Here is a 72,089-nt window from a genome sequence, read left to right on the forward strand (position 1 = left end):
ATATATTTGCGTTGGATGCATTTAATGATGCATCACAATCTCAATTAGTAAATGTGTGTATATTAATGCTTTGATCTATGTGTGTATATTAAAGCTTTAACATGGATCACACGCGTGCGCACACGCACACACACACACGCACGCACGCACGTGTATGTGTGTGCTTGCATGTCATGATTTGAGTTTTATGAATGTGTATATTAATATATTAAGGCATGCTTAAATGTTGTGATGATGCATATTAAGGGGTGTGTGCGTGTGTTATATATATAGGAATGTTTGTATATCAATATATACTCTTGGTTTTATATACGTTTGTATACTAATGCATGCTTGAATGTTTTGGATATGTACATTAAAGTTGAGTATGTATACATTATATATGTTTTATGTATGAGTGTATATTAATGCTTTGATCTAAGTGTGTATATTAAAGCTTTAACATGGATCATAGTTATGTATATGTGTATATTAATGTAGGTATAAATGTTTCAATGATGCATATTAAGAGTATGTATATATACATTTTATATGTTTGGGGTTATGTGTATTGTATACTTTTGATTTTATGTACATTTGTATATTAATGTATGCTTGGATGTTTTGATGATATGTATTAAAGGTGCACTGTATATGCTTTATGTATATGTGTATATTAATGTATACTCTTGGTTTTGTGTTCGTATGGTATTGATGCATGCTTAAATGCTTTGATGATGCATATTAAAGGTGTGTATATATAAGTTTTAAATATTTAGGGTTGTGTGTATACTAATATATACTCTTGGTTTTATATGTGTGTGTGTGTGTGTGTGTGTATTAATGCATGCTTAAATGTTTTGATGATGCATATATTAAAGGTGTGTATGCATATGTTTCATATATGTTTATGTATACTGCATTTAACAATGCTCCTCTCTCTCATGATTAGTGAATGTGTGTATTAGTGCTTTAACCTATGTTTGTTCTTTTAAAGCTCCAACATAGATAATCTCTCTCTCTCTCTCTCTCTCATGATTATCAGTTTTATGTATGTCTATATGTTAATTGCACATGATAGAGTTGAGGGTATCTACACGTGCTTTGAAATTTGCATAGGCGAGTCTTTATTATTATCATGTATATGCATTAGGTTTACTAATGAAAGATATGGTTAAGTTTCATAATTAACTTTGTGACTGATGTGTTTATTTTCTTAACTTAAGTGTAGCTTAACATATACATTTGCTAAAGTCTCCTCTAAGGGATGGGGAGAAGCTTTAGTGGGCCTAGGTCATAAAACGTATTCAATTACTTTAAGAAAATGCATTCTCTCTCTCTCTCTCTCTCTCTCTCTCTCTCTCTCTCTCTCTCTCTCTCTCTCTCTCTCTCTCTCTCTTTCTCTCTCTCAATACTTTGTATAACCATGGTAGTTTGGAGGGTGTCCACACCTTAGATGCAAGAAACAATGTTTGTGTACTAAACATTATTTAGTGCACTCCCAATGCAGGGATCAATGTGCATAAAATCAAAGACATGGCAAGAAGGTCAATTTGACATGCCCTTAAACATGCCAAAGGACACAACAATTGTGTTGTATCCCTTAAGCTCATGTATCACTTGGGTGCAATTGAGAAACAAATGTAATGTCTATAAAAGTGTCAAAGAGCTTCAATCTCCCCCATTAAGAACTTTGGTGATCATCTTCAAAGGATCGAAAAAATATTGGAAGATATATATGAAGGAGGCTTGACTGATGGGCTTTATGGAAGAGAGGGATGAAATAAGGGGTTGTTTAGAAGAAATCTATGAGTTTATGCGCAAACACTAGGCAATGTGGACTTTATAAACTCATGAAGATAAGTTATAAAACCTTACTAAGAGCAATCGTTCTATAGAGGATGGAGTGCCTGAGTTACTAGCTCAAAACAGTGATAGCTTGCTTGCATGTGACAACATTTACCTTGATGTTCAAGTTATATCTTTGAAATTTTGATTGAATAGGTTCTCTATGATGTTAAACTAGATGAGTTGCCGCATGGGTTTGTCCTTGAATGCATAGTTCATTTAGCATATCTAATTTCTTCAAGGCTTCTTTCACAAATCCTCCAATAGAAATGTTCATTCTATTGTTGGATTAAAGAATTTTATGTGTCTCTCATGACAATAATATAATATGCTTTTTCAATTTATATTGTTGCATATGTGAGATTACATTGTTGCTTCTATGAAATTACAATATTCAAATTTTACTTTTGTGAAAGTATAATAATATTTGAATAACATTTTTAAAAACCTCACATTTGCAAATACTATTATCACACTACTTTCTATTTCTTTTCATCTTAGGTTGTCCTCGACAATGGTGCTTCCAACACATTCTATGCTTGAAGATTGTGTATTATGTGCACGTATGTATACACTCAAAATTACGAGAGATAAATGTAGGTAAGCTGCAAGAGTTAGGGTTGGATTATGTGCTCATTGCCATGCAAGAAATATGTATGAATAAGATGATACAAATGGAGGCTATGCCAAACCAATCAATAAAATGCAGTATCTTGCTCTCTGTTCATGAATTGCTACCCTTTCAATTGTAGATGCCTACCATAACTCGATGATACAATCAAAAAATAAATAATCCAAATGGTGAATTTAGTGTGCATAGGTAAATGCTTGGTATTATGAGAGATGAACATAGGCACATGGAAAGGGTTAGAACATAATTACAACAACTACATCACACTACAATAGGTAGAGATAGATATGGTGCTATTCAAGATGTAATTACAAGTGACACAAGTTCCCAAATGTTACTTGTACCATTGTTACCCTTGAAAGTTCGACCACTTGCCATTGGTCGAGAAGGCAATGCAACTATGCAGAATATGGATATTAAGATGTTGGATAACCATGTTGTATCGTGCTTCGATGTTCATAAATTGGTATCCTTTCGAGTGCAGACACCTAGCACAACTTGATAATACATTCAAAGCTAAAATAATCCAAATGGACTAAGTGTGCATATGCAAATACTTAATGCTACTAGGGTTAAACGTAGTCAGATGACAAGAGTTAGAATGCTATTACAACACCTGCATTGCAATACAATAGATAGAGACATGTACGATTCCATTCAAGCTTTGATTACAAGTGATGTAAGTGCTCAAATTCCGGAGCATCATTACTACCCTTAGAAGTTCAAGTGCTTGGGATTGCTCAAGAAGGTAACATAGCTATCTATATTGCAGATGAATATATAGAGATAATCAATGATCATTGCAGGATTCAAGAACAATTATTTCTTCCTCAAAATGGTAGATTTTGTTTAATTCTCCATGACATGCCACCTAATTTTGATATTCATCCATCAACAACAAATTTTCTCTTCCAAAAACCTAATTTGCATACAATTGGTATACGTTGTAAGGTTTGTAAGCATTGCATGGCTAATTTATGATAGTATGAAATTAAAACTATGTGTTTAACTTTTGTTGAAAAGCATTGCTGTAGAGAAGGAAGTATAAAATTTCCATCTCTACAGCATCCATCACATCCTCTATGCAATTTGCTATATAGTTGATATCCATAAAGTAGAGAATTCAAAAAGAAAAAAAATGCTTATAATAGTGCATGGGCTTTTGTTTCCATGGGTGCAAAATTTGATGAGCTTTTGCCTCAAAATGGAAATGAATATATGTTTGGAGTCCATGGATCAACATATCCATTGAGTAGGTTCCCTAATATCAAGTGAGGATGGACAATATATACCAAAGTTTATGCAACTTTGCATCTATGATATCAATCATGAGTTATTCAATCACATAGGGGGTTGCTTGTGGGCTTTTGTTAGACTTACTAGAGGAGTTTTGCTTGGAATTACTAGAGGAGTTTCAACAGATGATGCATGATCACAATGTTTATGCATAGGCCTTTATAGCCATTTGTGGAAGCTGGAAGCTTGCAACTCAATCCATTAGTAGAAATAAGAATGTTAGTTTTTTGAAATTGATCCACATCTAGATAATATTTAGTTTCAGTTGTAAGTGAGGTGATGATGACACACTCAATCATCATAACATTCAAGTTCTCACTTAACAATGCTACCTAAATTTTTTCCCCAATTTATACTATATATTCTCCTCTTTCCAAATGGAAAGGATGAATGCCATACTAAATCTCCATATGCATTTGTGGATTCTCATATTACTGCCAACAATCTTATAAACAAAGACTCTGTCACTCAAATGGTGTATTATGCTTTCAGGCCTCAAATTTGTGATGACACCAATGCATACATTGTCAATGCTTATTGTAGCATTGAGCAATGTAGATTAGCTTGGTGTCATCGTAGCCAAGCAACTTTGGGAGTTGAAATGAATAGGGGATTGACTGATATGGTCAGTGGTTCATGTGCAATTGATAACAATGTTACTGGGATTGATGTCGGTAGGAGAATAGGATTACCATCTAGCTTCATAGGCAAACCAAGTTTCATGTACCATCTATTTCAATATGCTATGGCAATTGTGCGTAACAAAGGGAAACTTGATTTGTTTATCACCATGACATGTAATCCTAAGTGGTCTAAGATTGTAGATTCTTTGTTGCATGGGTAATTTGCATATGATTGGCTAGATTTGATGGCTATAACGTTTTATTTGAAACACAAGGACATGATGTATTTGATAGTGAAAAAGGAATTGTTTGGCAAAGTTATTGAATATGTATATATCATAGAGTTCCAAAAGAGCAGCTTGCCTCATTCATATACACTCTTGATTTTATTGCCACACTTTAAGCTGCTAGAACTACATCATTATGATAGGCTAGTATGTGCTGAGCTACTTGATAAGGAAATATTTTCAACTCTATCAAATTGTCACTAGATGTAACATACATGCTCTATGTAGTGAATTTAATCAAAGAGGTCCTTGCATGATGGATTGGCAATGTTGAAAGGGATATCCAAAAAATTTTACACATGCAACTATAGTTGATAAAACAGGTTATCCTTCATCTAGACATTGAGAGGATGCAAGGACAGACAATGCTAATGATAATAAATTGGATAATCAATGGGTAGTGCCTTATTATCCTTACTTGAGTTCCAAGTATACTGCTCATATAAATGTTGAGGCCAGCTAAAAAATTTCAACTATTAAATATTTATATAAATATGTATATAAGAGCCATGATCGTGTACTTATCCAATTTACAACTGTGCATGGTTCTACATCCAATGATATTGGTGTAGAAAATATCGATGAATAAAATGTTGATGAGATTTAGAGGTACTTGGATGCATAATATATTTTTGCTTATGAAGCATGTTGGCAAATATTTGAAATCAAACTTCATGTGATGAGAAACTTGATATTCTCAATAACTAAAATACATTTATCTAGAGTTGCATGGTTAGCGCTATACTTTTCACTGCACTTGAAACATAGAATCTTACCTTTGTGCTCTCTAAAAGTATCATTAGGTATGAATTTCCCACCATTGGCTCCATTATTATTGGGTCTATTGTCACCCTATTTAGGCTCAATTTTATGGTTGACTACTGGCTTTCAAGCACCGTGCTACCTTGAAGCATTAAATGTGGGATGAGTGGGGACTTTTGGGGCTACCATATGAAGTGCTAGATCCACCAAAATGGCCATGCAAGTTGCTCTATCTATTTACAATCCTTTGTTATCCAAAAGAAGCTTACATAGGATATCCTGTTAGATCCACAAAGGTCACCTTTTTGCTGTTCGGTCACATAGACCTCATCTGACATATAAGTACGAGGGTGGGGCATTGAGCATATCTAATCCCCCCTTCAATGTCCACCCCTTGGCCCAACACTAAGTCTTTGAAGATGAATACAAAGGAGGTCCTTTGTAAGAGCTTTGGCGAAGATATTTGCTTCATTCTTCTTTGTTGGACAGTAGACCAATAACTCTACTATCCCATCCTTGATCAAGTCACACACATAGTGATACTGGATCTCAGTATGTTCGGTGCCTGCATGAAAAACTATATATTTGGTAATGATGATGCAACTATGATTGTCACATCTTAGTACTGTTGGATCTTCATCATGGAACTACCATATTCCATAGGATCCTCAAACCATACTGCTTCATATACAACAAAGTAGGTTGCCTTGTACTTTGCTTCGGTAGAAGACAATGCCAAAATTCATTGCTTCTTACTGATCCAAGACAAGATTCCAAAACCTAAAGAGAAACAATATCTAGAAACTGATTTCTTGGAATCACCATCACTTGCCCAATTTGAGTTATAGTTCCCCATAAGAGCACTTCCAAAACTATATGTGATACCATAGTCAAGAGTTCCCTTCAAGTATCTAAGCACCCGCATCCCAACTTTTCAAGACTTTCTCATGGTTTGTTTGAGAACTTGCTCAAAACACCAACAACAAAACTGATATTTGGTCTAGTATTACATAAGTAGATGAGGATGCCAACCAACCTCATGTATCTCACAATGTCTACTAGTGTTGATGTATCCTCGGTGGATAACTTCACATTGACCTCCATAGGTGTAGCTATCTCCTTTTAACGGTCATGCCAAATACTTTTAAGATCTCCTATGCATACTTCTTTTGAGAGATGAAGATTTTGCCAGTGCTAGGCAGACTCTTGCTAGACTTTAATCCCCAAATAATAGTGCAATGCCCAAGTTTGTCATTTCAAACTTTCAGCTAAAAGCCTTTCAAGTTTGATGGATCATATCTTCATACTCACATGTAATAAGAAGGTTGTCCACATATAGGACAATCAATAGACTTTACACCATCCCTATAAAAATACAAGTTAGTATATGACACACATCTCTTGAAATTCAAGCCTAAAAAGAATTTATCTATTTGTTGGTACTATGCTCTAAGGGCTTGTTTTAGCCCATACAATGTCTTCTTTAGCTTAAAAACCTTGTTCTTAGAATGAGGGGCCTCAAACCCTAGTGGTTGAGTCATGTACACCTTCTCCTTGAGGTCACTGATCAAGAATGTTGATTTAACATCCATTTGGTAAATTGGCCACTTCTTATGAGTGGCCATTGCAAGTACTGTGCTAATAGTGGTTATTCTAGTAGTTGGAGCAAATGAATCTTAAAAATAAAATCCTTCAACCTGTGAAAATCCCTATGCAACTAATTTGGCTATGCACTTTTCTAAGCTACCATTAGTGTTGTACTTTACCTTCCAAACCCACTTGGTGCCAATAATCTTCCTCTTTTTTGGTAGATCTACTAGCTCCCAAGTATCATTCTTTATTATGCTATCATATTTAGCTTGCGTAGCTGCTCTCCATGCTAGATCGGCAAGTGATTCTTCCAAGTCCTTTACTTCTGTTATAATCTTATCAATCAAGGCCATATTGACTATGTGAGAAAAAGCCTTTCTTTGCTCCTATATTCTCAGAGATCTCCTTAGTCCATTTGCCTTTTTCTTAACTATGGTAGACATAGGATTACTGTGATTATAGAGCTACTTTACCCATCGCAGCAATGGCTTTTTCGGTGGCATGATTGCAGGTTGTTGAACTTTTTCTTCATCATTCGAAGATGATACTTCCTCCACTTTAAGGATAGGGACATCTCTTGGAATAGGTTCATAGTGGAATACTTTTTCACTAGATGATAAAGTGGAAGAACTTATATTCTTCTCCTCCACTATATGTGGCTAGTCCTTGAACACCACATCACAACTCACTATAATATTCTTTGCCTTTTGCCTTTTGCATTCAACTTGTGTCTTGTATCCTTTGGAATATGTGCATAACATTCACATCCAAAATTTCTAAAATGTGAGGCAAATGGTTTCTTACCAGAATAGGCCTCATTAGGAGTTTTTCCCTTAAGAGCCTTTGTGTAACTCTAATTGAGAATGTAGATTGCAGTATTAACAGCTTTTGCCCAAAACTAGTTAGGCAATCCCTTGATCTTAAGAATGCACCTTGCCATTTTCACAATGATGCGATTTTGACATTCAACAATTCCATTCTGCTGAGATGTATAAGGCATTGTCAATTGACACTTTTTCCCTTTGCTCTTGCAAAAGTCTTCAAACTCTTTTCAGTTGAACTCACCATCACAATTTGTTCTAAAATTCTTCACACTTTTTCCTGTTTCATTCATAACAGGTTTTAGCCATTTTTTAAACTTATCAAAATCTATAGCCTTAACATCCACACCTTCCTATTGTGGTCGTTGGAAATCAACATAAAAAAAGAAGATATTCCCAAGGATTGCCTAGGCATTTTACCACACAAGTCAACATGCATCAACTCCAAATGAGTCTTGGCTCTATTCTTGCTTTCTTGTGAAAATGACTTTCTTTGTTGCTTGCCTATCATACAAGCTTCACATGGTTCCTTCATTTTAGTTAATTGTAGGTAGGTGAGCAACCATACCTTGCGTATGCATCTCTTTTAACATTGCAAAACCATGTGACCAAATCTTTTGTGCCAAAGTTTACTTGTGCCTACCTTAGCGGAAGTTGTAAGAACTTTTATCTCATATAGCTTGTTCCTTCTTTCTCCTTTGTTGAGACAACTTTGCCAACACTATCAATAATTTTTGCACTTGTCTTAGTGAATCTCACCTCATGACCAAGATTAGTTATAAAAGCAACTAATAATAGCAAATTTCTCTTAATCTCTAAAACATACAACACATTGGAAATATTTTTTAGTTCACCATTTGCAACGACAAAATAAATAGTACTTGTGCCCTTAGTAGGGCATCTCACATAATTTCCAATGGTCATAGTGATGGATTCTTGTAGAGGCTTCATAGAACTATATAGACCTTTCTTGTTGGTCATGTGACAAGAGGGGCTACTATCCAATACCCATGAGTTAGTGGTAGATATTTCTTGCGTTGAGGAACACAATTCTTAAATGGTTGCCATGATTAACTTCCAACTCTGCTTTAGTTGTATTGGCTATCTCCTTTCCTTTAGTTCACAGTGCCATTCTTTTCATCTACCTTCTTAACATGACAACCTACAATTGAATGTCCTTTTTTCTTGTAGTAGAAGCACTCTCCTTGAAAATTTTTCTTACCACCCTTCTTCTTTTTGTCACCATTTTGGTAGATGAACAATCTTTGCCTTTTGTATTGGTGGACAATGCAACATCTCCACTCTACTGCGACCTTCTTGAGCTTTAAGCTGCAAAACCTCCTCCATTAGTAGTGCAAAAAATTCCTCAAACGTCAAAGCTTGGGGTCTCATTTATGTCAAAAGACGTGGATCTAGAGCATGGCAGAGGCTATGGCGGATGGAAGATGAAGACCAAACTCATGATGACATAGACAAGTAGAGACAAACTGTTACACAAGTGAATTAGGTTCCAAGTTGGCAGCTTGGACTCATAAATAGAATCTTGTGTAGGATTGACAAAGACAAGACACTTAACTAAAAGTTCAAAGCATCGTGACATTGTATTCATTCCATATGAAAAGTGGTAGTCAAGTACAATGCTTTATAGTTGTTGGATGGTAGTAGTTTTCCCTTTCTGTGTATATGGGATTCAATCTGCCTGCATGTCCTAAGCCTAAATTGCCTGATACACAAAGAGGCCACAGAAGGTATGATTGCAAATATCTTAACAATCTAGGTATTTAGGACAGTTACCAATCCATTAAGCTTTGGTGGACAAATTTGAAGATACCCTTGAGCTAGCTCCTCACTAGTCTTTTGCATGTAGATTCTTGATTCGAGTGATGATGAATGCTTAAACTATCTCTTCTTTAGTAAAATTTTTTGTTGCTAGTTGATTCTCCAAGTTTTGAATCCTTGTTTGATTTCATGTTTCTAGTGACTCCTCAGTACATTCCAAGCCACGCCTTGGTTGTATGCTGAATCAAGGCCAAAACAATGTTAGAATAGCTTGTAACTAAGGCACACAATGCATCTGCATTCCTTCATTTCCAAGCTCATAGAAGATTTGTATTTGGAGAAATCATAATACTTAAATTTGATGGGTTGGGGATGGATTGTAGTTCTAGGTCAGTAGTCCCTAGCACCATCTCTAGAAGCTCATAAGAAGCAAGGATAATTATAATTTTAAACTTCCACAAAGTGTAGTTTGTACCATCTAACTTGCCTTCGTTGAAGGTTAGTGGACAAACCTCATTGTTTGAATTGTTCATACAACAACAACATCACTTGATGTGGAATCACTGCTGTTTGATGTAGCAAATTATATTTCTCCTCTTTGTTATTGAAACCCTTAAATCTCACGTATTCTTCACTCCTTAGAGCCCCCTAGGCTTTGATACCATGTAGAAATTACATGGCACAACGAAGAAAATCTGAGAAAGGAATAGAGAACACACAACAAATATGAGAAGAACAAAAATTGCTTTAATTTCAAATGAACTAATATAAAGGTGGCTTTATCTGCCCATGCGCTTCCATTATGAAGCTTAGATGGCGATCCAGATATATGATAGGTGAAGAGCTTAAGGGTAGCTAGAAGAACTTTGACAGGGTAAAAAATAGATTGACAATGGCTTTGGAGAGGTCTTCCTTTTATAGCCTTGAAAGGCCGTTTTGTTGAGGCCTATCTAACCATGTTATGAACCTTCCTTAGTCGGTCGCCAGGGAATATTCTAAGGAATATTCTCGGATCCTTGATAACTCTCACATGTTGTAACTTGATGTATTGTGCCTCGAGCTGCTACCAGCATAACTACTCTATCAAACCGAAAGACTAGATTCACAAAGATCACCATTTGGCCATCTGGTCACATTGAACTCATTAGACATACAAGTCATGACCCAACCAATGTTTTATAAAAAAATCATATATGCCATTTTAAAGCCAATTTAAAGCACTTCAGACTATTATTGATTTTTTAAAAATAGAATCAAATATACATAAATGCTAAAAACCATTCAGAGTTGAAAAAAAGGTTTTGAAACATTTTATAAAAATTATAAACTAGGAATTTTTTGATGTTGCACCAATTATTTTTGTTAAATGAGATAAGGCGCTTACTTGTTAAAACACATGTCGAGATTGTGTCTTTGAAAGTCGTGCCCTTTGCAGTCCAACCAAGGTCTACCCTCCACCTAGTTGTCTCAAACGCGAGCTCGCCATTTTTACTTCCTCGCAGCTTCTTACTCTCTAATTGCTCATTAGCAATGGGAATGGTGTATATGAGATAAAGCTATTAAGCTTTAATTGAGAGTTTAATAACTATAGCTATGGCTTCTTTATAGGGAGACGAATTATGAAGGGGAAGACAAATAATTGCATATCTTGGCAATCTGGTCATAGAATCTTGCACGAGGCCAGGCGATTTCAAGAGGAGAAATCCTTCTACCAACATATAACCTCAGTCTGCCCAAGTATATTGAAGCTCCATGTTAGCATTGATAACCAAGAGAAGGTGATGGAAGAGAGAAAGAGGAATTTGCATTAGATTTGGCTCTGTAATGTCCCTTTTCCTTGTCCAAACTCTCTGTGGGACTTTCTTTATCTCTCTTTGTTTGAATCATTGCCAAGCAGACAACGCCCTCTCTCCCTTATTCTCTGATCAAGGCTTTTGGAAGGCACCCTTTCTTCATGATTAAGAATTTTTCTTTCAAATATATTACAAAGATTAGATAATCTGATTTCCATTGTTATGGTCTCTGGCTCCGGGATCAATTGCAGGTAGAAAAGCCAAGAAGGCACCCTCTCTCCCTCTTCTCATTCCTCTGCATAGGATCATTGCGATGGTAGTCAAGAGGATGAGATAATTAAAGTTTAATATCATTGACCATGAGAAACATTGCAATGATCATCAGATCATTGCCCTCTCTCTTATTTCAAGAAGATGATGGCGCCCTTGATGGAGATTTTGATGATTTCCTTCTCTCCTCCTTCATTCTAGCATGATGACCCCCCCCCCCTCCAATTCCAAAAAAAAAAGACGACCAAGATGATAACCAACGCCTTCTTGCCTCCCTTCCACACAACGGCCACCCCTCTTGATTTTTTTTCTTCTTTTTAAATCCTTTCAATTAATTAATCTACATTTAAAATAAATCCTCTAACTTCACGTGTTATTGAAAGTTTAAAATCGAAGGTAGCTTCTGGAGCTTTAAGTCACGTTTCATTTTGCCAAAGACAATAAGCAAGAACTAGAATCATGGCCACATCTTCCATGCAAACTTTGCCTTGCTAGACAAGCTTTAATGCCAGGCCACTGTGGCTCTCTCTCCCAAGTGTAAGTCTAGAAGGATTAGACTCTAGCAAGCCTTGTGCAATTCTCTAAACTTCCAATTCTTTGTAATTTGTTCCCAGTCAAGCAAAGAATCCTCAAGGATAAACAATGATGAAGAACCCCCCTTTGCAAGAGATATTCAACTACACTAGTGATAGGAATACGAAACGAAAATCCCCAAATATTTTTGGCTTCAACAATTTGACTATCTCCTTGAAAAATCCTATATTGGTTGTGGTAAGAACCTCCAAGTTATAACCACATCTTATCCTCTCTAGGTGATAATAATTCCATACGGGAAAATTTTAGATAGTCGTGGTTGAAATCCACTGAGAAAATCTATCAGTTCTCTAGCTTCCTCACATACAAGAATTTCCTTGCACAACATCTCCTTGCTAGAGTGTAAAGACTGACCTCCAAAGACAACAACAACGAACACCGCATTTGCATTAAATTAATGTAAAAATTGGGTAACAATGTATCAATCATGTACAATTTTGCTTTTTTTTTTTTTTGCAATGTTTGGCATTGTTTCTAGGTATCAATAGGTTATGAAGTGTGAACAACTCCTCTGGAAGGTTACTACCCACTTTGAGATGTCTTTCCATGCCATTTGCATCAATAAAAGTCAACTTCTTTTCACCTTCCACTTCTCAAATGAAGGTCCCACGGAGTGCTTCTGGAGACTTCTTCAAGCGAGTGGTGTCCTCATCTAATGCTCCACTGGAACGAGATTTAACCTTCATAGGGGAGTCATCTAGCTCTTTGGGATGTTGAAATAATATCAGGGTTGTTTTGGATTTCGTTTGAGAGTTAAATACTTCTTGACTTAAGAACCATCTTCTAAGAATGCATTTAGGAATGTCACATAGTAGGGACCATCTAAGTTCTGTTTGGGCTGCGGGACTTGTGCTTGTTGGCAATGTAAGAGAGGGGGATTTAATAATGGGAAAATACTAGCTACACTGACTGGTATATGAGGTGTTAGGGACTTGATTTTTGGGCATCAGATAATAATACAAGTCTCCTTTCATCTTCATCTCTCTCTCAAGCTTTCATGGCTTTTTTCTCTCTCTTCCTATCTTTCTCTCTCCTTTTCTAGTATTTCTCTCTCCTCATCACTCTCTTTCTCTCTCTTCTTGCAATCTTTCTCTCTCTTCTGCTCTCTCTCTCTCTCTCGTCCTCTTCTTGACAAGTGGTATCAGAGCCCGCTTGCCAAACCATTGTCCCTAGCTTCATTGCCATTCAAACGGCAAGGAACCCAAGTTTGGGCCAATGGAAGCTTGCGGGTCCTGCATACAACCATAAAAACTTCAGAGTTCCCCGCAAGAATGACTTGCCTGGCTTCTGTTAGACTCTGTAATGGAAGACAAGTTTGTTTTTCTGTGCTGCATAAGTCAATCTCCTGAAGTGCTTGGCAAATGCTTTCAGTCTTAGTCCTATATTCAGTCTTCTCCATTAGCATGACTAGCTCAATGACAGCTAAACAAACTGCACTAGTTCTTTCAAGAATAGGCACAGTAAGAGATTCCCGCACATTGCAGCGTTTGGGATCATTGACACGCAGATACTCGTTTCGTTTGTAAAGCTGTACGTTGGGGGTCCATTCTGGAGTCTTTTTGAGAAAGACACGACCTCAAAGACTTGGGAATGATCATGCTTCCCCTTACTGTGCGGAAAACCTATATTTAGTAAAGAGCTCTCTATTTTAAAATAATTAAATCCCTTGAAAATTTTAAATAAATGAAAAATTTCCTTAAAATATTAAAAAATAAAAAATGTATTAAAATTTTGTGATCATAAATTCAAATTGAAAATTAAAATTAAATTTTTGAAAAAAAAATCTCACAAAAATTTAAAAATTCCATGGAAAACCCTTTAAATTTAAAAATATCCAAAATTTTCTTAAATTTTCCTAAATTTTTTGACAATTTTCATTTACAAATTCTAACCATTTTCCTTCTTATTTGGTCATCCCAACATTACGTATTTATTTATTTATTTAAAAATAAAAATAAAAATAATAAAATAAATAATCAAATAAAAACTCTAAAAGTTATTATTAAAAAACATTAAAGGTGTTAGTTTTTTTAAAAAATTGTCCAAGAGACCGACTCTCTGACTACTAGTCGACGTGTTGTCCTCTCATGGCTTTTTTTGCTGTTGTGGATTTTTGGATATGGAATTTGTGCTCCTTGCCACTGTGTCATCACGCCTTGCAGGTGTCTACACACCACTAGGTTCCATTTCTTTTCCCTCCTTCTCACATGCACCATAACACACAATAAATTGTAAATAAAATTAATCCAACCATTGCACCCACCAAATAGACAAAATGCACTCCATAAATTTTTAAATTAAAATTCACCTGACTCTTAAATTGTAAAAATGATCCCCTCCTACAATTATAGGAGCACATGGCACAATAACCCATATACTTTTATACATTATAATTAACTTCATGTTCACATTACACATGTACATGCGCTACATATACATTAAATTGTAAATTAAAAATAAACCCCCACCATCACACATGCATGCGCTTTGCATCAAACATTATGTAAATTGTAACAACGAAGTGGATTTATAGAGACCCATAGTCATGTCGAGTCAAATCTGAGTGAGTTCTGGGGGTTTATGCAATACGACTCATTGTGTATTAAGAGAATAATTTCACAATGAATTGCAAACTAATTTATCATCTAATAAAATGAATTCTTGTAGTTTTCACCCATTCACATCACCGCACCATAGGTTTACAAAAAATGTTTATGGGGATGGGGTTTTATCAATCAAATGTTGGTTGTATCAGTCCTCCTGTGCTAGTCAATGGATTTGTTGTGAGTTTGTTTTGATCTATTTGGTCTAATCCAAGTTAGGGATGCGGTATGTATGAGATTATATTTGATTTGAGTGCTTAACTATAGGGTTTCAAGGATGCAGCATGTATGAAATTATATTTGATTTAAGTGCTTGACTACCAAGTTTCAAGGTGCATGCATGTTTGCAAATCATGAAGCTTTTGGTCGCACATGTGTATAGGTCATGTCAAAATTTCTCTGTAGGATGTGGTCTGCTTTGGAGAGTCTAATCTAGTCTCATCTATCTTTTGGTTTTTGTCTTGATATCAATCTTCATGGTGGATTGTGTGGGTTTTGTGAAAACTCCCTTTGTTTTTCCTGGTTTCTGTATATGCAAGTGTTATCCCATGTAGTCTGAATGGCATCTCCCTCTATCCCACAGATAGTGGTTTAGCATGTCCCACTACCGGTCCATGACTATTTACTCCTTCTAGAAGTTGACTGTATCTTTCAAGTTGGTCTTTGTTAGTTTGTTGCCCTCAAGTTCCTACTTGTGGATGCAAAACTTTGTTATTCCTTCTTGGCATCTTACAAGAAATATTCTCGCTTGATGTATGGTTGTACATTTTGATTATCTTCGGCTAACATCACCGAGGCATTATTCTTACCTCTTTCCTCTTTCTTTGTACCTAGTGGTAACCAGCTGCTCATCGCAATGGAGAATCTTACCTTTTTACAAAACAAAACTTCAGCCCCTTTGGTACTTGATGAAGCTATTAGCAGCTCCAAAGTGTCAGTGGCCCATATCTCTTCTCCTGTATGGAAACATTTGTGTCAATTCCTATAGGATCTCACTTCATATCGAGCAAGCTTGCATCCAAGTGCCTATCCAAAGAATTATTCATTGCCTCTGTTAAGATACTTGAAAGTGTTAAGTCTAATTGGGCAGTGTTTCTTTTGGCTAAAATGGATCAACACTTCTAACATGTCAAGAAAGGTTAGCTTAGCAATGTGTCATATGGAGCTTTTCTCCATAAGATTATTACTCCTTGCACCTCCTCCAGGTGGAGTGCCTTGATGATTCTATCTCTCGAAGAAACCTTGACCTCCTAGTTCCTCTCCTCCTCCAATGCAATCAAACTCTGATTCTAAAGATGTGCCTCCTACTAAGTTCCATCATAAAAAACATTTATGCACAAGGGTCCTTCTAGTTCTCCTTTTGTTCCAAATGCTCTTGTAAAGGAACTTGTTCCTGATGTTTCTAGCAGCTCTCTTCCCTTATTCCTTTCCTATAAAAATCTATTCGCATCCCAAAGGGAAGGACAATTAGATTTGCAGATCCCTTTCTCCTTGTAAACAATTATGTTATATAGACCCATGCTTTCACAGTTGGTTTCTAGTGTCCAGTCTGCTTTGGAAACCTCAATCACTTATTTCTTTGTTGTCTTCAATCCATATATATAGGTGTTTACACTTCTCTGCAAGACAAGGTGGACTCTCTGACCATTCAACTTAGCAAGGCTTTAGAGGATCTAGCCTCTGAGAAAGCTACCTTGAATGATATCCATAAACAGACGACTACAGCTACAGCTTTAATAGATTCACAGAAAGCCACCATTAAAGTGTTGGAAACCAAGATCACTACTTTAGAGGAGAATGTGTTAATAACCAAAGAGAAAAATTATGCTCTCGAGGAGATGGTAGCATTAGCTAGTAAGCTTGGTACATATGAGGGTCTGTTATAGCACTCTCTCAGGAAACTGTAGAGTCACAGAAGAAGCTTATTAAAGAACTCCACAGTAAAGTAGCTACCCTTTCTATTCCTCCTCCAGCTCCTATGGTCTCTTCTATCATGTCTTCTAAAGAGAAGCTTGACTAGTTACAGCAAAAGGCTAAGCTATGTGATGGTTTCTTTGTTAAGGTAGAATGCCTTCAATAGCATATGAACTATGTTCAAGAAGATTTTGCTCGCTATGCAGAATTGGTATCACCTTTGCCTTCCTTTTGGATTAAGTATAACCAACAGTGCTTGGCTTTGTATATTTCCTTGAGTGATACCCAATAGTGCTTGGCTTTGTATATTTCCTTGTTCACAAACAAATTCTTTCAAACTTTCAAATTTTGTTGTTCTATTTATCCTTCCGATCTCAATGATCTCCTTTCCTATTTCCTCATTTCCTATTGCCTATCATTGTATATTTTCATTCTCAATTATACCATTCCTATCTTATCTTTCACTCCTGCAAACTCCTCTCAAATTCTTGTTTTTACTAAATCACCATTTATTACTGATCCTACATCTTCTCCTACCCCTTCTAAATCTCTTCCTATTGTTCCACCTATTCCCTCTATCTTTTCAATAGAGTCCCTTCACGAATTTTTATTATCTTTTCCTCCTTTGCCATCCTCATTGTCCCTTCAATTATCATCCTTTTATTATTTATCTTACCCGCCTTTGCAATGTTCTCCTATTATTCCAATACCCCCACCTACAAAATATATAAATCTTCATTCACAATATGTGATGGATACTCTTGGATATGATAGTGATATCCTCCATCGACAATAGTGGATTTTATATGATTCTTTGATAGGTCCTGTGTTTAGTTGGCCTCTTATTATTGGGTCTTGGGAGAGTCTTTTAGCATGCTTATATTCCTATCTTCAACTTGCTCAAGTGCTACATGCTCATTCTAAGGATAGCTATGTATGTCTTGCAAATCATTTTTGTTGATATCTTGCCTTCATGCATCAATAGTCCAATATGAATACTCGAAAGACAATATCGAATTTGCAAATGAATCCTAATGAGGATGTAACAGTAGCTCACATGGATATGTTGTACTACTTTGCACATGCTTTTTCTACTAGATTCATTATCTTGTTGAAAAGGATATGTTGTCTTTTGTTTCTCTAGAATGTGTGTATATATTTTGTAGATGAGAGCAAAGCCTTGGAACATCTCAAGCTTAGCATGAAGTTCAAGAAGAAATATATTTTTCCTATATAGTAGTGGAGTAGGTTTTTTGTTGTACCTTTCTTTTTAATGAAAATCCCCTTATTTTTTCTCTCCTTTTTTTGGAGCATGTGCCATTTAGACTACGTCATTGTAGTCTATTTGTGAACTCTGTGTTCTATGATGTCTGTGTGTGAGGGGTGTGTGTCTGTGAGTTTTATCCTTGTCATGTGGAGATGAAGTTGAAATTGAAGATGATTAAAGTTGGATAGTGGTTGAAGTTAAAGATCTTTTGGAAGAATATATGTTGAGATGTAGAGAAAACTCTTTAAATGGTTTGAGTTTATCTATTTAATTATTAAAGGAATGGTTCGTAATGGTTATGGTTTTCCTTTCATTTATATTATTCAATCCAGGGTTATCTGAAGAAGACATGTTTGGATCATGGATTTGTTCGAGCTAAAGTTGATGATTAAAGATGGTTATTTTAGAGCTTTTATTCTCTTTTTCCAAGGTTGTGAGGACGCTCCCTGATTAAGTGTGGGGATATGCTAAGGGTTGAATTAGCTTATATTTTTAGTTGATTTTTGTTGTTTTTATGAACTAAATGGTTGATTATGAGGGTTTATTGATTGAATTTTGACGTGTTGAAAATATTTTAACTTTTTTGGGATGGTTTGAGTAGGATTGAGAAGCTCGTAATGATTTTTAATTGAGATAGGATGCGTTGATTGGTTTTGTGATATGTCTCTTTGGTTTCGTTAGGTCTAATTTGCTTTTATTTTAGTTTGTTTTCTTTTTTATTGAGAGGTTATGATTGTTAATAAATGGTATGAGGAATGATTGAGAGAGTATTGCATGGTTTTTGATAGATTGAGACTTTGATTTAAGTTTGAGCTATATGGTTTTTATGCCTTCTGTTGACCTTTTGTGAAGTGTTCTATAGAGCCTCTGTGAATCTCCTATTTTATTCGGTATACTTCTGCAAGTGTTCTGTTGGATGAATGTTTACCTTGGGAACGCTTTTAATCTTGGAAAAAGTGACAGTGACAGTAGTGAGCTCCCAAAGGTCATTGGAGTGTCTTTGGTGATCCTTCATAAAAAACGTACTATAATATCCCCCTTGTACCTTCCGCATAAGAACCCCCCTTTAAAAATGTTTAATTTAACCCAAATTTTTTTTACTCTCTCCTTTTGTCGACTGCAAGGTGGGGAGAGAGAGAGAGAGAGAGAGAGAGAGAGAGAGAGAGAGAGAGAGAGAGAGAGAGAGAGAGAGAGAGAGAGAGAGAGAGAGAGAGAGAGAGAGAGAGAGAGAGAGAGAGAGAGAGAGAGAGAGAGAGAGAGAGAGAGAGAGAGAGAGAGAGAGAGAGAGAGAGAGAGAGGAAAGTTTCTGGAAGTTTCTTTTTCCTGCTCTTAAAGGGAGGTCACACACCTCTCAACATTTCCGAAAATACACCCCTCCCCTTCATTATCTTTTCTCCACTCAAGGAGAGGCGGCGGGAATTGTACATAGGAGAGTGCGAGAATTCTATCTCTCGTACACGCGTCTTCGAGTATGGCCCCAAAGCGTAGTTCCACAAAGAAGGTCAGAAACCCCACAAGTGTGGATGGCAGTTCGAATCAAGATGGCACCGCAACCGCGAACGGTTTATCAAGCGTGAGTACCATTGGAATCAAGACATCACTCCAAACCTAGGTTGCTCTATTATTAAATCATAGATTATAATTATCATGGTGAAAATCATATTCACATGCATCTCATTAATTGCGTGATTGATAATTTCCTAGGTATGAACTTAGTTGTGATGTATGTAACAAACAAGATAATTTTTGTTGTAAGATGACTTCATAACGGGTGAAATTGATTAGATAATTGCATCGTAAATTACCAAAAATGTCTTGCATGAATTCTTGCATAAAGTGCATTGCTCCTTGCACAAGTTCTTGCAAAATACATTTCAGAGGACATCGGAAGAAGCAAAGTGCATCTCCATATCGCAAGATGGATTCTAAGGTACATGTAATAAACTGCCAAAAAGATTTTAGTGCAGCTAGACTCATACAAAAATCACATAAAGTATAAAGATCAGATCATTCAAGAAGGTTAAAGATCGTGTAAATAATTACATAGAGGATAATGTTAAGATTGCATGCATATAAAATACATTCGCATGTGTGGCATAAATTATCGTATGGATTATATCAAAATTGTAAGCATTGAAATGAAGGCATGGTATTACGTTGCGTGCATTAAAGTTGTTGGAAAAATTCAACGTTGTTTGTAATTTACCAAATGGGACTGAGATCCATGAGTCCCATGTCAAAGTCCTTGGTGACTTCAAGAGGGATATGTAAAAGCTTAGTGCACGTGAGCATTACTAAGAGGGCTTAAGAAGATTATACTTAAGATGGAGTAGGAAGTGTGATCCAAGATATGGAGGGAAATGGACTGTGTAAGTAGTAGAATCTCCATTGATGTCTAATGCCATGTCAATAGCTCAAATTTCTTCTAAACTAGTAGTCTCCATGCTCCCAAGGTTTCCAAGAAGGCTCAAGGGGCTATTAAAGAGGCAAGGGATATGATAGAAAGATAGGAAGTATATACTTCCATGAAAGTTGAAGGGAAGCTTGGAGAAGAAAGGAGACACCCTATTTCTTCAAAAGTAGTGAAGTTCTTGTCTTACTATAGTTTGGAAGTCCCATTTTGTTCAAGACCTACAAAAATTGGCTTAAGAAAGGTCACAACTTGCTAAAACGGGAAGAAACTGCAATTTTCTTCAATATCACTTTCAAGAAGGTCCAAAATAGCTATGACTTGTTGCAAAATGTTGAGGGTTGAAATGATTGTTTTTTTGGTTGATTTTTATTATTTTGGAGGACTGAATGGTTGATTTTTTATGGATTTTGAATGATGATTAGTTTTTTTTGGAAGTGTTTGAGAGTGTTTTGGATGAGGTTGATTATGTTTTGGAAGCTCATAATGTTTTATAGTGGAGAGATGATGTTCTGACATGTTCTGTTGATGTCATGTTAATGTCTGATTGGTTCTGTTTGAGTCTGTTGACCTTTTGTTTTGCTCTATTTTCCTTTTGTATGAGGGGATGGAGTGAGGATTGATAAGTTTTGAGAGTGTTTGAAGCTTATTGATTGATTCTTGATGATTTGGAGTGATTTAAGTTGAGATCGAGGCTTTTTATGCCTTCTGTTAACCCTCTATTGACCGTTTGTAAAGCCTCTGTTTTTGTTCTACTTCGTTATGTATACCTTTGTAAGTGTGATATGGGATGAATGTGTAGCTTGGGAAAGTTTTCCAATCTTGGGAAGGGATAAATATAAGTTCAAATGAGCTCGAAGAAGTTGAAGACCTAGCTACTGAAGACTTGAACTAAAGACAGTGAACTAGATTGAAGTGAAGTGACAGTAGTGAGCTCTCAAGAGACACTGGGGCAGTCCTGGTGACCTTTCATACTAGACATACCTCTTGGAAGTGGTATCCATGATCGAATAGAGGTTACGTATGATTATTATTGATTATGTCACTGTACAATTGAGAGAGAGCATGTATGAGAGAGAGAGTGTGTGTGAGATAACCAAATTCTATGTTAAACAATGTATCTATGAGTGAGAGATTGTGAGAGAAAGCTATGGAACTTTTGAAAAAGAATACTATGTGATGATTTTTATTAAAAGTGGTGTATTCTCTTTTATCTTTGTAGTTTCTTGATGAATTATATGAAGAATATGAGAGCATAATCAATTTGATTCAAGTTAAAGCCATGGGAGAATTGTTTCTATGAAGCTGCATGAAGATTACCATCATGATGTAGGCTCTATGTGGTGGACTATTTCCTCTACCTATTGAAGCAACAGAGATGTGCATCTTGGTGGCAAATTTTTTGGGAGCAAACTGAAGTGTTAAAAAAAAAACAAAGAGAATGATCATCCATGGGAGATTTGGCATTCATTGAGAAGTTTCTAGACATCATCAAGTGGGAGATTGTGAAGAAGCTTCAAGAGTCGTGGTTAGTGGAGGTTCACGAGAACAAGAAAGAAAAGAGTTGGAATTTGTTCGTGGATGCTCAACAGTAGGATACATGGGACACATGGTGCACTGACAATCTCTTGTTTGTTCAATTAGCAACCTACTAGAAGTTGGTGGACAGAGTATTCTTTTACAACATATAATGTTGAAACAATCAGAAGTTGGTATTACTATGATAATGACACCACAACGATCCTCGAAAGAATGAGTTTTGACACTTTCAGAACATAATATCTTCCCCTCTGTAGCGGATTGAAAGCTAAATTCAAAGACATTGAAAAGAAGGAAGTAGAGGAAAGGTTGGCAAGAGAGTCCTCCAAAGACTGAAACCCTTCTGATTCTGTTCTGTTGAGTAAGAGGCAAGCACTAGAACAAGTCCAGAGGTACGTGAGAAGAGAGAAGGAAAAAATCAAGGTCAAGAATGAGCTAGTAGGAGGTGCCTCCTTTGATGCCCTAGCGGAACTCTTTACAAAAGTCCCCATGACAACTCAAGGTCTCATTCCTAGTTAGATCTGTCTTGGAAATATTGATGACATGCCAGTGAATGTAGTCCCATTGCCCATATTTAAGGGAGAGTATAATGAAGACCCTAATTTTCATGGAGTAGAGTTCATGGTAGCATGTGTGGCTAACAATACCAGAACCCCTAAGCATTGGTTGGTAATATTCCATGCCACTTTCAAAGACGTGACGTTTCAATGGTATGAAAGACAAGTAGCAAGAACTTTTGGCACATGGGACGTGGCCTTCCTCACTAAATTCAAGCACGAAGGTTTTGGAGAGTGAATGCGAGAGGAGTTCATGAATCTAAGTCAGTCCTCTGGTGAACGAGTAGAAGTCTATGTCTCGCGAATGGAATCCATACTGAAGAGATGGACTAACCATGACTTGGATGAAGGAATCCAAAAGGGAGTTTTCCTTAGAGGCCTACAACTAGAATTTTGCAAGTTTGTGAAATTGAGAAGACCAATCAATTTACAAGCTGCAAGACTGTATGATATAGTTGAAGCAAGGTTGTCAATGACCTCAAGAAGAGGAGTCTTATCTCCTCCCATGCAAGAATGGTATACCCACCAAATGTAGTCCCATGGACAATTCCCTACCCTTACCCCAAATGCAAACAATGTCACAGTACAATGCAACAAATCCACAATGGCCACAGATGGTAGTACCTCAAATGATGGTTCAACCACAACAATGGCCTCAAACAATTTCCCCTACAACGACTCAATAACAACAGTGGAATCCAACCAATTGGAACCAACAATCCCTAGTCTCAATAGGAGGTTTGAATCAAAATGAGAACATAGGACCCTTTGGATCAACTCAATCGGTTTATGCAGTGATCACAGAAGTTTCCCAAAACCCTACTGCAAGTACTCTAGGAGGTGAAAATTTGAAGGACTACCTGTCTAATTCAGTTGCAAGTATAAAGAGGGATCTTATGGATGTGATCACAAAATAGCTACAGATGCTGAAGGTAAATACCACCAATATATCCACTCCTACGAGAGGTGGGAGAGATGTGACACATTCTAATATATGGTGTGGAAAGTGCCATCAACCAGGACATTTAGCCACTGAATGTACCCAAAAACCAACCATTCCTAGAGCCTTTTGTTCATATTGTTTAAGGAAGAACCATACAGAGGATATCTGCTCTCTAAAGGAGATGCATGAAAGAAGAAAGAAAGATGAAGAAGCAAGATTCAACTTGCTAGAATCCAAAATAACAATGCAAGACATTGGACCAAAGCCTAGAGAGTTTAGTTCTAATTTTGGCCCAAGGAGGTTTCCCTCTCAAAGTTATCGAGGACAATAGTCTGATGGTGGCGAGAGACCAGAGGTGGAGTGTTACAGATGTGGATAAAATGGTCATATCTCACCAAACTATCCAAACCCTAGAAGGTCTATGACTACAAGCCCTTATGCAGTTGATGCAAAGGAGAAGGCCATACTGCAAAAGATTGTCAAAGTCCGCTCCTTTGAAAAGAACTTGCTTTCAATTTGTAAAATTGGAAGTTGCCGCAATAATATATGCAAAGAAAGGAGAATCCCCAGTTCTAAAAGAGAACATTCCCTCTGTTAAATCTGTGAAGTTCAACCTTTCCAAGGAGAGGCAAAATAGTACATAATAGAATGGTTCAATATAGAGCCCTCCAGAGCCACAAAGAGCTACAGAGACGGTTACAAAGACAAGACCAAAGATCCAAGACATAGAGGATGCCAAAGTACCTCCTGAAGGAGAAGAGGTGCAGATGTTGCCGCTCGTGGAAGAAAAAGGGAAGATAAAAGTGGGTGTTTTCCCATTTCCTAGCCTATTGGAGAAGCATGTGGATCCCATCAAAGAATATGACTTGGTCAAGGACCTAGACACCTTCAAACCAAACTTAACATTCTGACAATTGCTGATGTTATCTCCTAGCTATCAACAAAATAAATTCAAAAGCATATTGACAAGAAGAAGAGGTATAAGGATTGCTCCCTCAATAGCAACCAAGTCCAACAAAGCCCTAGAGCCTATGAAAGGAGTGGATGTGGCTAACGCCTTCTTGGAATTGACTTTTGAAATCACCTCCGACAGTGAGATAGAAGCATGGATATACTATTCTCCATGTTACGTGACCGTAGCAGAGCCAGAGAGACAGATGCAAAAGTAGGAGAAGAGGACATAACAGAGAGTCTTTTCTTCTCTTACAGAGTCCCCACAGAGGCAAAAATAGAATCTGAAGAGGACAAATATGATAATGTAGAAGAAAACTATGAAAGCAAGCTAGAAGAGTCTATCCTACTTGCAGAAGGCACATATGAGGAAGAAATTTCAGAAGCCACAAAAGCAGAAGATCCCCTGCTATTCGACAGAATGACTCTGGTACCCTTTGGACTGGTTAATGAGTTGTGTCATATGCAAAACATCCATAAGAAATGGATTAAGAAGATTAAGATTTATTTTAGCAATGGTTCTTGCCATCCTAATCCACCCTTCTCACGAGAAGATGATGATGATGCACCTTGCCAACAACCACCAGTTTGGCAGTTCAAACAGAACTTAAAAGGTTCATGTTATATGGCATTCTTGAATGCATCCTCAAAAGATGAGTCCTCGAGTCAAGAGATAAATAACCCTTTCACTCAACCTGAAATAGCAATGATACCTTTTTAGATTCCCAAGGAGCAAGCTAAGTCTCCCACTAAAACAGAAAGTTGGTTCTAGTGAATCATCAAAAGAGGAGACTACTCCCTTGAAGGAGTCGAGATCTATACCCAGAAGCCATCCATGGGACATTCATCTGTGAAGTGAAAGGTCAAAAGAAATTAACTTTCATGGGTGATGAGGGTACCAAACGTCACCTGAAGTAGGTATAAATCTTCCAGAAGAAGAGCTATTGGTCCTGCATGACCTATTGAAGGAGAACTTGGACGTGTTTGCATCATCGTACAAAGATTTGAAGGAGATTGATCCTACAGTATGCCAACACCACATCGACCTAGACGCTAAGCCTATAAGGCAAAGATAGAGGCATATGAATCCAAATTACTATGCCCTAATGAAGGCTAAATTACTGAAGCTCCTTAAAGCTGAGGTTATCTATCCAATGGCCAATAGTGAATGGGTTTTGCCCATTGTAGTAGTACCCAAGAAGAATGGAAAGCTGCGAATATGTGTGGACTTTCGAAAGCTGAATTCCAAGACCAAGAAGGATCATTTTCTTATTCCTTTCACATACCAATTGTTGGACGCAGTGGCATGCCATGAGCTTCATTCCCTCTTGGATGGATTTAGTGGATATAATCAAGTCCAAATCACAGAAGAAGATCAATCCAAAACAACCTTCACAATAGAATGGGGAATCTATGCTTACATAGTGATGCCATTTGGGCTCTATAATGCTCCTGCTACATTCCAACGAGTGATTATGGCCACATTCCAAAACCATATGCATAACTTCATTGAGGTGTACTTAGATGACTTTTGTGTCTATAGCCTAATTCGTGAGCATTGGGGACACCTAGAGCAGTGTTTTGATAGATGTCGAGAGTATGGGATCTCTCTCAATCCTGATAAACGTGTCTTTGGTGTCTCATCAAGAGTTCTTTTAGAACATATTGTCTAGGCACTTGGGATAATAAAAAACCCTGCCAAGATTGAGAAGATTGCAGCTTTAACAAGGCCAACAAACCTCAAACAATTGAGGGGATTCCTTGGCCATGTGGGCTACTCTATAGAAGATTCATTGCACATTTTGCAACAAAGGAAGCCCCGTGCATAAGCTCCTAAGAAAATATGCAGAGTTCATGTGGACCACTGATTGTGATGAGCCATTCAACATCCTGAAGCAGTGCCCGATTGAAGTACCTATCCTGTAGCCTCTTGATTAGACGAACGAGTTCCATATATACACTGATGTATCAGTTGAAGGCCTAGGTGTAGTCTTATGCCAAAAAGGCTTCTCAAAGTTGGATCAACCTATCTATTATGCAAGCTGAAAAGTAATCGACAGAGAAAGGAACTATACCGTGACGGAGCTTGAGTGCCTACTAGCAATGGTATTCGCCTTGGAGAAGTTACGACACTACTTACTGTCAACTCACTTTAAATTCTATGTGGACCATGAAGCCTTGTCATTCCTAATGAACAAGGCCGATGTGAAGGGAAGAATGATGAGATGGCTCCTTCTATTTTAGGAGTTTGACTTTGAAGTTGTTACCAAACTCGGTTGTTCTTGGATGTTCTGGCTGATCATCTATTGTGAATCTTGAGCTGTGAGAATAAGCTTTTGTTGGAATCAGCCCCCTACACCCTATTAGGTGGTGCTATGTACAAGAAAGGAAAAGACAAAGTATTGCGTAGATGTGTTGCTAGAGAAGAGATTGGAATAGTGCTGAAAGCATGCCATGATGAGCCTTGTGGTGAACACTTTGTTGCAGGAGAAGTGGCAGCTAGAAAGGCTTTACTCGCAGGATATTGGTGGCCAACCCTCCATAAGGATGCCTATGACTATTGCAAACGTTGTGATGCTTGTTAGAAAATGGGAAAGCCTACCAAATCTAGCGCCATGCCACTGCAACCCATCCTTCCCCTAAAGCCGTCTGAGAAGTGGGGAATTGACTTCATGGGCCCCATTGATCTACCAACCAGAAGGACACATAACAGATACATCTTGGTTTGTACGGACTATGTGACAAAGTAGTGTGAAGCCAAAGCTCTCAAGCGGGATGATGGCAACAGCATGGCCCTATTCCTGTACGAGAACATCATCACCTGTTTTGGCAGTCCCCTTGAGCTCGTAAGTGATAGAGGTACTTACTTCATTAACAAGATTATGGAAGAATTGACACAGCTGTACAAGATAAACCATTGTAAGTCCACACCCTATTACCCCATAGCCAATGGCCAAGTCGAAGTTACCAATTGTATCCTCTGCTTAATCCTAATAAGGACGATTGCCGCACATCATTGTAATTGGGATGATCGACTTACAAAGGCTCTTTGGGTATACAAAACCTCCCATAAGGCTGCTATAAGACAGACCCCTTTCCAATTGGTGTACGGGATAGAAGTCATATTTTCTATTGAATTCCAACTACCCTCTTTGCATGTGGCTATCAAAGTATTCTTGGGAAATGACAAGTCCCTGCAACGCCGTCTCTTGCACCTGGAATGTCTATATGAGACTCCCAGGATGGCTCTACAATACATGGAAACCACGCAAGCTCGCATAAAGGCCTATCGTGATAGCTTCCTCAAGCAAAAGGAGTTCAAAGAATGAGATTTAGTCCTTGCTTATGATTCGAAATTTGAAAATTTCCAAGCAAGCTACAACAACAATAGATGGGTCCCTATAAGGTACTTACTGTCAACCCTAATTGCTCTGCCTAAGTCCGACCCTCCCTGGGGATCCTGACAATCACCATCGATATCTCCCTCATTCCTTACACAACAGTCAATACGGCTTTACCTAATGCTCATGATAGACCTCTTGCTAAATGACTCTTTCGTCCAAGTCCAAAGAGTCAATGCTTTTAATGATCCCTTCCTGATTAATGTCTATCGCCTTAAGATGTATTACCCTCCCTGGGGATCCTAACAATCACCGTCAATAGCTCCCTCATTCCTTACACAACGGTCGATACGGATTTACCTAATGCTTATGATAGCCCTCTTGTTGATCCTGATGATGTGGCTTTGTTCTGTTAGCCCCTCACAGCCACCTTCCACCCCTCCCTTGTTTCCTTTCTATCAGATCCAATAGAGGTAGCGAGGATGGTTCTAATACATGTTATTCCTACCATTCTCCTCTTTCAAAAGAACAAAAAGAAAATAAATAAATAAATAAATAAATAAATATATATCGGTCTTGGGAGAAAAGGACTTTGGTCCCTATCATGTCGTCGAGTCTTCGAGAAAAGGTGAAAACACCCTCAGGAGTAGGGATTTTTAAAAAACAATTAAATAAAAATTGTTATGGGAGAAAAGGAAGAAATTCCTTGTCATAATAGCTCTCGTTCCAAGAAAAGGTGGCACACACCCTTGGATGGGAAGCTGGCTCTGGAAAAGGTGGTAACACCCCGTAGTCCAAGATAGCTGAATTACTAGTAGAACTCTTCCAGAAGAAGTTCCAGAGCCCCCTCCCTTGGTGCGCTGAATCCTGTAACCCCATCAGTATTTATGCTTCCTCCAATAGATGATATTTCCAATATGCAATCAAAGTACTTGACTTGTGGGCTACCTCCCTGGGTACACCTTTTCATCAACCAATCCAAGTTGACATCATCAACTAGACAAAGCTGATCTTCATCGACAAACCTAAAGCAATGTCAGCTCTCATCCTAACTAGATGGGGATGTGAGTATGGGTTGCTCTCTGTATTCATCAATAGAGCGGGAGACAGAGGGTGGGGTGAGTGACCAGTCCTTACCGTTTATCTCCAATAGGGAGGTGAGATGTGTGAATGGATTGGTACACGCATGGGACGGGCCTCTCAAAGCACAAAGCACAAAATTATTCATGTGCATGGCATTATACGATTACTTGGCCTTCCTTCTCGCACCGTATATCGACATAGGATGGGATGCACTATTGCACCATCAATTGCGTACAAGGCATGCAACCTTTGCACAAGTGGCAATGAGGATTCAAACAATGGGATGTGAGGAGCTCGGTTGCCCTTCTGTACTCATCGACAGAGTGTGAGACAGAGGGGGGGTTGAGCATGATTGATTTCTCCTTCATCAATTGAGAAGTGAGAATTGAGGGACATTACAACAATTGGAGATATGTACATTCTCGTTTCCCTATGCGCACACAGGACGGCCTTCTGTGCCATCATGATACACCTCATTCTCTTTAGCGCAATGCACAATAAGGCTCCCTAGCCTTTCTTCTTGCACCTATGCTAAATGGGTCGGGACACACTAATGCATCATTAACTATGCACATTGGCATACTTCCTCTAACTCGTCCCTTTTGTTAATTTCCAAACTGGGTGTGAGTTATGGGTTTCTCTCATTATTCTTCGTGTGACGTGAGCGATGGGGTGAGCAACTGATCTATCATTTCAACATGAGTGACTGTCGAGACTAAGTGTTGTATACCTCGCCACGCTGACAACCTAACCAATGCTCCATCAACAAAGCTACCTCCCTAGGTGATGTCGTATGGTCCTTGCCATGCTAGACGAGTGTGATGTGGTGAGCCTTGGTATAGAAATAGGTAATAGGTAAAGCAGCCCACCTAGTAGAAGCATGCAATCTTTATTTTGTTGACATAGTAAACATTGTATGAAAATCTTTAACATCCTATCAAATAATGTTTCAATAAAAGCTTCTATGGTATTAAATGACTTGAATAGCCCATGGTGTCTCGTCAATGGTGAGGAGTGCATTTCTTGCAAGATGCAATGCTTGAAAGATGTTTGGGGTGTCAAATAAAACCGTCCTTTATACCATAAGAGTCCATTTTTCATAAAAAATTAGTATACTCTTTACCTTTTCCCTATGGAAATACTCTCATCATCTTGATTATGTTCTCATCAAGTAAATACTCTTCTTATATATCATGGATCCAATATTTGTATAGTGTAAATATTGAAGAATGTGATGTAAGTATTTTAGCACATGATAATTAGTCTTGACCTTGAAATGGATGCCATAAATGTATTGGTGCTACTTTTTGATTGCATGAAGAATTGTATCTCTTACTCATATACATGGATATGACACTCCTCGTCATCCAATTTCCTACTTTTATAGGCAATGGCTCCATAATCTTGATATAGATAAACCCCTATACCTCTTCCACTAGCATTCTCACATATAGCGAATTCCTTAGAAAAATTAGGATATATCAAAATTCATGTTGAAATTAGGAGTGATTTTTGCTCATTGAAGCTTTTTTCCATTATAAAATCCCATAAGAAATACTCATTTTTTAGTCGATCAGTCAATGGAGCTGCAACATGTGCATAATTTTAATAAACCACTAGTTAAAATATGATAATCCAAGGAATCCTCTCAAAGACGTAGAATTAGTAGGGGTAAGCCAATTCTTGACACATTACACCTTCTTTGGCTCCACTTTGATCCCGCTCTCACTGATTATATGATCCAAATATGCCACCTCATCTTTCATAAAAGAACACTTCAATTTATTTGCAAAGAGTTTATGCCTTCTCAACATGCCAAAAGCCTCATGTATATATCTTAAATGCTCTTCTTTAAACTTGCTATATATGAGAATATCATCAAAGAAAACAAAGACCATTTTAAACAAGAATGGATGTAAAATCTTATTTATAAGTGGTTAAAAAGTGGCTAGAGCATTTGAGAGTCCAAAAGGCATCACCAAGGATTGATACAATCCAATTTTAGTCCTAAATCAAGTCTTGTATGTATCATTTTCTTTCATATCGATTTGATGATATACCAAAAAAAGATCTATCTTAGTGAAAACCCTCACATCCTTAAGTTCATCCAAGAGATCATAAATACAGGGAGTATTGGGGTACCTCTTTTTGATGGTGAAATTGTTTAAATCCATGTAACCAATATGCATACAAAATGTCCCATCCATCTTCTTCACTAGTAGCACTCGAGAGACAAAAGGTGATTAACTTGGTTGGATCAACTCCATCTCTAGCAACTCCTTGACTTGCCGCTCCACCTCCTCATGCTTAAACTTGGATAGTCTATAAGGTGGCTTGCTGATGGGCTTGGTATTAGGGAAAAAGTCAATAGGATGATTGACATCTCACTAGTTGGGTGTTAATGAAGATGAAGGCTGAATAATTTTTTGTATTCTTCTAACAATTTGGTCAATGTTGAATTCTCCTTTTCTGAAGTGGGTGTGGGCTGATCTGTGTCCTCTTTGGAAAGAAGAAGAGAAAATATACAAGACTTAGCATTGATGTCTCTCTTTAACTTCTTCATAAGAATGAACTCCATTTGTTTATTATCCTCCCTAGGCAAAGTTACTTATTGTCCACCCTAAGAAAATTCTATTTGTATTAAATTCAAATTCATGGTGAACCTTCCAACTATTTTTACCCAATCACAACCAATGACTATGTCAATGGGTCCCATTTCTAAGATACAAGATCATCTTGAATAGTACATGATGGTAATAACTCGATAAGAGTGCATGGGCACACTTCACGACTAGCTTTAAAAGCCCCATTGGCAATGTATTTTCTTAATGGAATCTCGATATCCTTATGTAGTAGCTTTAGCCCATCCAAAAAATTTGTATTCACAAAACTTTGTGTACTACTCATATCCACAAGAATATAGGTAACTCTACCTTTCACAATCCCTTTGAGCCGAAGAGTATTTTTACCTCTACTACCCATCCACGTAATGCTTCATCCTCTTGGTGACTATTTTAAGCATTTATTGCACACGTGTCTTCATCATCTTAGTGTTCGTTTAGGTCAATCCTTGCTAGTTGCTATCTGCATTGACCACATCATGTAGAGAATTAACAATATCTTTTGATGTCAACGTTTGTTTGAAGTGATTTTTGGCTCTATACCTCCATGATAAGTCATCTAGCCACCTATAATCTCTATTTTTTGTTAGAATCACAATGTCCTATTCTAGAATCAACTTTTTTTTTTTGTTATCTGAAACTATCCAAAACCTTGTTTACCCTTGGTTTAGCCTGTAAACCTTCCTATAGTTTGTAAGTACCCTATAGTGACCTGTAGAAGCTATAAGAGAAGGCTTTAACTCTTGTAAAACTTGCTCTTGCCATGGATGATGCTACCTAAAAGGAAGGCTTTAGCACATGTATGACTTGTTTTAAGCCTTGTTTTTAATGAAATATCCCTATATATGAGAGTGTGTTGCAGAATACCAATGACTCATTAAATCAGCCCCAAATTAGTGGCAAATTTAGCCCCAAATCAATGGCAATGTATCTTTGCACTTGCAAATCTTATGGGCTATAGATTACCAAGGGTTTACATAGTTCCTATTGGGCTAGGATGGTCATAGTTCCTATTGGGCTAGGATGGTGCACACCTTGAGGGTCATCATTGTGATAAGGGAGGTTCACCTCTCTTTTAGCTTTTGGACTCACCTACCATCCATTTTTCCTCATGAAAATATATATGCCAAGTACGTGCTAAGTCTGAGCAAACATGTACAATATATAGGGCTAAAATAAATATTTTCTCTCTTCAATGATAAAGGTTGAAATAGAATGGAAAAGGAGTAGGGAATAACCCTTCAATAGCGCCTTAGTGCTTTATAACATTTCCCACTTACCATCATGATTATTTTTCAATCTTAGTAATCAATGAATCACACAAACAAGCAAGATTGGTGTTAGGCATAAAATGATTCCAATTAATCAATTAGAGCATTGAAATTTGTGGGCAAGATAGGTAAATGCAAGTATAATCACAATCAGTCCTAGGAGACGCCATATATACTAGAAATCATAGAATAGTCATAACCATGGTTGCCATAGCTAATGCTCAGATTATCATATGAAAGAAATAAAATTGGAAAAAATGTGGATGCCAATAATATACCCGCCTCTTGTTATGGTGGAGCAAGGTACACATCTCTTTGCTATGGTTGGAAATTCCAAAACTAGGAATTCTCAAGTGGAAAATTGGTTAATGGAAAAAATATGTGCACATGTTACATTCTCAGCCTTATATACACTTCCCTAAACCTATTATCTACAAGGAACTTTTTTGCTTTATTACAGAGAGTGATAAGAGGGAAGAGGAGGAAAATAGAGAGACACAATTTGTTTAGAAAGGACAAAGAGAAGAGCACTATCCACAACAAAGAGCAAGGCCAAGCACCAAGAACAAAAAAACAAAACCAAGAAGAAGAAGACTTTGTGGCATACTAGAGGAATCCAGAAAGGAAATAGAAGTAAGAGATGTTGACTATGCAAAGGAGCATGGAAACATCCAATGACCTCTGTTCAAAAATTGATTTGTATTTAATGACAAGGTCCTCAACTTGAGAGATACCTTATTACATGTTGTTATATACTTTTTATGGATGCCTGTAGATATCCATACTTTTTCTATATAGAAATAGTCATTTTCAACTGTCAAACCTCAATTTTTATGCCTAAAATTTCAATATTAGGTTATTATTATGATTTTGGGAGCTCAAAATTGACCCTAATTTTTTCTTGATTTGTCTAGAAACCTATATTTTTAGCCTAAAAAGTGAATTTTTCTTAAAGGAAAATTAATACTCTAAATATGCATTTGTCCTTTGAGGAAGACATGAGAAAACAAAAGGATCTCTTGGCATAGCAAATGTAGATGGAGTTAGCTAGTGCAAGACAAGTTGAGAGCTCCAACAAGGGTAAGAAACTATAGGAGCCTCTTCCATTAGGTGCTCATAGTGCTCATAAACATAGTGTAGGCTATTCAAGACAAGATAACAATATTAAAGAAAAGGAATGCCATGAAAGAATCCACACTCACCTCACAAACTGGGTGACTAGCTAAGTCAACAAATGACTCACATGAATGACCCAACAAAATGACCCGCAAGCAAGGAAGCATCTCTATCCCTTGAGAGATCTTCTATGAGGAATTTAAGCTAAATAAGAACAAAGAAATCGAGGATAGGTAGGAACTTAGGCTAGATAGATCAGAGTAATCAAGGACAACAACAGCTCTAGGGCAACAAGATGAAGAATGGGTAGGCTACCAAGTATGTATATCAACTTTGGAAGTATAGTCATAGCTAGAGGAAATAACCTAGGAGCTCAAAGAAGTGAAGTACAAGGCGAAGGGATTGGGAGAATTGCAAGGGAAATATGCTAAAGTTAGATCATCCTTGGCAAAAATTATTGTTTGGGTAAAAGAGGAAAATATAAAGATTGCCACATTGATAAGACAACTAGAGGTGAACCAACACCAAGGGCAGTTAAAAATGGCCTTCATAGAGCTTCAATTTTTCATTCACTACATTAATAGGGACAATAAAGAGTGTGTAGGAAGGTATTAAGATTATATGGAGCAAAAGAGTAGCTTATAAAGAAGATGGCCTTAGACCTAGCAAGTGCATTGTAAAGGTCAAGCCATTACAAAGAGTAGGCCATGGTGTACAAATATGTCATGTCACTACAACAAGACCTCTATTTGAATGCAATCCTCTCTACATCCATGGCATCCATTGATGATATCAAAGATAATGAAACTTAACTAAGCACCACTTTTCTACAACATGACTTTGGTTGCTAGTTCAAGACACCTACAAACAAGCTAGATCAGTGGAACAACTCCCATTCACTAGCATGAAACCTAACATCCTATAACATCTCCTAAAATATAGATCATGATGCAAATGAATTTTGGTACAATCCTAATGTTAGAGGTGCTAGAATGGCATCAACACAAGTGATAATATAACAAGTAGTACCTATGAATTAGATTGCACCTAAGATGACACTGCAAAAGGGATTTATAGGATTTGGTAGAAAAGGTTAACAACCAAAACAATGGACTAGTGAGGCTAGCCAAGGCAGTGGAACAATGTATTGCAAAGCCCAAAAGAACTATACTATTACTATGGAAGACAAGGATATATTTCACAACCAAATTGTGAGTTACAGATACGTCATAGGGCTAAAAGAAGGACGCAAGCCAAAAATCAGTGAGAGATGCAACTAGCACGGGCATCACATAGTTAGCAACCACCAACACTAGCATTTTTTTGTCCTAGTAGTGGTCTCTAAAGAGATCACATAAGGGCAATCTATAGGCCAGTAACTCAAAGAGAGACATGAGAATCTCATCTATCATCTATAGGCCAGTAACTCAAAGAGAGACATGAGAATCTTATCTATCAAAGGTGTCATATATAAAGGAGCAATTTACAAATAAGCAAGTATTAGAACCATATATGGGATGCAATTGTTCTAACTGTATGAGTAGAGGATTTTCTTGAGGTGACTCAAGTTTTGGCATTATTAGAGCTAAAGCAAAGAAGAAGATGGATTTGGATGTGGAGGAGAAAGCTAGGAAAGTATCACTAAATGAGGTGCAAAGATTGCAAAGAAAAATAGGATTAATCAATTCAATCCCGCATATCCTCTACACTATATGTGTTGATATGTAGGAAACACATGAGATCGTTATGTGTTGCAGTAGAAAGATTGTAATTAGGAAGGTTCAATTATAAATGAAGAGAAAGACGCTTCTCATGAGTTATTTAGAGCCTTGGCCAAATTATCCTTGCAATTAACTCTAAAACCAACCTTGGATTTAATCCTAGATTATAAGGAGAAGCTGCTACCAAGAATCATGACTACTCAAGGAAAAGTATGGCAAAAGTATACTAAGGTTCCCTCTCCCTTTCACTAATTCTTTATTAGATGATGTAGCAAGACATGAGATGTAAAGTTTTCTACATGCACCTTGATGATAGACAACATGCCACAAATTGTGTGGTGGAGAGACTCACTTGAGCAGCTACGCCAAACACACACTACACACACAAGAGGAAGCTCACTCAAGAACACAAAAAGAGAGATGGAGGCCAAAACGTTTTCTTACTGGTTTCTTCTTCTTCTTTTACACACAATACAATGTACTTCTTATTCTTTTATACACAATACAATGTATACAAAGTATACAATATAAAGAAAAGTAGCCTACTAATTTAAACAATGAATAACTGACTATATTAATCGAGTAATGCTATAACTATGCCAATTATAGATAGGTGCAATAAACCAAATATAATAAGTGATAAGTCAGTGGTCATGTGAGGATCATAATGACCACCAACATGCTAAGTATAGATGTGTAGACCCATCTAACCAAGCGGTCCATTATCAATGTCTGCACATGTTGAGCTTGCCATCTCAACGCTCCCCCTCGAGCTCAATTGTATCTCTACAACTGCAACTAAGCTTCAAAATTTTTGAAGCTTCTCTGCACCTAATGCCTTTGTGAAAATGTCAGCTATCTCATCCTATGTGCTAAAATATACCAAGTCAATCTCTCCTACAAGCATCTTCTCTCTCACAAAATGGCAATGCACCTTAATGTTTTTTTTCATAGCATGGAACATTAGGTTCCCAGTTAACTATATGCTGCTCATGTTATCACAGTGAATGACAATTAGACCATCTCCCTGCACATCCAAATCACCCCATAACTTTTGCAGCCATACCACCTCACATGCTGCCATAGTAGCACCTCTGTACTCAGCCTCTATACACGATAAAGCAATTGTAAGTTGCTTTTTGTTGTTCTGTGTTACTATTGCACTACCAAAGGAAAACATGAATCCACTAATAGATCTTCTATAAGACATGCTACCAATCCAATTTGCATATGTGTATCCAAACACATGTATATCCTTAGCTTTCTCATTAAAAAACTCCATAATGCAACATGAACTTCACATATTTCAATATGCATCTAACTACATTCAAATGAGGCTTTCTAGATATCAGCATAAACTGACAAACAAGGCCAATAGCATAGCTCAAGTATAGCCTTGTGATAGTCATGTAAATCAAACTTCTTACTATCCTCCTAGACATTGTAGGATCTTCTATGTCATTTCCAACATCAGTCCTCAACCACATTTTTCTCCAATGATACTGAAAGAGAATTATACATTGTCATACCATACTTGAAGAACATATTCAAGCCATACTACCTTTGGGATAGGCATATATCATCATCACATCTAATCACCTCAATACCAAGAAAATACCTTAGCTCACCTAAATCTTTCATCTCAAACTTCTTCTTCAAAAGGTCCTTAACTTAAGCATTCCCACTATCACTGCTACTTATAATAATCAAGTCATCCATATAGATAACTATGATGACCAAACTTGCATATCCCTTTCTCACATAACGTGGGTGATCAACATCAAAAAATTAAAAGCTAATATTGACAAGATACTCTCCAATTTTGCCAGAACATGATTTAGGTGCTTACTTCAGCCCATAGAGCACCTTCTTTAACCTGCACACATATGTGGAACGCTCTAAATTCTCATTACCTATTGGCTGCTCCATGTACATCTCTTATTGTAATTCACTATGCAAGAAGGCATTCTTTATATCCATTTGTTGCAAACTCCAACCTTTGACTGCTATCAAAGTAATCATACATCTAATAATTGACATACCAACAATTGGATTGAATGTCTCTTCATAATCTATGTTACATGTTTGAGCATAGACTTTTGCAACCAGCCTAGCTTTATACACATGCTAATAGAACTATCTGCATTATGCTTAATTTTGTAGACTCACTTATATCCAATCATGTTATTGCCCTTAAAAAATGGTACTAGATTCCAAGTCTTGTTGGTCTCTAGTGCAATCATCTTTCCATCCATTTACTGCATCATTCCAAAGGGCATGACCAATAGCATTCTAAAAAAAAGTGGGCTCAACATCCTCACCCACCTTTACCATATAAGCATAATGGTGAGTCACATAATCTTTAAAACCAAAATTTTTTATAAGGCATCTAACCCTATTAGACTTGTGTACCATTGGATCATTTAATGAAGCCTTTACATTACCATGTGCTCTCTGTACACTTAGTGTCTTAACTGAAGGAATACCAAGCTCATCATCCAAACTCTCTAAACCATTGAAATCTCCATCAAACCCCAAATGACTAGCAAATTCATCATTACCATCTAACACTTTCTTCTTTTCTTTATCTTTACCTATAACACTTGTAGATGCGTCTAAGGATGTGGGACTGCTCCCTTAGTCTCCCCAGACCAAGGGCTAACTATAAATATGGTACCAAATGATGTTTTTGGTTCATTAAGACTCTGTGATTCTTACTTTTTCTTTTTTACATAACTATCATGATCATGACCATCATCATCTAATGCATCACCCCACTAGATGCATACCAACTACTCATTTCACCAAAAAAAACATCCCTGCTTACTTTGAACTCACCTATTACAAGATTATAATAGTGATACCTTTTTTGCTCTAAAGAGTATCCAATGAAAATATATTTTTCAATTTTTGGGTCAAGTTTCTTTTACTACTCATGTGGCACATGAAAATATGCAATACAACCAAACACTTTCAACTATGACACATCAGGTTTCTTGCATGTAAAGCATTCTTCGAAAGTCATCCCATGAATTGCAGGTATTAGAGCTCTATTCATAATATAGATATCAATATGAATAACTTCAAACCAAAAATATTTTAGTAAATTATTTTCATCCATCAATGCCCGTATAACTTCTGCAATATGCTTATTTTTTCTTTCCACAATTCTATTTTGATGTGGCATATACCTACAAGTAAACTGTCTCTTTATCCCATGAGACCTCAAAAAGTCATCAAACTAATTAGAGAGGTACTCTCCCCCTCCATACCTCAAGCACTTAACTTTCAAGCATGTTTTTGTTTTAACAACAACAACCTTAAAAGTTTTGAAGTGCTCAAACACATCACTCTTTTCCTTCATGAAATACACATATGGCTTTCTTGAACGATCATCAATAATTGTGACAAAATATTTGCTAATACTAAGAGATATGTTTTGTGTAGGCCCCCAATGTTGAGATGGCAAGCTCAACACGTGCGGACATTGATGATGGACCGCTTGGCTAGATGGGTCCGCACGTCTACACTTAGCACGTCAGTAGTCATTATAATACTCAAATGGCCACTGACTTATCACTTATTATATTTAGTTTGTTACACCTATCTACAGTTGGTATAGATATAGCGCCAATCGACTAATGTAGTCAGTTATGCACTGTTTGACTTAGTATGCAACTTTCCTTTATGTTGTATCTTATCTATACTTTGTGTACATTGTATAGTGTATAAAAGAAGAAGAAGAAATCATCAAGAAAATGTTTTGGCTTCCATCTCTCTTCTTGTGTTCTTGAGTAAGCTTCCTCTTGTGTGCGTGGTGTTGTGTTTGGTACACTAGCTCAAGAAAATCCCCCCACCATGCGATTCTTGACACCCAAACATCTGTATGCACAACATCAAGTATATTTCTACTCACATCTCTATCATGTAAAAAGATTGTCTTATCTACTTAGCAAACCGACATGCTTCAGACACTTTATGATATTTTGAAAATCTAAAAGCAAGCAACCATGTAGTCAATCCTTTGGAGTGCATTAATTTTAGCCTTTGCACATTTGCATATCCAATATGTTTGTGTCATATTTCAATGTCTGCAAACCATTCCTTTGCCTTTAGCATACATATGTTTGCACGTTCAATATGTTTGTGCCATATTTCAATGTCTGCAACCCTTCCTTTGCCTTTAGCATTCATAGCAAGAATTTTAATATCTAAAGTGAACATACGACGAACTTTAATTCCTTTTAGGATCAATATATACTTATAATTAAAGTCTTCCAAAAAATAACATTTTGTATTTAATTGAGTCTACATCCCTTGCTCTACCATCTTACCAACTGACACTAAAGTCTTTGTGATGGATGGCACATATAATACACCTAACAAACTCTCTCCTGAACATCATGCAAGGATAAGAAAAACTTTCTAATGTAAAAATTGGGTAGTATGAATCATCATTAATCTACACGTAACTTAGTTTTTGTAAATCTTGCATGTCTCTAAACCATTTAGTATGGTTGGTCATATGATTAGATGCGCCTGAATCAATATACCATATATCATCAAACGTGTCCCCTTTTCTATAACAGCATTCATCATATACTACGTAACAAACAAACTCTCATTTTTGTCTTCATTCTTTCATGAAGACGATGATAGTTTCCTTACTGCAATTTACAGTTGTGGATATCATTCTTCTTAGCATAACATTGGGTTGCAATATGACATATTTTGCTATAATAATAACAAACAATATCAAAATTACTAGAATCTCTATTCTGTCATCTACCTCTTTCTTTAGAACTCTCCATATATCATTAGTTTTCACAGCCTTCTGAAATCCACATTTCACTGAACTACTAATTTAACATGTTTCATTAGTTCTCACTATAGCACATCCCATACCACAGCCTCTTGAAGAGGATCTGCCACATCCTCTTCTTAAACTTGAGTAAAATGCTAGGATATGTTTACCACTTCTTTCAGACGATTCACCCTGCATGTTGATCTCTTCAATGATCATGAGAGAGACCAATTCATTAAAATTTAGAAATGGCTTATGTACATACACAAAAGTGACAAGGCCTTCTCATTATCAAGGCCACCCTAAGTAGATAAAACCAAATCATCACCATCAAGCATTGCATTAATAGCTGCTAAGACATCTGCAATTCTTCGCACCTTCAAAATATACTCATTTATAGACATCTTTTCTTTCTTTAAGGTATATAACTCTTGCTTGAGTTGGATCTTTCGTGCCTCTATATTTACTAAAAATATATTATTAAAGATTATCCAAGCTGTTCCCAATATATTCCTTTTGTTGTCTCAATCTCACATAATGTACATACCAAGAAGGTATTGAAATGCTTCAATACCTTCCCAATATATTCCTTCTATTGTCTCAATCTCACATAATATGCATACCAAGAATGTGACTAGTATTTTCAATAGAGTATCTGTTTGTCTCAATCTCACATAATGTGCATACCAAGAATGCGAAAAGTATTCCTCAAGTCCTTCATATCAAAGGTTTCATACAATCGTTTCTTTAAAGCATTATCCACATCCATGACTGACTTTACAACAATCATTGTGTCATCCTCAAAGAATCAAGATTATAAGGCTATCATCCCAAGCCTTTCTAGTATATAGGCAATAATTGGTCACATTTCTAGTGTATCCTTGAGATCACATAAAGGCATCAAACTTATTATATAATTACCTAGGAGCTTGTTTCAAACCATATAATCTCTTATGCAACTTACACACAAAGTACTCCTTGCCCTCCACAACAAACCCCTCAAGCTGCTTCATGTAAATATTCTTATGCAAGTCCCATGAAAAAAAGTGGTCTTTACATCCATTTGAACCATCTCAATATCCTCTCTAGCAATCAAACCAAGAACCATATGAAATGTGTTCATATTGACTACTGATGAGAAGATCTCATCAAAGTCAATCCCCTGCTCTTGCTTAGATTCTTTGGCCACCAATCTTGCCTTATACTTAAGCAATGAATCGGATGGAGATACCTTCAGCTTGCCTTGTACTTAGACAATGAATCAAATGGAGATATCTTTAGCTTAAAGTCAGCCTATGTTGGCAAAGACACTAACTCCCAAGTCCCATGTAACGTTATTTTTCAAAGAATCCATCTTTGACTACGTAGCCTTGTGCTACTTATGACTATCATCCCTAGTCATAACATCAATATAACAAGAAGGCTCACCACGATCTATGACCATGACCTGGTCTAAAGACAAAATATATCTCTCTAGCAGATTAGAAATCCTCATAGACCTACACAAAAGCGACTCAATAAAAGCCTCTAGATATCCCACTTGCATTATGTGGAACAAGCTGCACATTATGCTCACGTGCTTGCTACCCATCCTCATGAGACACTACTCTATGGATCTCAACCATTTTAATTGTTGAGGAAGATGTAGATGATCATTCTCGCATCTTCATTCATTCTCATGTTCTATCCATGGAGAAGACAAGAGCAAGGAAATCACAAAATCTATGGATAAAAGGATTGTGTGGACGGCATGAGGACGACATGGATGACCCAAAATGGAGTGAGGTCCCTCTAAATATGCCTCCCAACAAACATGATAAAATGGCAACACCTAAATCAACAGCTTGTAATTATTCTTCATCCAATGAGCTCACACCATTTGTAGATTATACATTGCATTTGGTCATACATGATGCAAATACCAAGGCTAGGTTCATGCAAACTGGTTTGCTTCAATATGTTGAACTTCTATGGGACCAATGGGCCAAAAATCTTCATACTATGCCTCAAACCGATACTATCAAGAATACAAAAAAGATGGGTAGATAATTAGGGTTCATCGTAACTCTTATGGCTAAAGCGCTCTATATTGATTTCAATAAGACTGTAAAGCATTGGATATGTATAGATGAAGCCATGCAAGCTGAGTTTGGGCTACTAGCAGAGTAGCAAGAATCAATACATGCTTCAACAATTAGATAGATGGTTTATGGAGCACTTTCTTTTGTTCATCAATATAGATACTATTACCAGGGATATTGGATAGATAATTTTTATGACAAGATTATGGCTGAGATATATGCCCCAAATGTAAGGCACATGAATCAATGGACCAAGGTTGGTCCTTTACTAGCAGCATTATATGCTTGGCTCATGGATATGTATCCAAATGTACAAAAGAATTTGTGGGAATCTCATGAAATTCCAATGTATGGCACTCATAGTAAAGGTAAGAAGCAAGCAAAAAATGTTTGTAAAGATGCAAATAAGTCTAATGATTCAAAATTATAGGTAATTACGGTGAATATGATGATCATTATGAGAATAAGCAGTTGGGGTCTTTTGAACCGAATTCGCATAATGCAAATATGTCTACGAATAATATGATGACTTTTTAGAATGCTCGATTTGGATCCAAAAGAGTATGATATTCAGGATGTTGTGGCACTAGGGATGCAAAAGATAATTAGATTTTCTAAATTGAAGATTGAGTATTCTATGTCTAAAGTGGACTACTCTATAAACACTTTGCTTATGCATAACAATGGGTTGTCATCATCTTCATCATGTGTGCCATCAGATTTGAATGAGGCTTTTGTTCATGGGCAAGTGGGCTACATAAATTCTTCATAGACTTGCAAATAATGTGTTGTCAAGCTGGATGTAGTGAAGATTTTGCAAAAGTAATTGCAAGAGGAAAGGAAAAAGAATGCAATGTTGGAATTGGAATTAAAATAAGTTCGAAAGATGCATGATAATGAAGTCATGGATCTTAAAAAAGAGACTTAGGAGTATAGTGATATGGTTGGAGAGTTCCTTCCAAATGGTTCAAACAATGGATAGTGGATATACAAGATAAGTTTCATGATGAAATCCAAGGAGTCATGCAAGACAATGCAAGGTTGAGGGTTGAGAGGGTTTTCTCAATGCTCAGATGCAACATTTGTTGCAAGTTGAGAAGTAACTTATGCAAGATATGTGGAAGGTTCGATCTTTATGCAAGAAGATTTGAATATTATGAGAACTTCTTTGACTAGGCATATGCATGAGCAATGGTAGTTGATTGGCAATAGGTTTACTCAAGCAATTGCAAGACTTTATGGTATATTATAGTAGGGTCTATGTCAAGAAAACTTGAAAGTTTGTATGAAAAGAATAGACTCCAAGAAAGCGTAAAAATTATGCAATTAGAGCATGATAAATTGGTTAAGATTTAACTTTATCTTTAGGGGATGTTATGCAACTACATAAGAGGGTTATGGATATCCTAAAGGGGCTCTATTGTTGCTCAACGTGGCTCATCTCAAGGTAAAATCCTTTGGTTGGGATATAACAGTACTCTCTAGATCCATTCATTTTAGATAAGGCATTTTATTTTATGTATTAAGGGCTGGGGTCTTGGCTATGGCCAACCAACCACCAAGTTATGTTACACGTTAAGCCTTGACATTACAATTATACCTTAGTCTTATATTTGAGTATATATAAATGCCCTTAAGTTTCATGTGATTAAGAAGTTTAGGGTTGTTACATGCATGATATGGAGTCACAATTGTACTTCTTGATGAGAAAATGTATTGGAAACAGTAATGAATTAAGATTATGATGGATATGCATTGAATCTTGTGTCTATCTCTCATTCTATGTTGTTATTCTTTCAATCTAATTTCTTTATGTAGTTCTATAATGGTGTTCTATTGTTCCTCTATTGTTCTTCATATAGATTCAAGGTTTTAGCCACAACAAAATTGTAGTCCTCTTTGTATTTTGTTCTTTGAATTAGGGATGTAACACACACCAAGTGTTTATCCTCGAGAATTGGAAGAAGAGATCATTGAAGCCTTGGAGCTACCAAGAATTATGACATCACTAGAGTTGACTACCATATCCATGGGAACTCGATAGAGAGCCTCAAGGCACACAAGAGAAAGGTGAAGTGTCCACAAGTGCTCAACGATGCTACAATTGGGTGATCAAAATCCTTTGAGCACTATCCCAAAAGTAATAAGAGGCATCCATACTCATACATCTATAGGCTCCTAAAGTATGAGATGAGGGTCCAAAAATGATACTAATTTTCTTAAGAGCGCAAAAGATTGAACATCACATTAGTCTTGGACTTTAATGTCACTGAAGCCAAGGTTCAAACAAATATCAACCATCCATACCATCAATATCTTATCAAGATGGCTACTAGTATTGCAAGGAAATAGTTGGAGCAGTAAGATATCACAACTTTCAAGGAAGCTTACTAGATCTATACCTCAACAAGAAGCCTTAAGAGGTACAGAGAATGAAATGTGAGTAATGTTACACTATCCTAAAGGCTGATGAGCAAGCATGGTTCATATTCTATTGCGAGGGGCAATGTAGTTCATTGTGGACACACATGCACACATGCGAGGACACACACACACACACACATGCACACATGCAAGGACACACATGTTTGTGTGTGTGTAGATGAAAACTATTTTTAATAGCAAAGCAAGACTTTTGAACTCCAACTTTTGGAGGGATTTCGGAATCTAATCATATGTATTTGTTGTTTTTATATCAAAAGTTTTTGTAATGTTTTTTTCATGAACACCTCTCTCTCTCTCTCTCTCTCTCTCTCTAAATATTTTTTGCATTGGAGATAAACTTTTAACTCAAAGTTTAGGATGAATTTTCAATCATATCACATGTTGTTACTATTTTAACAACTAAAATTTTTGTAACCTTCAAATGTTTAAGTCCTTTTAATTTCTGAATAGCATTCCTTTGAGAAATTTACCATTAAATTTACTTTTTTATTGGGTAATGGGAGACTGTTTTATTAAGGTGTGAAGACCTCCCATATAGTGAGGGACTGAGCCGTCCCTATGCAGCCAAAATGCACGTACTTAGGCAATTGAATTTACACACACACACCCTCTCTCTCTCTCTCTCTCTCTCTCTCTCACACACACACACACACACACACACATTAAGGAATATAGCGAGGATTTCTTCGTTTTGGTCGCCTACCGTCTCCTCTCTGTTGTTTTACTATTTTCCATGCCTGCAAATGCAGGCTCGTGTGTCTTGTTGCGCCTTCCTTTCGATTGATTCCCCATAAACTTACAGTAGAATCACGCTCGCCAAATTACAAAATTTTAGAAGCTCAAAATAAACTCCGAGGTATCATCCTTCTTTGCAGCAGCTACTGAAGATAAATCGCAGAATAGAATGCCTTAATTTCTTCATCCAACCAGCCATTATAGCACCACATTAATTACTGCTGTCTGTTTACTTGTGCCTCTGTATCTTGCAAAATTTGCAGAATCAGCTGCACTTTCTGGACTACTTCCGGTTTGCAACTGGTAATTCATCTGTTCCTTCCTTTGACATGCTGTTTCAAGCTATCTCACATAATGCAAACTCCATGGATATCACATCATTCAGTTTGAAGCTTTGGATTATCAATTGCATTTTATCCTTGTGATCAGTATATTCATCGTTTGATCACAGTGTTCCTAAATTTGAAGCTTTAGATTATCATCCTTGTAGTTTTGTAGTTTCTGTGAGACGCGCAATCAAGTTTTAGATAAATTCCCACTATAATTCACACATTTGACCTCATGAGCTTCTGTGATGGAGGACCCACATATCTAGTTAGGTGTGGTTGCAGGGCAGGGGACTGATCTGCACTGGATGGGGACTGCCGGCCCCATCCAGTGCCTCCCAAGCAGAAGCTCATGATGTTGAACACTACAGGGAGGAAAACCAGGAAAAAGAGACCCTTTTCCCATGGAGGAAAACGTCAAAAACTTCTAGCGGTTCCTGATTGCTCAATTGGTCTTACAGTATCGTACATGATAATAGAGGGATACCTGCAGATGATGTGTGGAAATGATAATTGGCTTCCTTGCTTGTACGCACTGACAGATTCTTATGTATAAGAATGGACGTGCCTATGTATGTACCTTTCTTTCGTTGTTTGCTTTTAGAGGGAGCGAGGAAGGGAGGGAGGAAAGGAGAGAAATTGAGTTTTGCCAATGTTGTGCTCTCCTAGGTAAGCTCCTGCAAGGAAATATGAAGTTTCCAGTGATGTTACTGCTGTTATTCTTTTTCATTGCATCCATTGCTTGTGAACAAAAAAGAACAATAGGTACTAGAGTAGAACATCAAGATTGCAGCCATGCGCTCTCCTCTGAGCGCACTTGGAGGAAGTTACTGCAAGGTAAGGAAGCAATAGATGTTATGATGAAAGAACCACAAGGGGATTTTCATCCCACAACAGCAAAGATTGATACTGGTTCACAAAGAGTGACTGCAGACCTGGCAAAGGAAAAAATAGAGGAACACGTTGATAAAGAAAAAAACAAGCCAATGTCTAAGAGTCTGAACACAGACAAGGAGAGAGGATCACAAAAGAAAGGGAAGAAGTCCTCACGTGCAAAAGCACAACTTGAAGGGGCAGCTGATATGCTGTCCGTTCGAAGTTCCAAGGACAAAGTGAATGAAATCAAGTTAGAGAAGCCATCCAGCTTCAAGGTTGAGCAGATAGCTGATGTAAAATTGGCAAAGAATGAGACAGAGACAAGGATGTACCATGATAGCTACTCTTTTGAGGGTGAGGGCAACAGTAATAAAGCTGAAGGAGCTCAAGACCGTTCTACATCTGGCTCGAATGAAATGCAGACTGATTTTATAAAGGATGAGGTATTTCACGAGAAGCAAGAGGAGGAGAAGGAGCTCTTATCATCAGAGAGTCAAGCTGTGTCAGAGAGTCAAGCTGTGAAGAATGAAACCGAATTAGGGTATAAAGTCATGAATGCTCTTATGGAAGAGGGGAATAAATCAGTGACAATGGAGGGCTGGGATAATCAGGAAGATAAGTCTGAAAGTGAGTCGGATGGCATTTCAGAGGGATCACAGGAGCAGCAAGCAGAAAGGAATGAGGATTTAAGTGGAGACAGTAAAGACAGAGAAGCGGTTGAGTGGAGAGAAGAAAATGGTATGAATTCAGAAGGGAAGGATTCAGATCCAAGTTTAATGAGAGGGGAGGGAGTAGTGAAGCAGTTTGTGGTAGGAACTACACTATCAGATACAGTGATGGAGGAAAACAGGAATTCCTCATATCTAACGTTAGATTTGGAAAATGACAGTGGAGAAGAGGCTGTTGATGCTAGTGAGACTTTGAATGAGGAGGAGAACACAGATCTAAAAGTTGACCAGACCCTGACAATAACTGAAGCAGATGATACAGTTCCTTGGAAGCCTCAGCCTGAAGATGAGAAAGCTCAGGAGGAGCCAGAAGACATGGAGGATGATAAAGAAGTGAAACACACTAACAACCAAACAAAAGAGCTCAATGTTGATGATAACAATACTAAAATGAAGGACCTCGCAGAGAATGATGATTCGGTCCAAGGGGCATATTCACCTAATGACGACAATGCTGACAGTGAAGATGATGATGCTTTTTATGGCTACAGTGTGTTCTTGCAGGACTTCACTGATTTATCTTCAAAGTTCCGGGAGACAGCAACCCATGTGGCAGGACATCTTGGGCCAGACATTGAAATGATCAGAAACACATCCAAGCATGTCTTCAACAAAGCCAGTGAGCAGATAACTGATAGGTTCTCTGCTTATGTGGGAGAGAACTATGCACCCTTGATTGCATCCTTCATCTGCTATGGCCTCCTGTGTCTCCCACTTGCTGTAGTTTTCATTTTGTGTAAGCACATCCATGTTTTTATTTCACTGCAGAAGGTTCTCTTCTTTGTTCACATCTATCTTGCTGCATACTTTGCCACTCTTATGCTTGCAACATCTGTCCTCGGCTCGGAGCCTATAACCTTTTTCTACAAGAGCTCCGTGTCTGGATTCATACACCTGCAGCTCCTTCAAGCACTATTCTATATAGTTTATCTCATCTTACACACTTTCAGTGTGTCCCATTCATATCTATGTCAACCATTGTCCCTCAAAATAGGATTGGGATTGCAGTGGCTTGTGGCTGTGATGGTGGGCTTACATTATTATGTAACAGTATTTCATCGAGCCATGGCAATGAAAGGGCCTCATATTAGCTGGAAGGTCTATGGTACCTACAGTCTAGCCTTTTCCCTTCTCTGCATATCTACAAGGATAAACAGGACCAAGAAGGAGTACAGTTATTCAGGCAATGGGAACACAAACAAAAAACATTAAACACTGCAACATCTAAGTTAGAGACATTCAGAGGACACCCTACTTTGCTTTAAGGAATGCCTTATATATCCATCCATACCAAGTGCATGCTTATAGCGAGACTAAACTCTACAAATTTGCTGGCCGTTAACACTCGCTTCTATTCAAGAGATGGTTTAACCACCTTGTGGAAGTGCTTCGTCCTGCTTTTCATTGATGATTTAAACTAAGCTCGACTACGTATGTATTCACTGTAACTGCAATAACCCCTGGATTTTGCACAGAAATGAAGGAGATGCAGATAAAATACTAAATTCAAACAAGTTGGAGAATTCGACAGGGCAGCCAAAGAAATGGAGAGATGTGTAGTTACTGGTATCTTTGGATCAAGAAAGGGGGAACGAACCACTAATGAATTGATTCACAACATGGGCAACTTACGAGATCACATTAAGAGTCGGCGCCTCGACCAATAGACAGGTGACTGGCGAGTCCTCCGCCCAATCGCTCCATATAGGTGGTCTCTCTGAAAACGAAGGGACTACATCATATCTGACTAGTTAATTGGAGATATCCAAGCATTTAGTAGCAGCAGCAGGAGGGACTGCATCATGACTGACTAGTTAATTGGAGATATCAAAGCATTTAACAGCAGCAGCAGCAGGAGGAGTGGTAGTAGTAGTAGTACGTAGTCCTGAATCGTGATGGTGGTGTAGGCGTGGGGGGGAGAAGCCCAACTGTCTCTCTCTCTTCTCGCAGCCTTCCGTCCGTCTCATTCTCTTTCCTTTCCTCGCTGTCATCGATCGATCCTCACAACTTCGGCCTGCCGTGACCTTGCGATTGCGACCAGACTGCGCCTCTGAGCGGGGTGCGAGCTCCGAGTGTGAGTGCACGCTGGAAGAGAAGGGGGGGGGGTTGTCTTTTACATAATCAGCTGCGTTGATAGTTAAAGTAGGGTAAAGGGGCCAATAGATTGTCATCTAACGATCCTCCATTATAATTTTTTTTCCCAAGTGTTTTTGAATGGTCAAACTATTTATATTATATAGAGCTCAAACTTCAAAGAAAAAATATTAGGATATTTTGATATTTTTATCAAGTAGTTTTAGTTACAAATGAAAGGTTCATACAAGATGGACAATGAGGGGCCAATAGAGTGACACTCGAGGATGCACTACTTTAGGGTTTTACAAAATCTAAAATATAAAAAAATTTACACAGCTCAATTGTTTGACTTAAGTTAAGCTCATTTATAATTTTAAAAAATTCATATTATATTGTTAAGTGGCTTAAAAAACCATATCTTTCTTATGAACTTGTCACTCAATTGGGGTGGGGTGTGTTTTTCTTTTGGAGGGTGCTACTTTATTGGCCCCTGTACCCTAGTTAGTTAATATTCTAAGCATGCATACACACTCGTGGGCTTTAAAAAAAAAAATCTAAAACTATACCTAGCTTGGGTTGCAAGGAGAAGGAGAGGAGAGGACAAGAGTGGAGAAATGGTGTATTAGAACACACCTACCAATTCAAGGCCTTTAAGGCCATCAGGCATCAATAGTATTGTTTCAGGTGGCCTAGTATTCCCATGCGGCACTCTCTCCATGGAAACTAGCCAATGAGCTTCTATGAAAGGTGAGCAAGAAGGAGGATGGAGATGTGGAAATGTTTGAGCATAGTGAATTGAGTGCGATTAACACAAAAGAAGATATTGAAAGTTTCACAAGAGGAAAAGTGAGGAAGAAGCAGTTATTTATGAAGGTGATAGCAAGTCAATTAAATTGTTGTAGCAGAAGCAAACCTTGGAGAAGCAATTAATCAACACTAAAGAAGATGATAGGCTTCCAATTGAAGCCTACCCACAAGTGGTTTCCTACCTATCAGCACACCACATCAGCAAGAACATGGAGGAAAATATCGAAGTAGCCTCGTGAAAGGGCACAATAGATGTAGATAAGGTCTGTGCAAACATCTTGTGCTTTAGCTCAAAGGTCATTGTTGTCTTCTTCACAAGTAGTCGTCCGAAACCCATGGTAACTACCACTTGGTTTAACACTAGTCTTAAGGATGTTGGAGGTGTGGATCGTATCTATTATAGAGGGTGTGGCTTCTTTAAGGTGGTGTTTGGTAAAAGGAAGACACTACGAAAGGTACTGGCACATGGAGTGTATTTTTGGGGTTGGATTTGGGATACACTATGATATGACAACTATTTAGAGCTAGTTGAGATCACATTAAAAAAAGAATGTCCGTTGTGGATTGAGATTCCTAATCTACAAGCTTACCTATGGAATCTACTCCCCAACATTGCCAAAAGGTTTGGAAAACAACTATAGGGATTGCATTAAAAAAAGAATGCCCCGTGTGGGTTGAGATTCATGATTTGTAAGCCTACCTATAGAATTGGCCCTTCAAGTTTATCAAAAGGATAGAAAAACAACTACACATCCCCCATTACCATTTACAAATAGGCTCTACATGCTATGGGACACAAGTAGAGGACATGCCCATTCACCTGAGGCGTTGAAGACTGAAGGAGGAAAGGGGAAAGCAGCCCAAGGAACCACATGCTGATGAGCAAAGAAAGCCGCAAGATCTACGAAAGTGATTCATAGAGTTCAAAAAAGGTGATAGGGTAGTGATCTTGCTGGGAGACAAAGGGCAAACCAGTGAACCAATAGAAGGACCCGCCAAGGTTAAGGAGGTCAATTTAGCCAAGGAAGGGGAGATACCCTGACCTGTCTTTATAGCCGATGACTTGACCGAGGAAGAGGAAACAAATCTCATTACTCTCTTGTGAGAGTATATAGACGTGTTGGCTTGGTCCTCAATGAGCTAAAAGGGGTAGATCCGAGTGTAGTGACTCACAACATACCCATGGCATCCGATGCAATGCCGATCAAGCAACAACCATATCCAATGAATCCCAAGCATGCTCACGCAGTAAAAGAAGAGATTAATAAGCTGTTAAGAGCTGGATTCATTTACAAGATTGAGCACACGGACTGGGTCTCACCTATAATGATAGTGCTGAAGAAGAACAGAAAGATCAGAGTGTGTGTCAACTACAAGAAGGTAAACGTTGCTATGAAGAGAGACAATTATCCATTGCCACTAAGCACATGCTTGAAAGAGTGGCTAGTAAAGAAGCCTACAGTTTTCTGGACGGCTTCTCAAGATACCATCAGGTGCAACTGCATCCTAATGATAAACACCAGTACCTTCTAGAGGCTCATGTGTGCCATCTTCAAAGACATGCTTAGGAAGGAGTTAGAGGTTTTCATAGATGATTTGTGTGTTCACTCTACATGGAAGGAACACTTATATAAGCTCCAAGCAGTCTTTGAACAATGCCGGTTATATCCCCTATCATGCTGAACCCCTTGAAGTGCCTATTCTCGGTAAAGCACAGATGCATCCTAGGGCACATAGTGTCGAAGAACATCATTGCCACGAATGTCTTGAAAGTCAAGGTTATTGTCGATCTTCCACCACCATCTGATTACAAGGGAGTTCAATCCTTCCTAGGCCACACGCGATACTATCCATGCTTTGTGTTAAACTATGCATTGATTGCTAGACCTCTATATAAGTTGCTGATTATATTCGAGTGGACCGAGGAATACAACGCACATATGAGGAATTGAAAAGGGCTCTAACCACTACACCAATTCTACGAGCCCCAGACTGACAATCGCCTTCCATGTTCACATCGACACTTCGAAATTCGATGTGGGAGCTGTGTTGTGCCAACCTGGTGAACACAACCTAGACTATCCAGTGAGCTTTGCTAGCAGACAACTCACAGATACAAAAATGAATTACTCAACAATGGAAAGAGAAGGCCTAGCCATGGTATTTGCTGTAAAAAAAATTCGGCATTATCTTTTGGCCACGCTTTCTATATTCTTTATTGACCATCAAGCATTGCTTTATCTTGTTAATAAACCTTGCGCTACTACGGGACGCATTGCTCGATGGTTACTCCTACTTTTAGAATTTGATTTCTCCGTGGTGGTAGCAAGGGGAAGCAGTATTACATGGCTAATCATATGTCTCGCATACCCATAGGAGAAGTCGCTGGACAAGGCATCCTGGACAAATTCCCAGATGTGCATATGCTTCACCTGTCTAGCGCAAGAGATTTATTTAAAGCTAATTTGATGCCATATTGGGCGGACGACATAGTCCAAGTGCTTGACCACAGACTCCTTGATCGACCTATCAAGAAGGCCCAACTTAGGTGACTCATCCTTAAAATCCATCCCTATCAGTTGATAGTAGGCCAACTTTATAAGCTGGGGCAAGACTAATGCTACGTAGATGTGTATGTGAGCATGAAATGCATGATGTACTGGCAGAGGCACATAGCGGGGATACGACAGCCCGCAAGGTGTTGCAGTCTCAACTGTGGTGGCCTACTCTCTTCTGCGATGCAAAACAATTCGTAAAACACTGCGATGAGTGCCAACGGACCAAGGTCCTGATTCACAAGGATCAATTGGAGCTAACCCCTATCATTGCAAGATAGTCTTTCGAGAAATGGGAAATTGACTTCATTGGGCAGATTAGTCCTACAACACAATATTTGCAAGTCAAATACATCATCATTTCCATATATTATCTCACAAAGTGGGCTACACCACAAGCAACTCGAAAGAATGATACTAGGACCACTGCCAAGTTCTTATGGGAGCAGGTGATCTCACAATTGGGCTGCCCCATCGAACTGGTTAGTGACCAAGGTATGCACTTCATTAATGAAGTGATGGCTCACCTCCTGTCTACCTTTCTAATCATCCATCAAAAGTCTTTGCCTTACTATCCTCAAGCAAATGGCCAACTTGAGTCTACTAATAAAATCTTAGTGAACTTCTTGACCAAAGTAGTCTCTGCTTCGTGCAACAACTGGGGTAACAAGTTGATGGTAGCTTTGTGGGCCTACTGCACAGCCTATAAAACAATTGTAGAATATACTCCCTTTAAGTTGACCTATGGGACTGAAGCAATTCTACCTGTAGAGTTCCTACAAGCATGTCAAGTAGCGAGATTTTGAACAGGGAGACTTGGTACTCTTTTACTCAGTCAATGATCATAAACGAAAGATGAACTTTAGAGGGCTAGGGCCTTTCAGAGTTCGCGCCATCAATAAAATGGTAAAGTGGAACTTGAAACCCTAGAGGGAGAGGGCATAGGTTTCTTCAATGTGGCAGTCGCATCAAAAAGTACTACCCTCCCATGCACCCATTACATGAATCTCCAATGCTAGAGTCCCCTATCAACGTATGAGTGGCCACAATTAGAGAGATTGAAGATGAGGATGAGACAACAATAGAAGCAACTTACTTAAGCATAACGGTCACTACCACACCCTCAATGTAGTGATCAATGAAGGAGCTGACTTTAATGTCCTAACTCCCAAAAGGAAATATACGAGCTGGGAGAAGTGCTCACAACAAAGGAAGGAGAAGACGGACGGTGGGAGGCAAGGCTCGCCGAAGAAAAACAAAGCTTCATGAGGATACAATAAAACGCTACGGAGCTGGGAGAGTTATGCAAAATAACTACATGCGGAAATGGCAATTCTCAGGAATGCTATGACAACATTGGAAACATATAGATAAGAGCAGACCCTCAGATTGTACAAAGAAATAGAAAAATTGAAACAGGAAGCAGCCTTGGAATAGGAGGAACAATAGAGACTAAAAAGAGAAATTGAAGATCAAGAGAAGAGGCTCATGGTACCGGCCTAGAGGCAAGGGGAAGGCCGTAAAGAATTGAAGAATAGAGCTAAAGGCTAGGCAAACCACAAGAAGAAAAGAGTGAAAACCTAGGCACGCCATCTGGCTCAAGTAGAAAGTGATAAAGTGCTAGTTGAGAGTAGAGCAGAGGCCACCCAAGTGGCCTTTGAAACCCAGCAATGCACCTTCCTCAACTCCTTGTTGGACGTCACTTACACAAAGGAAGGAGAGGCTATGGACGCCATAAAGAAAAAGCTAGGGATTGCACACAGGGCCCTATGAGTAGGCCTGCAGATACCACCGCAACCCGTGAAAGTCAGCCTAACCCTTGAAGAGCAACAAAGATATCTATTGCAAGCAGGCTTGACACCACATGAAATAAATGCAATAGGGTTCGCAGAGGAAGCAACCCAGGGAGACTAGCAAGGAGAAGGGGATGGACTGAGCTTTGAGTTGGGACCTCAAGAAGAAGGATTAGTCCCACATCCTCTTTCCCCTCCATGGCCACAAGACCAACAACAAGCACATGTTTGTGCAAAAAGAAAGGTCGCAATTAAAGAAAAGAGAAAGCATATGGTGGAGGAAGCATGGAGGAGACTGAGGGCTAAACCGACTGTAGGGCCATCCGCATCTATCCCACCAAGTCATGATGACTTCCCAGCAAGCTTCCATGCTGACCTAATAATCTGCGAACAATAGGAAACTGCTAGAAACCCCTTCGATCTTAATTTCCAATTCCCTGCCAACTTGTGTAGGATTCTGCCAATCAAGGTGGTGGAAGAAGGTGATCAACATCGGAAGCAGGCTCAGGGAGAAATGGTTGGCCGCCGAAAGAGAGAAAAAACCCATCCTATGGGGCATAGAAGTCACCAACTTTTGGCAAAATAAATTTTTTGAGGTGCCTAGATCTATGCTTGGCTATGAGTGCCAACCCACGTGAAGAAGGCGCATTTGTGTTGTCAATATGGACACTTGGCTGGCTTTTTGTAATACCCTACCCTTCGAGTGGAACAACCCAACGTTCATGCCGTACCCTCAAAGAGTAGGAGTGGATTTTGATCCCAACGTCCACGGTTGATATGACTTCCCTATAATCTACAATGCGAATTGTACTAAGCCTGAAGAGGTCCTTGTTTTCACACCCGAGGATTTGGATGACTCTATAGTCCACTTTGTAAATGAATTCTCCTCTTGCCCCCCAACCATGCTTTCATCACTACATGTAATTACCTTAGGCTACTTAGAATATTACTTAGGCAAGATCCCACTCCACAAGAATGCAACCTTGCAACCCTATATTTTGATCCCAATACCATAGACACCTGTGACATGACTCTATTGATGATGTGAGATGCTCTTCTCCCTTCATTTTTATCTTCCCTCCTCAAAGATATGAATGATAGCCATTTTACACATTGTAATCATCCATTTCTTTCTACAACCACTCTGCAAGTCCGCCTGAACCTCAAAGGGTACATGTAGAGTTGGCAATTCTTGAATAAATCTCTTAGGCCCCCATCTCCACTCCACTCAGATGACGAAGACTAGCTCTCGTCATGACCATGTAATTCAAAAAAAAAAAGAACAAAGAGGAAAGAGAAGTACCTCATGAGCAAAGCAATTAGACCATCTCACTTCACATAGGCCACAAACACTGCATCTAGGGGTTCTCAAGTTAGGTGCGTCCAGTGGCTTCACTCGGCCGGCTTCGTCCATAACCCCCTAGCTCGTTTGATTCCCCACTACACATGCTTAGGGCACATCAAGGGTAGGACATACCTAGGGAGGTCACACTCGCCTACGGTTAGACCTATCTCCCTAAGCCGCACCTACCACACCTCCCTTCTTATGCACGAACTGGATCCTCAAGTGTGGGACACCACCCCAAATTTCCTGCGGTGAGACCCAGCTCACGGCTCCACTCGCACAAGTACAATGCACCCCACAGTAAGATAGACACCCCCCCTAGGTAGTGCAATTCTTCTCTTCCGAAAATGACGGATGTTGCAAACCACCAACATCGGAGGTCCCGCCATCCACGCAACATATCCTTGGCCCCCAACAACACAATCATTTGCCAAGCTTCTCACCCAGTCTCCACCCACACAGGGCCCATCATCACCTCATCCACTACCCAAGCACCAAACCCTCATCAACAAAGCCCCATAAGTGCCATGGGACTGGCACTTGTCTAGGAGGGGGGTGATGCTAACCCCACTTCATCGAGATGGAAGAAAAAGAAGTCAAGAATGCAGATGCAATGGAAGAAGGAGGATGGAGAACAACTAAAAGCACAAGGGTGGCCTCAAAAATCAAGTCAAAAGTAAAAGTGCATTTTTAAATGGAAGGCGCCCCTAAAACTGTTGTAAAAGAGCGCTAGGCTCCCTCCTATGCGAATTGTTAAAAGTAGGCAGACATAGGTAAAGAGAGAAGGCAAATCGAAGGAAATGAAAAAGAGGACCTTGCCACAATGGTAGGTCATGTAAAAAAGGGATAGATGCCCAAGGGATTTATGGCATGTATAAAAGCAAAAAAGTGAATAGAAAATCTCATTCTTGTTGTGTGGTAAAAGTGGACTCATCTTCCTCCCTTTTTCTATTCTCTTTACTTGCTTGTGTGTGCTTGTGAGAGAGGGAGTGTGAGGGAGTGTGTGTGTGAGGGTGAGAGATCTTGGAGGTGAATCTCTCCATCTTCTCCTCTCTTCTTCTTCTCTTCTCTTCTCTTCTCATCTCACGCATGGCTATGGAGGATGGAGCTTGGAGGTGGAGGCTTGAGGATGCTTGAGCTTGTATCACGAATCGTGGAGCTACCGGTGTGCTTGAGGGAGGAGGCAACTCATTTGGGCATTGAGGTAAGCACTACACCCCGATAGGATTGAAGATGCATTGGCTAGGTGAGAGATAGCCATAGGTGCTCACTTGAAACACTTAAAGGAATAAGTGGTTTGTGGGTCTTAGCGGTTGAGCATGAGCTCCCACTACAACCTTAATTTTTGTAGTGGATTCCACCTAAAAATGATATGATCTGCTCTTCTTTTCACCATGGTAACTATCATTTTTCATCCTCCAAGTTGAGACAAAAAAGGTATCCAATCACTTAGAAGTTGAAATACTCATTTTTATACACTTCTTTGAACTAAGATCCCTCCAAATCAATCTACAATTTTTCATCATCAACATGTGGTATCTAAGACCCTCCAAAGATAGTCACATAACTACTTTATACTCCATTAATTCTCCCAAATGCCACATCAATATGGCATACTAATTTTGGCCCCAAAAAAAGTGAATTTTTCTCTTCCCTCTCAAAAATTAGTATTTTCCATCTCTAAAGGTGCCTAACCATATTGTATGTTTAACTAATCATTTTTTATGCTCTATTTTTTTCTCCAATTTTTTAAAATCAATATTACACAAATAATAAATATATATAATTTTCTCTCCTACTTTACATTTTCTAATGAAACTCCTTAGGGACATCATAAGAGGAAAGTGGGTTTGCATGTTTATGTGAGTAAAGAGTATGCTATTATAAAGATCTCTTTTAGCAAGCATGGCCTAGATGCATAACTGCTTCCCAATATTGTTTAGAGAGAGAGAGAGAGAGAGAGAGAGAGAGAGAGAGAGAGAGAGAGAGAGAGAGAGAGAGAGAGAGAGAGAGAGAGAGAGAGAGAGAGAGAGAGAGAGAGAGAGAGAGAGAGAGAGAGAGAGAAATATTGTTATTTGAGTAGATAGTTTCTTATATCCAAATGACCCTAACACTAGGCTAAATCCACATTTTAATTCCGTTTCTTCATTTCTCACTTAGATTGGAATTGGTGAACAAGGTCTATTAGGTTATTACAAACACGTAGGAGGTAATATTTATATCAATCAACTTTAGCAATCAATGTTATATGATACTCATCAATTTTTATAATCCCAAGGATCTTTAATGTATTGCAAAAATCCTTGCAAGACAAGAAAAATAAAGTGAATAAGCATGAATAAAATTTGAAGTAGCACAAAAAGAAGAAACAAGAGATGGTAGAGGACATGCATGGAAATTCATTGTTGGAGAAGGAGAACGATTCATTAAAATTACTTCTAGAGCACATGAAGATGGATAAGAACATTGTAGAGGTGAAGTTACAAAGGTGAAAGCAAACTCCCATGGGCTACAAGGAAAGGAAACATCAACTACTACAAGTGTTCTTATTGTCTATTGTAATATCCCGAAGGCGCAAGCACGCGTGAACTGCCTTAATAGAGGATAATGGAATTGGATAATTATTTTGATTAAGAATTTTTTAAAAAAATTATTTCCCCTCTCCTCCAGCCGACTGTCGAGCTGGAGGAAGAGGAGAATAGCAAGAGAGGCAAGCTCCTTGCTGGAGCTTGCCTAGGCTCTTAGCCATGCCCGACGACACGCAAGGGAGGGAGGATCCCCCTCCCCTTACCTATATAAATGGGGGGGGGGGGGAGGATGCAAGCGGAAGAGAGAGGAGGCGCTGCCTTTAAAGCCTTAGGAGGAGGCTCTGTTGGAATAGTGAGGGAGGGAGAGGTTGATGAAGTCGCCGCCTGTGGTGCTTGAGAGAGGGGGGGCTGCCGTGGAGCCACTTGAGGAAGAGACTCCGCCAATAACAACCGCCGCTACCGCCTGAGCTTCGCCGCCATTTGACGGCCTCCAAACCCCCCCTCCACGTGGGTCGTAAGCTTCTGGAAGCTTAGAAGCTTCCAAAGGGGGCTTCCTAAGCCCCCCTTCCTGTGGGCTTTGGGGTTACCCCCCTTCCTCCAATTTTTCCCCTAAGGGTCCTTAGGCCCCTTTCCTATAGCCTTTAAAGGATACCTTTTTTCCCCTTTAAAATTTCCTCCCTAAGGGCTCCCTTAGGGTCTCGTTTCCCCCCCCCTCCCCCCCCCCCCTTGGAATTTCTCCTTTAGGACCTTATAAAGCCCCTTTTCCCCCAAGAAAGGATTTTACCCAAAAATCCCTTGAGAGGCCTTAAGTGGTCTTTACGGCTCTTCCCCCCCCCCCCCCCCCCCCCCCCTTAAATTTTCCCCTTGAAGCTCTATAAGGCCCTTTTCCCCCCAAAAGATTTTACCTTAAGCCCTTCATCCGACCCCCTCGAATTTCCCCTAAGGGCTCCCTTGGGCCCTTTTTATACATTTTATTTACCCCCTTACAAAAAAAAGATAGGGTGTTAAGGGTCTTTTGACACTTTACTTTCCCCATACAAAAGCCCTCGTAAGGGTTTTTTTTTTTCACATTTTATTCCTTGTTCGTGTGAATCTTTATAAGGCCATTAAGCCTTTCCCATGGCTTTAATGGGTCTTATTCGCGAGAGAATTTGAAAACACCCCCTTTCTTCGAAATCCCTACTTCAAGGAGGAAGCCTTCTAAAACCACTTCCGACAAACGGTTCAAGTTATCGCAAAAGGGAGCCATGGTGGAATTTCAAAAAGGAGTTGCAAAGCTGCATCCACGACGGAAAGGCTGCATTCGCGATGCCTCCTAAGAAAGCCCAAGGTGCAGCCGTAGGAGGATCATCTCCTAGCATCCACGTGGACATCTCACCCCAAGTCCAGGTTTTCCTTCCTCATTTTTATTTGGTATTGTTATAATTCAATCGTGCAAAGGATAATTGTTGGAAATAGGATGCATTCTTCGTCTTAAATGCTTTAGAAAAATTAGCTCACGACGAAGGAATTTAGTCATTAATATTTTCAATAAAATAAGCAAAATAAAGGGTTCATAAATGCATTTCTAGCAAATAGCTTTATGCATTGCAATGAATTAAAATTAGATTAATATCCACTGTTAGAAAACGGAATTAAAATAGTATACTTTGTTTAAACATGGAATTATAAACTGCATATCGCATTATTAAGCCATATCCTCTTCGCAATGAATCATCAGGGGAAGTGCTAGGAATCCTTAGGAAAGTACAAGGCATGAAATGGTTCTTATGATGCATAACTCTAGGCAATTATCGTTTGTCAACTGCACAAATTATCAAGAAAAAGGTTGCTTGTTTAGCATGAATTTTGTTCGCAAGTTATAGGAAGATTAGTTGGAATTAACCTAACTTATGCCTGACCTTAAAAACGATAAGTTAGGGTTTAAAAATTAATTTACGCGTAGACAATGAGTCATGTGTTTATGGAATGATAACGTAACTATCTTCAAGAGTTAAACAAATTGGCATAAACCTAAACACCTAAACTGCGGAGTACTCGTTTATAATGAGTTAAATTCCAAGAAATTCACTAGGAATTAATACGTGACCTTTTGCTAAAACTGAAACTCCTATACCCTAAATACTTGCCCACATTCACCGAATGTAGGAACAGTGAAACATAATGGGGAAGTGATCTAGGGTTTGTCCCTAAGAATCTTACGAGATGGAACTTGAAACCCTAGGACTGATGATGTCAGCCTAATGTAATTAGCTCGTGACCCCATTTGATGAGTAGAATAGTCTAATAGTCGATGCGACACTTGTGCAACAAGTGCAGAGTCGTATGATCCTATGTTTGGATCACAAGGGAATGGCCAATTCTCGCAATGAGGTTGGCAGGTCCTTATGCAAGTTATCTTGCAAGAGGAGGAATAATCATCCTAATATAGTATCTTTCTTGAGTAAAGATAATTGTTTGGAAGCAAAAGACCAGTCGATAAACTGAAATAATCTATGAACTTAAGATTTGACCAAGTCGGGTTAATAGGGTACGCCCTAACCCAGGATATAGGGGATCTTGCCAAGTCGCAAGTCATCCCGGATCGAGTGTTGGACGCATTCGAAAGGAAGGATTCATTCCTTAACAGCTTGCCAACAAAAACAGCCAATGGAAATGTTTGTGCTTGCTACACATTTTAAAGCACTGTTTGGATTTGTTTGATCAATGAATTAAACGATAAATGGATATCTAATACTTCAGGTTGAAGGAGTGAAGGGAGAGGTAGCTCTAGTTACCCTTGACTACCTGCCTGACCTTAACCAAGGGGATTGTTAACCACGCCGGGAAAGTGAACCAAACCCGCCAGGAGGACGCTTGGGTGCCGGGGGGCTCTGGCCGTAAATCCCTCACCTTTCGGGCCCTGCATAAGAGGCTAACATGACTCGGGATTGGATCTCGAGGCCCGCATACTAGTCTACGGGCAGAAACTTGGTTTAGTGATCCCTGTGGATTGTTAGATAGCCTTCGAGCGGATTGTGGTTAAGCCGACGGGCTGGACTTTCTGTATTTCAAAGATAAATATGATAACCTGTTAATAAGGAACTTGTTTGACATTGTTCTTCTATGTCAAGTGATATGATTACGTGAAAGAACCAGTGGGGCTAATTAAAGAAGCTGATTGTTACATGTCCAACTAAATGTGCTAGGTAATTAAGTAACTAAAATAACCCGAGGAAAGTGTGGGGGATGTGGCCATAGGTCCGTCCTACGGATGGGTGGTTCCGGTTGGCCGGAAACTTTTCTCAAATCATGATGGACAGCCAGAAGATCGTCAAGAACACACACAACAAAAGTGTTGACCTAGAGTTACAATTGATCCCGATTTATGCTGTTTTAGGGGAATGGAATGGGACTATGGCTTATGGCAGAGAGGTTGAGCTTCGCATCCCTCTCGTTTCCCATTCTCCTTGAACCAAGTGCAGCATGAATCCGCTTTAGAGCTGGCGTTTCTGCGTAAAGTAGTTCGCTTGGGTCGAACGCTAGTTGCCGTTAGGAAATGACCAATAAGGAAAACCCTAATTCAGGTCGGTCCTAAGTGGGAACGTTCGGAATACTTCCGCTAAGTGGCAAACGCGGAAAGCCCTAGATCGCAAACCCTGTAACATTCCATGGAAGCACCGAGCGGAGCTTTCTAGACATCCTTTCCGATGGACTGCTAAGACGTGCCATGAAGATACAAGTGGACATGTTACAATTGGTATCATAGCCAACCAACAACGGAATTGTTTTTATGAAATCTTAATAAGATAAAGTAAAGCAAATGTTGCTGTCCAAACATTTCCTTACTTTCAATGCTGTCTTGCAGAATTATGAAGCATGGAACAAGTTCTTGGTATTCTGCGTTATGTTTATGACTGCAATGCATTCTTCGCATTATCGACAAAGTGTTGAGATTATGAACATCTTAGAGCAAATCTATAATCCATTGCCATTGGTTTGCTTATCTACAAACCAACCTAAAGAGGATCAAGTGGTTGGAAGACCTAAAATTCATGAAGCTGTTCATTTTTGTGGAAGCTCACGTAAACTCAACTCTATATATTTGAGGTCGAAGGGTTGAGATGAACTCATATGTATATGAGAAAGTAACCCGTGTGATCCCCACCGACAAGATTAAAGTGTTGGGGTGCCATGAGAAGAATGGGTTCCAAAGGAAAGGATACCCTGAACTTCCAATGACTTCCCGATTCCTGAAGATCCATGACCCAAAACCATAATATTATACAGTTCCTGTAGATAAGTGTAATACAACGTTATTCTCCCCAAACTAAATGTAACAGTTGGCTTATCATCACAAGAAATGTTGTATTCCGAAAGGGCTATGCCCATATAAATACAAATAAGACTTCTTTTTATCAATGTCTGATTGTGCATGAGAATTGATAAAAAGTTAAGTGTTTGATTGCTTGGGTGATAGCAGAATTAAAGATATAATATAAATCAATAACGATTATCATGTAATAACATTAAGAAACCTTTATCCAGGCACAACCCCAGGTACAGGTTCCTAGTTCGCCTCCTACATCAAGTACTACTGTAATCCAGGAGAAGAAATTCCTTCTCAAGCAAATTAAGCCACCCGAGTTTGACGGGAGAGGCAGGTCCATCCAAGTAGATGCTAAAATTTGGATTGAATCCATGGAGGATTACTTCGAAGCAACCGGTACTGTACCCACCAATCAGGCTATGCTCGCCAAGCTAAAGCTCACCGGCGAAGCCAGGCTTTGGTGGAAGCAATGGTGCAGGGATTAAGGGATCGCGGAGGGATCTGTTACCTGGGAGAAGCTGAAGAAAGCCATGCAGGGAAGATACTTACCACCTGCATATCGCACGCAGAAAATGAATGAGTTCTACGAGCTAAAACAGCTGGGACTCAATCTTGATGCATACTACTCTAAATTCGTCTCACTTCTTAAGTATGCACCGCAGATGGACATGACACAGCAGGTGTCCAAATTTTGTGCTGGTTTAAATCCCCCAGTAAATACCCGTCTCAAATCTATGCATCCATCAGATCTTCAGGATGCACTCATTCGAGCTGCGCCTATAATTCAGGAGGTGCAGTCTAGACCAAGGGATAATAAAACCTGGTCTTATAATGACCCGAACAGAGGAGCATTGCATAATCAGGGACAAAGAAAGAAAGCAAGGACTAATAACGTCAACAACTTTGTTCCAACTCAAAGCAATGGCCGAAACCTTCGTTGTTTCCCCTACAACGAGCCCGGTCACTTCAAGAGGCAATGTCCCAAACTTGGAGGAGGACATCACCAAGCACCTTTCCAAGGAACGGGACTTGGTCAAGGAGCCACTACTTGAGGCAGAGGAAGAACCGCCTGTGTTGCCAATATGCAAATGTGCGAAGAAGAAGAAGAAGAAGATCCGACCATGGAAGTAGAATTCGAAAGGGCGACAGTCCATGCCGCTCTATACAAGAAAGGCCTGAATCGCCAATTCTCGGTGATTTAGACACCGTTGGACTATCAAGGTAAAATTTTCAAGACCTTGATTGATTGTGGCAGTACACATTCCTTTATCTCACCATCTTGTGCAAAAAGATTAGGAATAGCCACAGTAGAAGCACCTACCTTGCTTGTGGAATTGGCAAATGGTCGTGATATTACTTGTACCAGGCAAACTGCTAAGGTGGAATTCTTTCTGGGAGGAAAGAGGACTTTGGTTAAATTCAGAGTCATGAATTTAGGTATCCATGAGTGTCTACTCGGAATGGATTGGCTTAAGCCTAATGACGCCCACATTCATTGTGGAAAGGGCCAAGTTTCCTTTCGAAACTCTAAAAGGGAATTAGTCACAACTCAAGGTGAGGCTGGAGTGCCAAAAATTCAATTGGCCAAAGCATCTCAGATCATAAGAGGAGTCAGAAAAGGATTACCTGTCTACTTAATTAAGCTCAACAAGTTAGATCAGAAGCAAGAGTCTAGTGAAGGACCTTCTTGGCTAAAGGAATATGCGGACGTATTCCCTGAAGAGTTGACAGAACTCCGGTCTCAAAGAGAAGTGGATCATGAGATTAAGTTAGTACCAGGAGCTACGCTAATTGCAAAGAGACCTTAAAGAATGTCCATACCAGAAGCAATTGAGCTGAAGGAATAACTCAAGCAATTGCTAGATCAAGGCCGGCCTAGCAGTTCACCATGGGGAGCTCCAGTACTGTTCCAGAAAAAGAAAGATGGAACACTTTGACTATGTATTGATTACCGAGGATTGAATCAATCAACGGTCAAGAACAAGTACCCTATTCCCAGAATAGATGAGCTTCTTGATCGTCTTTAGGGTGTAAAGATCTTCTCCAAGATTGATCTCAGGTCGGGTTACTATCAAATAAGGATCAAGGAATAAGATATCCCAAAGACAGCCTTCAACACAAGATATGGGCACTTTGAATTTCTAGTTATGTCATTTGGGCTTACAAATGCGCATGTTACCTTCAACATGTTAATGCAGGATATCTTTAGGCCATATTTTGATGACTTCGTGCTCGTCTTCTTCGATGACACTTTAGTCTATTCTAAACATGAAGAAGATCATGAAACCCAACTTCAGATTGTCCTTGAAACAATGAGGTCACATAAGCTGTATGCTAAGATGAAGAAGTGTGCATTCTTCAAACGTCAGATTGAATATCCGGGATTCATAGTATTAGCAGAAGGAATCTCAGTGGACCCAGCCAAGGTCAAAGATGTGCTAGAATGGCCAATACCAACATCTGTCAAAGAAATACACAGCTTTCTTGGATTGACAGGATGGTATAGGGTCTTCATAAAAAACTATGCTTTGATTGCAGCACCTCTGACGGACTTATTGAAGAAGCAAACTTCCATTGCATGGTCAACTCCCGAACAAAATAGCTTCGAAAGATTGAAGAAAAGTTTGGTATCAGCACCTATCTTAAAACTTCTAGACCTCAATAAGGAGTTCGAAGTAGTAAAACTGATGCTAGCACACTTGCCTTGGGATGTGTGCTCATGTAGGAAGGTCATCCTGTAGCATACTCTTCAAGAAAATTGAAGAGTCATGAGAAGAATTATGCTGCGCATGATCTGGAATTGCTAGCTATCATCCATGCTCTAAAGCTTTGGAGACACTACCTATTGGGTAACAAGTTTACACTAGTAACTGACCATAAGAGTCTCAAGTGGATCTTTACCCAAAACGAGTACTGGATTGAAGTACTGGAGGATTATGACTTTGAAATCAAGTACTGACCAAGAAAAGAGAATGTAGTTGCCGATGCACTTAGTCGCAAGGCATTCCTTAATTCACCAATCTTGTAGAATTTAGCTAGGTCTCTAGCTACAAAAGTATATATGCCAAACAATCCAATACTTGAGTTAGCTAGAGAGGATGCATGCCATGACCCGGCCTACCAAAAAATGATAAGGGAGATCTCTATCAAGGATCAGAACCAAAAGGTGCAGGCTAAGTATCATGAATTCTCTATCAATAGTGGACTTGTCTACTATAGAACGAGGCTATGTATACCGGCAAGTCAATCACTTAAGCAGAAGATATTGTGGGAAGCTCATGATTCCCCTTTCTTAGGACATCCTGGCTATGCCAAGACTCTTAATGCAGTTAGGAAGAGCTACCATTGGGAGAGGCTTAAAGGTGACGTTCTCAAATATGTCACCCAGTGTTTGTCTTGTCAACGTATCAAAGCCGAACATGTCAAGATGCCAAGGAAGCTACAACCGCTTGACATTCCCCAAATGAAATGGGAATTCATCAGTATGTATTTTGTTGTAGGCCTACCCCAAGTCCAGGGAGGATACAACTCCACATGTGGATTCCTGGATAGCCTTCGGGTGGATTGTGGATAAGCCTACGAGCTGGACTTTTTGTATTTCAAAGATAAATATGATAACCTATTAATAAGGAACTTGTTTGACATTGTTCTTCTATGTCAAGTGATATGATTACGTGAAAGAACCAGTGCCTAACGGGCTAATTAAAGAAGTTAATTGTTACATGTCCAACTAAATGTGCTAGGTAATTAAATAACTAAAACAACCCGAGGAAAGTGTGGTGGATGTGGGCATAGGTCCGTCCTATGGATGGGTGGTCCCGGTTGGCCGGGTACTTTTCTCAAATCACGATGGATAGCCAGAAGATTGTCAAGAACATGCACAACAAAAGCGTTGACCTAGAGTTATAATTGATCCCGATTTACGCTGTTTTAGGGGAATGAAATGAGACTATGGCTTATGGCAGAGAGGTTGAGCTTCGCATCCCTCTCGTTTCCCATTCTCCTTGAACCAAGTGCAGCGTGAATCCGCTTCGGACCTAGTGTTTCTCATAAAGTAGTTCGCTTGGGTCCGACGCTAGTTGCCGTTAGGAAATGACCAATAAGGAAAACCCTAATTCAGGTCAGTGTCCTAAGTGGGAACGGCTGGAATACTTCCGCTACGTGGCAGACGTTGAAAGCCCTAGATCGCAAACCCCGTAACATTCCATGGGAGCACTGGGCGGAGCTTTCTAGACATCCTTTCCGATGGACTGCTAAGACGTGTCCTGAAGATACAAGTGGACACATTACATCTATGAATGGTAGAGTATAAAAAATGCATGTGCAAGCATTAAGATTTATAATCTCCCATTGAAAGACAAAATAAAACTATTACATCCCACCTGATAATGTGTTTTCTTTTTTAAGGAACTTTTTTAATGATACTAGATGCCAAGGTGAGGGTCATCATTTGGAGCTTCTAAATGCATTCTTAAAATACAAACATCTAGTTGCAAGTTTGAGAGACCCTTGATATTGAGCACTCTATCTTGTTGCTTTAAATGAGTTCTTATGAGCATTGTTGATATCTGGAGAAGTTCAAATAGCTTGTGATATAGATAGGGTTAGTCAATAGGGCTATGAGGCTATGTTGATGCACTAACTCACAACAAGATAAAACATATGCTCTTGTCTTGTCCATTGATATTTAGATCTATGTGACAAAAGCACAAAATGCCTTGACTGAAGAATCAATAGGATGATACTTTTTTAAAATCAAGGAGCATATGAAGGTGCATAATGGCTTGTTCCTACAAGGTGCAATATATAGAATGTATTATCTTATTATAATATCATATTGATAATATGATGCAATATACTTATATTCTAATATATTTTTGGAAACTATGTTTATCAAGAACTGGTTTGTTTGGGAGTTCATTTGAAGCTCGATGCCTGCCAAAATTGTAAAGAGATACAAGCTAGAGAGAGTATGACTTACATTGATGAATTATGTAATCACATATGTTAAAGATATAACACTCATACCTCCATTTAATTTACAATATAAAAGGAAAATTGGTGACTCATGGTAGGTTGAGTGCCTAAGGGGATGCATAATGTGTTGTCATAAATCTTTCAACAAACTCCTTATCTTGATATAATTGCTAGGGAAGAAAATGGTGAGAAGCTCTGTGTGGAAAGAGCCAAAGAATTTAATATCAATTGGCACTTGGGTGGTGATCTCAAGATACTCAAATATATGTTGAATGTGACACTAAGGCATTGGCATCGCTACCTTGTCTATACTATACGAAACAAACAATTGTTCTAAGTTCTTACAATATGTCACATGAAATGGAGCATTAGTATGCAATAGAAAGGTACCACCTAATAGGTCGCCCCTAGACAAGAATTTGAAATTCATATTTCCAATTAACATTGATAATGTCCTTTTCTACACTCTACATTGCCTCTCACAGGCATCTTTGACAAGCCTTTAAAGTTGCATATCAATTATGTATATACAATGAAACCTCCTTCTAAGCGCCAAAAATTTAAGGAGTTATTAATTCCATAGGTGTTCATAGAGGTGAGGTTAAGATCCAAAAAGACCAATATGCATCAAGGCTAACTCTCATGATGTAGCCTAGAAGATATCTATGAGTGGGACAAATGCCAAGGGGTTCTTAAAACATATGACTAAAAACTCCTCTAAGTTGAACATGGAGCTTTGGAAAGACCTATGAAAATGTAATACAAATTTGAAAAAAATCTCAATATTAAGAACGTTCATACCAAATTTTGGCATTTCTTTGATAAATTAGTGTCCATAATCTTAAAATCCTCAACAAATGCTTTAACTTGATCCAAATTCCATCAAGTAATTGGAGATTTTACCAAATTAGTTGTCAATGAACATGGACAAACTAACATCACCCATTACATAGTATTGTATTGACTTCACTTCTTGTGTGTTATTTTGTATACATAATTCAGTGTTGCAAATCTAATGTCAATAGCCCATATTTTTGCAACATGTATTGTGCACTCATGGACTATACTTTTCGGATAATTGTGGGTCCTTAGATATGTGGAGGATACAAGGTATAAAGAAGTTATATTACCATGCTCATAGTTCATATTTCAAGAATACTTGCCATGGAGAAGGTCACGAAAAAAGGAGCTATCTTATTGAAACATTCAATTGGTTCTGTAGATGTATAGGGTCATTTCATCACAATGAAAAATTCAAGGGCCACTACTCTAGCAAAATATATCGGATGTAAAATATAGCTTGCAATAGTAAAAGATTGCACGCTCGTAATGCAGCAAATACACACATGCCATGGCACAACAATAGATTATGCTAAGGTTCCAAATGGGCTTCCACCTAAACCTCATTGAAAAAAACTTTTTTGTGCATGTGAATACCCTTAAGTAACTTTTCCTTTAAATAAAAAAGACATAGTCCAGTTTTATACTTCACTTCTTATTCATCCTAGTGCTTTGAACTTACTCTCTCCATAGGGATGGCTCCTATGAAGTAGGCTACACAATCCAATCCACTTTTTGAGCAAGCATCAAAGTATCCACCATGGCAAGGGTGAAATAGCCCAAATTTCTCATGGCACAATGGCTCTTCTTTTGCCTTTGGTCAAAGCAACCTATTAATGGGAGAGAAGATCATGCTAAATAGACTCAAAGGGAAGAGGTTGCAAGAGGACAATACTGAGGACACCTCCAATGTGAAAGCCACATGTCATTTGATCAACGTGGAGGGACATGGTTTGGCAATGAAGAGAGAGAATAGTGTTGCATAATGGAGATGAGGAGGGTGGAGACAAAGATGAAAATCAAGAGGATGAAGATTGCAGCCATACTTTTGGGAGTGAGGGAAACCACTCAGATACAAAGCACAGAAACGAAAGGCAACATCATATGCATAGAAAAGGGCCTATGATGTTTGCCTTTGAAGATCCCATACCTTCACAAAAACTATTATAGAAATGGCTATGTTGCTATGAAAATAAGACAATTTTTATTATCTTTTTATGAAAATAAGATGATTTTTATTTATTTTTGTGGATTTTTATTTTCCATCTTTCGCATGATCATGACTTGTTATGTGTGGGCTCCCATGTGTGTGACATTGGTTGTATTGTGCTTTGTAGATAGATGACAAGAAACTAATGTATTTTGTGTTGTAGTGAGTAGATCATTAGTAAGAGTTATGCAGATTAAATGTTTTAAGGAGGCACATGTTAATGTGTAGAAATTATTTTCTATTGAAAGCTATATAGCATGGAATTATTGTATTTTTGGATGCTCATTAGTGCAATAATATTGTATGCACCTATATGCGAAATTTCATTTGGTCGAACTATTGTGTAAGGTCTAAAAGGCTTGGCTATTATTTTGTAAAATCTTATAATAGACTTATTATAATAAAAATTAAAAATATATCAAAACAAAGGCAAGATGCTCATGTAAAGAAAGGAAAAACCCAAAAAGGAGATGCTTTTCAAGTATAGTAGCACAAAAACTTAATATAAATTCATAAACGCATGCATGGGGGAGATTGTACCCAATCTTGTATCTTGCGCGTTTTTCTTAATTCTCTTCTATCTTGCAAATTGTATGGTCTTCTATTTGTTGCATGATAAAGGTTCTCGACACCTGTATTAGAGCAAGGTGATTTGGGGGTGCGTAACATCATAGTGGTAGTATACATGCATCCTTAGAAGATACATTATCTCACACATCAAACTTCAACCTTTTTCTTGCAAGTGCTAAACAAATGCTTTATACATTGATTTTATCAAGAACATTGGAAGTCATTATCTTTCTAGCCCTAGTCTTCAACCTTTGAATGAAAATTACCTTTCCAAGAGTCTCTTTCTACCCCGTTAACCACAAAAAGAATGGGGTCCACAACACAAAAACCACTTTGACAGTGGTTTTGCACCGCAGAAGGCAAGGAGTAGATTGCCCACTTCAATCTTCCTCTTTCACTAGCATGGTCTCACAACCATCGATGGATCTTCCCAAGTCACCAAATCTAAATCATCCATATTGGACATAGGTCTATCAATCTATGTGAATGATAGTCGACTCAACCAAAAGTTTACTTTCTTTAAGCTTGGCTAAAGCTAAAAGCTTTAGAAAATTAAGCTTGTAAATAAATAAATAAATAAATATATCACACATGTAGCTATTTTTTAAAAGGGGGAGAGAAGGTTATTTATTTTAGTTTCTTCTTAAGTCTAGGAAAGGATTTTATAGCTTTGTTTATATGCAATTAAACCTTAGTTCATGTAGAAGACTCCATTAAGAACCCTATAATGCACAAATGAGTAAAAGATATATGACTGATCTTAAATTCTTTCCCAAGCTTGTTCTCACACAAACATTTCATTATGCAAAATATTACAAAGGCTTGTTCTTGCGTAGGAATAATTATCAACAATACTAAGACCCTCCTATACGAATGAAGTAAATATGGAATCACCTCTTCTTGAGCTTATCTTGCAACAATAGATTGATCTTCTTCAACATAATTTGTATGAAGTCACAAAAATGCTTTAAGAACATGAATTGTAAAAAATATTCCCGTACAAGACAAATATGATTGTATTGCTTGCAAGGCATATTCGAAGCACAACAAACTAAGAAGGACCAAAAATCAATCGTAAGTCTCTTTAGTTTTCTAAATTTGATGGTAAAAGAAAAAAAAATTGTATTGGTTGAGCTAGCTTGACAATTATTTTGATGAGAAAACTTTTTTAGAAAAAGATAAAATTAAGTGTGCCATCAATTATCTAACGGATAAAGCATCACTTTGATGGAACATTCCTCACCAAAGCACCAATTAGCCAAAGATATGGGATGAATTTCAAGGAAAAGTTAAAAGAATTTTTCTTTTACCTCAGTTCCATATTCATATGCGAAGTGAAATTGGGAAAACTTGTCATGGCAAGAAGGTGATAATATGTCTATCTACACCATAAGATTTTGGCTATGACTTTTGCTATGTGCATGCTTGAGGAAGTTCATGAGAGCTTGTTAAAACACAAATATGAAGATGGTCT

At 38.4% G+C, this 72,089-nt stretch overlaps 1 protein-coding gene and 1 long non-coding RNA gene across 3 annotated transcripts; one reads left to right on the plus strand and one right to left on the minus strand.

Annotated features, from left to right (window-relative positions):
* The first annotated feature begins 45,613 nt into the window (after positions 1 to 45,613).
* LOC148035108 (uncharacterized) lies at positions 45,614 to 49,093 on the plus strand. Of its 2 annotated transcripts, XM_087680620.1 has the most exons (3): positions 45,614 to 45,796; positions 45,939 to 45,978; positions 46,671 to 49,093. In XM_087680620.1, the coding sequence occupies exon 3, from the start codon at positions 46,691 to 46,693 to the stop codon at positions 48,815 to 48,817; it is 2,127 nt and encodes a 708-aa protein (XP_087536746.1). In that variant the 5' UTR covers positions 45,614 to 45,796; positions 45,939 to 45,978; positions 46,671 to 46,690; the 3' UTR covers positions 48,818 to 49,093. The 2 variants fall into 2 exon arrangements, with proteins under 2 accessions (XP_087536746.1, XP_087536747.1); XM_087680621.1 differs by lacking the exon at positions 45,614 to 45,796 and having other exon boundaries at positions 45,818 to 45,978.
* Positions 49,084 to 49,694, minus strand: LOC148035109 (uncharacterized). Its single transcript, XR_015691225.1, has 2 exons — positions 49,485 to 49,694; positions 49,084 to 49,322 (listed from the first exon to the last, which is right to left on the minus strand). It is a non-coding gene; the product is annotated as an uncharacterized LOC148035109 (long non-coding RNA).
* Between the last annotated feature and the right edge of the window lie 22,395 nt (positions 49,695 to 72,089).

This window comes from Lygodium microphyllum, chromosome 6, assembly GCF_053477565.2.
Source record: "Lygodium microphyllum isolate KBCC chromosome 6, Lygodium_microphyllum_v1.1.10, whole genome shotgun sequence".
Taxonomy (NCBI): domain Eukaryota; kingdom Viridiplantae; phylum Streptophyta; class Polypodiopsida; order Schizaeales; family Lygodiaceae; genus Lygodium; species Lygodium microphyllum.

What these genes read in the sequence shown, in the direction of transcription:
- LOC148035108 (XM_087680620.1), top strand. Translation starts at nt 46,691, where the DNA reads ATGAAGTTTCCAGTGATGTTACTGCTGTTATTCTTTTTCATTGCATCC.